Source organism: Sinohyriopsis cumingii, chromosome 10 (genome assembly GCF_028554795.1).
Source record: "Sinohyriopsis cumingii isolate HCF-2022 chromosome 10, ASM2855479v2, whole genome shotgun sequence".
Lineage (NCBI taxonomy): Eukaryota > Metazoa > Mollusca > Bivalvia > Unionida > Unionidae > Sinohyriopsis > Sinohyriopsis cumingii.
Window position 1 is genome coordinate 3,794,214 of NC_142970.1, and position 72,089 is coordinate 3,866,302.

Here is a 72,089-nt window from a genome sequence, read left to right on the forward strand (position 1 = left end):
ATTCTCGACAAATATATCAAATAAAAGATGTTCGAACAAATAATGAATATTTGGGTCGCTTTGATGTGCTATCCATACAAGTTGAAAAAGTCAAAAGAACTAATCAGACGGTGACACATTATAACTCTGGTAGTAGCAAAAGAAAAAGCCATTTATACACCACCTTTAATACAATCTGATTTAAATGCTTAACACTGATTTAGAGTTTACCAGTTTGCAACTACGGGTGGTCTTTGCACGGAATTCATTTTTTCTTTTTGTCAGGACAGCACCGGTATGATATTTTCTTAGAACAGCACAGGTGTGATATTTTCTTAGGATAGCACAGGTGTGGTATTTTGTCACGACAGCACAGGTATGGTATTTTGTTACGCCAGTACAAGTAAGATACTTTGTTACGACAGCACATGTATGGTTAAATAAATACAAGTTTTGACTTTCTTTGCAAGTATCCATTTATCTCGCCTTTGGGGTCAAAATACTTTTTGTCACATAAAATAACCTAGCCTGAAATCAGTGCCTTCATGTAGTATGAAGAACGACACACACAAACACACACACACACACACACACACACACAAAAACACAGTATACAAATTAGAATGTGCATTTTTCTTGATAAAATTAATATAAGAGGTTTATTAATTCTGATAGCAGTTACTCAGGAGTAAAATCCTTCATTTGTTGCACCTGTTGGTAATTTACGATACAACAATACTTATTCTTTGAAAATTGCATTGCATACACTTTTATAAGTTTAAATTATTACAGGAGCTGAACTAAAAATAAACGTATTAATATATATATATATATATATATATATATATATATATATATATATATATATATATATATATATATATATATATATATATTGTGTGTGTGTGTTATGTGGTAACACACGAGCACATTAAAGAGTTCTTAATGGTAAAAAGTTTTGGATTTTGCAAACCAAACTTGAAACATACATATGAAAGTACAGAAGAATAACAAACACTGCAATAGGTGTCGACAACTATTTTACAAAATGCATTCTCTCTGCCCCCCCCCTTCGAATGTGGGATCCTGCTCACATATCGCTTAACGTGTTTTATTGAATGAATACATAACATAATAAAATTTGAATTCTGCTTGTTGCCTTCACTAAAAAAGACTAAACAATCTATGATTTGTAGTACAGACCAAATGCTGTCGAAATTTCCTGTTTTCATTTTCATTTTTCTACTATCTCTTCAGCAGTAATATGTAATATTGTACATGGATGCTAGACTAATATTTCACGAACAAAGTTGATGGAAAATATTGAACCTTTGCAAATTACAAACAAAATTATGAAGAGAATTTATTAGAAAATGTAAAAGCGTTTCTATCACACAACAACATGCACCTGTTGGTTTCAATTCATTTAAAACTGTAAGTGGAACGATCCGAATGTCATTCGGATGACTCGCGCATGATGCTTTGCTATTGCTTTGTGACGTCATGTTTTACTACTACTACTACTAATTACAAAACAAACATATTTTGACAGTAATTAAAGAAGTAAAAATTTTGAAGTCTTCAAGTCTGTTTTTGTAGTTAAAATAGGTGAACTTTAAGAGCACTCTTGAATGGGGATGCAGTGTTCTTGTGTCTAAGATCTATGGGCAAGTTCATCCATGTAGTTGGGGCTAGATAAACAAAAGAACGTCGTCCGTATGTTTTACACATATGTATTATTAGAGTATACATATCAAAGGTGCGTATGATAGATAATGACAATATTGTAACGTGGTTTACAAGTCATTTCTACGTTGGGAAGTGTACCTTCAGATTCCAATAACATGGACAACAATTAGCACAACATCTGTTATACATCTCTTGTTAATCGCCTTTCCCATAATTTAATTTTATTGCATATGTCTTTCAACATATTTATCTCATTATGTTCCTTCTCTATATTAAATGTTGAGGGAAATGGAGCTGACATGTTTCTGTTAATTCTAGGATCCTTTGAAGTCTTTCCATGATGACAGATAAGCTTACTGCCGTTTAATATGGCGTCCAATTCGTCCCGGCAGATGCATGGACAACTATATCGATGTCCGAGAGCTAGATTTCGTCTGACTGTATTGTGTTCCGAAGGTGCCAATATTAATGAAAATGAAGTAGGTAGATGACTTCCTCTTCCACTGTCTCCATCACTCTTAGAAAAGAACAAAGTTTAACATTAAAATATTATGATTTTCCCAATAAAAGAAAGATGCCATGACCAATAAGAAAGAGTTTAGATTGTCAATACGTCCCCTTTTTCTCTTCTTATATCTGTCTACTTAGAGAACCGTGATCATTTTTTTCAAATACACGAATAAAATGCAATGCATATATATTCTCAAGAGTAAATATCATGTTACACAAGTTCTGAAAGTAAAACGTGGCCGAGAAAAAAAAAACAATATACAGAGCCATAATTTCATATATATATATATATATATATATATATATATATATTAGCTTGCTGTGAATGAGTTTGCTATTAAAAACAATTATAAACGCCTTCTAAGGAACAGAGAAAATATAGCAATCATTTAATATAGGACTCCAATATAATGACTTTTAAGATAAGAAAAGATGTTTATGAACCCGCCAGTAGTTTGTTCTGTAACTAGTGATTATTCTTCTTAAATGGATTCTATGTTTTATAATATACCTAATAATAGTTAGACGGTCGTAATAAATAGGAGTTTTTATTAGAGAAGTTTCGTCAGGTAAAAAAAGTGACTGGAAAGTCTAAAATTGAAATAAAAACAAGAATATAAATGGAAATGCATAGGGTATGACGGGACATGACATCCAATGCTTCATTAGAAAGACAAGGAACAGGAAAAGAAACGGGTAACAGTAGATGAAAGCCAAGCATACAATTCATGTTATGAATGGGTCCGAGGGGACCATAACAAAATAATTCATCTTCATTTGAGTTACAATTTTCGACCTACTGTTTAAAATTTATTGCATTCTGCCAGATACATCTCGCCACCACCTTCCAAATAGAGCCGTGGAATCTAATTAAGACAAAAACAGGATATGTGATTTGATTGGAGAAAAAATAATGGTAACTTTGTTTTTATCCACATTAAACTTTTATATGTATATAATGGCGCGCAATCTGATACAGCGATACATTTTACGTCAGATAGGCGGTATTGCTTCTAATCTATTTGACATCGCTTTATTGGAAGTGACATGTTTATAAAAGGGTGCTTATTTTCATGAACACATGTAGAAAGGCATCCATGTGTACAAAATAGTATGCTTTTCAACAAATTATCTAAAACTACTCCTACTGTTAGTATCTAGTTACTAATATAAACAAACCCAAACTATTTATTTATACAGCATGGCATTAAATACGAATATGTTTTTATCTCAATAATTGTTTGGACATTATATCTAATGCATGTTTCTTTTTTTAAATTGCCATAAATTTTGACCACAAAACATGATTTTACTACCTTATCATTTTCCTTTTCTTTCTTTGAAGTTGTTCGGAAGGGCGGCAAAATTCCATCCAACCATTTTAGCCCTCTTTGCGTGAAGACCTTATCAAGTCCTTTTCTTACGAATACTGTTGCCAAAACCTGTCAGAGGATAAACAAATAGAAATAATGCTGATAAAATCTGCTAAAACAAAGGAATGTTCAGCAACATCAAAACAGCAAATGAACGAACAATCAAATAAGCAGTATGTCGACCATACACCGACCTGGCAAATTCGGGAATACGAACAATCTGTATAAAAAGGTATTAAATAAAGCTAAGTATTTTCTATGTTATCTAGGAAAATATATGTCACATGTAATGGTAATGCTCTCAGATATGTTGTTTTAATTATTGTTTTGCGTGGAGTTGTGTTTGCCAATGAAATGCACTTATTTTAACAGAACGTTAAAGAATACCAACAGTGGCAAAAAACAATGAATTGATGACCCATTGTATGAAATATCTTCATATTTTACTTGGAGATAAAAAAAACAGTACACCAGAGTGTGGTGGGAGAAAGAATAATTGCAATTGCAGCAAGTAAATAATTTAAATGCTTGTTGCTCCTCAGTCCCCCCCCCCCAGCCCACAAAATCTTAATATTAGTGTAACGGCTGTGTTCAAGCATAACCCTTTAGGACTCCAAACCAGCATCTCTATAGAGGCGGAGAGTCATCTCAATGAGCTCGTTACAATGGTCTTAATTAATTGTGGGAGGGATTTAAGGAACGAAGGAAGGGAAGGGCAGAGGCCGGTATGGCCGAAGTGTAGAAGATGGGGAAAATACACCCATTCTGATAGCCTCTTAGCCCCTATGAAACATGTACGTAAGCTCCACAATCATCATTGTGCAAGAGAAAAACAAAAGGTTACTACGATGCAGTAAAAGGAAAATTAAATATAGCAATTTTATTCTTGCTGTAACCAATTCTATCATAATGGGAAAAAAATCTTCGTTTTGTCTTAAGATTGGCGAATGTGAGGCAAAATGAATGCTGTGAAGAAAATAACTAGAATACTGACTATATTTTTGTAATATTTATTTATATTTACTTTACATTTATTTATTTATTTATTTATTTATTTATTATTATTATTATTATTATTATTATTATTATTATTTTCTTGTTAGATAGAAAAATAGATAGATTGACGTAACTTACCAGAATTGGGAATGCTATGGATACGACCTTCACACTTTTCACCACCCAAAGGAAGACGATGCATACTACTTGGATTGCTGTGTAAAGGTGAACACGCCACAACGGAACGTGGCGAAGGTAGACGTGATCCGGTTGATATTTTAGTGGCATAAAGACCAACAATATTCTTTGAATTAACTGCACATAAAAAGAAGTAGGGAGATCAGTACAGTGTACCTTTGTACTACACTCACTATCCTCTACAATTACAATATTACTTTCTGAACTTTCTAAATAAGAGTAACCATGGGTACTCGCCATCTTCATAATATTTTCCTTGCTTTCTTTGTCATCTTAATATAGTTAAGGACATATATGCGATGCATATGCGTCTGTGTGTTGGTGTGTTTGTTTGTTTATGTGTGTGTGTGTATGTGTGAGTGTGTGTGTGTAAGAGAGACAGAGAGAGAGAGGGGGAGAGAGATCAACGAGATGCCAACTTGGTTCAGCTAGATCCAAGACAGGCAGCAATCATTCTTATTTTTGGTTATGACATTTAGCCCATGTCTTGTGAGATAATTGATTGGTTGAATTGAATTCGCCAGCGAGGGTGACATGTGCCTATCAATTATCTCATAAGGGATATTCAGACTCACGGCCGACTTAAAATCTGGTCGCCATTTAGGTGAGAAACATTGTGGAGGAAAATCTTCAAAATGTAAAACTTTGTGCTTGTTGTACAACATTTTGCGTAGACTAAAACCCGTTTCTCAGGAAAAATCTGCTCGAACTGAATAATTGAAAGTACCGTTAAAATTAGAGCCGCATTGTCCAAAATAACCGATTAAGGTTTTGCTGCTAAGCATGAAGTGTTAGTACAAGACGGCCAACTCACAGTGTAAACGTCAATTGACAACTGTTTGTTTTTCGTAATCTTATCATTATATATGTTTTTTATGTTATAGGTGTTGTCTAATGTTGTAAAGCGCTTGGAGCTTCTAAAGATTAGGCGCTATACAAAGTCCTCATTATTATTATTAATATTATTCTTATTATTATTATTATTTCAAGTAGAAAATATTTTAAGCACAATGTGTGCCGTTTCCTAAATTTCAAGTATGTTACAAGCGATCAGTCGTCACAGATCCTTCAAAACATTCAAAATATGATTTAGGTTATCGAGAAGATGAGAGAGAGAGAGAGAGAGAGAGAGAGAGAGAGAGAGAGAGAGAGATGGAAGAGTACTTGAAAATAAATCGCGCCCTTCAATCGGATACAAAAATATCGTCTGCAAGCATATATTTCTGTTTAAACGTTGCTTTATTTATATATGCTCGAGAAATACAAGCAGCAAATACGAAGCAGAACATGGAGAAATATTACACGAGGAGATCGGGTTTTACACTTAAAGAGAACGGGCGGGATAAATAGTTTCAAAGATCTGCAGGTTTTCTTCAAGAGTTATTTTTCTATAATTTTTGACACAAAATAGAGATCTACTGTATTATTTTCTTAATTGTGCTTATATCAGTTAGAAAGAACACATGATCGGACTTCTGCGCTTGACTATACATTATTTTCTTAACTCGTTCCAATAATTGCTATTAATTGTTTCCTGTTTTCATCTCTTAATTTATCGACGATCATGCTTACGTTAGGTGTAGATTTATTGGTTTTAATTTCTTAAATTTCAACAGGATCACTGTCCACTTCATAACATATGAACAGAAACACATAAACTGTATCTGCTATTACTAATGCTTTCACTGTAAGCTTTATGTAAGCGAGTTCTTTGTTCTCGGGATACTTCGCTTCATTTTACCCGTCGGGGGCAGGCAATACTTTCGTCAGCTTTTGTGAGGTCCTTACTTTTCAAAGCAAATAGTTGTAAACGATGCAATATAAATTTATAACAACAAAGAATACATATTTTGAGTATTGAAAATTTAAAACAGAAACCTCGTATTTGGACTTTTGGAATGGTAGCGTTTAGACTAATTTACAAGAGCTTCCATAAAAGAGTGGGTCTCTTGGGTTGTTCTCGCTATATATTTTAAACAATGTTAACTATACAATAATACTTATTTATCCAATCCTCCTGCGTCTGTCTTGAAGGATGTTTTTCTACAGAAAAGCATAGATTTTTAAAGAAATATTTATGCAATGAGCAAGCGGCTCATTTTTGTCTATTTTCAAAAAAGCCAGCTAAATCACGCCTAAACTAATAATATATATTTTACACCTTGGTATTACACATCCCTGTATATCATTCAGCTCCGTAATAATACATTTATGTACCTTGATATTACACATACCTGAGTACTGTTCAGTGCAGTAATGATACAAAACATTGTACCTTGTTATTACACTTACCTGCATACCACCCAGAGCAGCAACACCCATGTGGAGGAAGACGCCATAAAGTACTGGCATTGGAATATACTGCAATGCATGAAAAATATGAATTAACGTATATATTATGCAGTATACTTATCATTAGTAACTTGATTCCTATTGAAATTTGTGTTGAAGTCGGTATGTATTTGAAAGTGTTGTATTTTGATCGAATTCTCAGTTAATTTTTTGTCGAGCCTGGTGTATTTAAACGTTTTGCATTTTCATTGCATTATATTTTTAGTGTGCTCAATACAGTGAACCTCTTCCGTGTGTGGGTGGGTGGGGGTGAAATTTGGGATCGGAGGTGTGATTAGGTAGCGCCTCGGTCACTTTGAAAAGAAAATGATGACTGATATTTTAAGCTGAGTTGGAACATCCATCCACAAATAACCTCTATCAGTTTTCAAATGTAGCATTTTATATTAGTACATATAGTATAACGTAGAGGTTTTAGCATAGTGATGCATAAAAGCTGATCTAAAACCACAAAACTAGAAGTAATTTTCTTTAAAGATTATATACATATTTCCCGTCCTCCCCACACTGACAGTTACCGGTAATTAACAGATGAAATGAAAAGGTTAATCTTATTTGAACATGATATATAAAGCCAATGCTTTTCAAGGTTGAATGACAACATATTGTGTGAAGAAGGGAAACAAGTTGTGTTTAGTAGACAAACACATTATATGTCTAGAAAGGAAATGCATTTTGTGTCAGCAAATGAAATACATTATGTGACTAGAAGGAAAATACATCGTGCGTTCAGAAAGGCAATGCATTATTTGTCCATGCTATGTATAGTGACACTGGACCGACTTGACCTGCTATCGATTCTCGTAACTATAAGCAGCTTTTCAAGATAAATAGTTGAAATTTTGGGTAAAGGAGTGGGTGTTCAATTTTGCTCAAGATATAATGGAAAACATTTGTGATGTCAAATGATGACATATTTTGCTGTTGGTTCAAGTGTCAAGGGAAGTGATACTAGTTACAGTGAAACCTGTTGACAGAGAACACATACCTGCATACCTTCATGGACATGATTAGTCCATCATAGAGACCGTCATGGAAATGATTAGTCCATCATAGAGACCTTCATGGACACGATTAGTTCATCATAGAGACCTTCATGGAAATAATAAGTCCATCATAGAGACCTTCATGGACATGAATAGTCCATCATAGAAACCTTCATGGACATGATTAGAACATCATAGAGACCTTCATGGAAATGATTAGTCCATCACAGAAACCTTCGTGGACATGATTAGTCCATCATAGAGACCGCCATGGACATGATTAGTCAATCACAGAAACCTTCATGGACATGATTAGTCCATCATAGAGACCGCCATGGACATGAATAGTCCATCATAGAAACCTTCATGGACATGATTATTGCATCACAGAAACCTTCATGGACATGAATAGTCCATCATAGAAACCTTAATGGACATGATTAGTCCATCATAGAAACCTTCATGGACATGATTAGAACATCATAGAGACCTTCATGGAAATGATTAGTCCATCACAGAAACCTTCATGGACATGATTAGTCCATCATAGAGACCGCCATGGACATGATTAGTCAATCACAGAAACCTTCATGGACATGATTAGTCCATCATAGAGACCGCCATGGACATGAATAGTCCATCATAGAAACCTTCATGGACATGATTATTGCATCACAGAAACCTTCATGGACATGAATAGTCCATCATAGAAACCTTAATGGACATGATTAGTCCATCATAGAAACCAACAAGGATATTATTAGTCCATCATAGAGACCTTCATGGAAATGATTAGTCCATCATACAGACCTTCATGGACCTGAATGGTCCATCACAGAAACCTTCGTGGACATGATTAGTCCATCATAGAGACCTACGTGAATATAATTAGTCCATCATAGTTACCTTCATAGACATGGTAGTTCATCATAGATGGTTAACAAGGTACAAATAAAAATTCGACATAATGAATAACAACAACAGAAACACCAACACTATACACCCTCAGAAAAATCAGCAAGGTTAACATGAACGACATAAATATATATATTTAATATTGACCAGTGCTCTTGAATCTAATAACGTCTTGTAATCATTTAAAGACATTTAAATATCGAGGCATGACCGTGATGATTCCAAAGTCATCATGTTATCATGTTTCCACTATAATAAGGTATTCATCTTTTGACTACAATGGTTACATTCATACTGCGTTCGGAATGTCATCCTGTAGCCTTCATAGTGACTCAGCGTCATTCAAATAATCGGCATTGTAGTGTCCCTTGCCTTAAAAACCCTGTCCCCACCAACGTAACAAGCCATCTACATATCTATGCAGATATATACAAATCAAATTGCTAATTACAGTCCTTTCAAGTACACTGGATCCATCGAGGAATCACGTGAATCAGGGATTGATTAAGATAAATGCAATAAACTACAAAGAATAATGTAAAACTAGTATCTAACTCCTGATCACTTTTGACTCTTTAATGAGCCTCTTTTGTCTTGTCTAAGTTTTGATTTTTGTATTTGTCTTTGAAAAAGACTCATTAAGAGTTGAAAGCGCTCCGGCTGGTTAGATACCGGTTTTGTACTGTTTGCTGTAAGTTTAATATATATATATATATATATATATATATATATATATATATATATATATATATATATATATATATATATATAAAAGGACACTTTTCTTTTGCGTATTTTAAGCATGTTCCTTCCAAAAGAATCTTCCGCAGAAAGCAAATATAAAGTCAATATATCTCTTTCCCTGTGTGTGTGTATGTGTGTGTATGTTGTTATGATGGTCGAGGGACACACACTTTCATAAAAGATTTGCTAGTGTACAACCTCACCTTTTGTATAGACGCAATTAAAACCGTCAGGCCACTGAATATTCGTACCATCAGAGCAGTAATTCTTTGTTCTCTGGAAATAAAAATGTATTTTCGAATGTGACGTTCACTTTCTGAGTAGACACGATTCTTTTACTTGCTTTAGGAAAACAAATACTTGTGATGGCTTTTGGCTTTCTGTGTATCTTTTCCGTATCTATTTTCCTTTATAGTGATTGGCTGGATGTGGCAGAGTATATGAGAGCTTTAGGATTAATTCTTAGCGCATTGTCATTATGTAACCGGGAATTGGAACTCGCAAGGATCATGCTAAATCTTTCTTCAGATCATGTTATATCCGTCAAATACCATAACAAAAGGAGCTATACAAACCTAACATAAAATTGTCTTCGTAGCTTGGAAAATCCGAGATAATGCGGGCTGTTGTGAAATCTGCATTATTTGTTGACTGTATGAACCTGTCTATTGTTTGGCGGAGAAGAGCACCCGGAACGGTAGGAACGCTTCCAATCACCTTTTAGAGATTATTTAGATTGGATCCTTATATAGGTATATTATTGGTGACCATCTTGAAATCCGAAATAATCGGCCACAACCGTGAAAACGTATAATATTGATCCATAAATAATCGGACACAACCGTGAAAACATAGGGCATTGATTCTTAAATAATCGGAAAAAACCGAGAAAACATGTAATTTTGTTTCTTAAATAATCGGACACAACCGTGAAAAAATATAGCATTGATTCTTGAATAATTGGACAAAAACGTGAAAACATAGCATTGATTTTTAAATACTCGGACACAACCGACAAAATCAAATATATCATTGATTCTTAAATAATCGGACAAAACCGTGAAAACATATTAATTCTTAAATAATCGGACACAGGCGACAAAAGCACATATAGCATTGATTTATAAATAATCGGAGAAAACCGACAAAAATACATATATCATTGATTCTTAAATAATCGGACAAAACCTATAAAAAGACAGATAGCATTGATTCTTAAATAATCGGACAGAGACGTGAAAACATATAGCATTTATTCTTAAATAATGGGACACAAACAACAAAAACAAATATAGCATTGATTCTTAAATGTTCGGACAAAACCGACACAAAGACATAGCATTGATTAAGCTACTTTGGCGATACTAATATTCTTCAGAACGTCTTCTTTCCTATGATGCAATGTCTCGATGAACTAGGAAAAGAAATACAAAATACTTGAAGTCTCATAACACTCACGAGAAGGAAAACAAGAATAATAACAAATATCTTCAGCCCGACTTTAGTACTCTGGAGACGCAAGTGTCTAAAGTTAATTGACATTCGGTGTAACAATAACTAGAACCAAAGTAACCATCAAACTGCATTTGGTGTAATTGCAGTAATTTAAAACTGTAAAAAACGTGCGGCGTTTTGTCTGTTGCCCACACTGAACTATGTTTCTTCCGATAAGGAGGATTGTGCCTGAATAAATTTGTTTCGACATGGCATTTTCCAAAACGATTAGTTCTAAGTGTTGTATGGCTTGTTTGCTTGTAATTCTACTAGTTACCTAACTCCGAGGAAAACCGGTTTCTCGCCAGGTGCAGTGGATTCAGATTCCTTTTTTAAACTCATCACGTGAGCAAGAGCGGTAACTGTTGCTGCAACATACCAAGGAAGTCCAAGCAGTGACGTTACAGCCACCAGAATTGCGATAATCAGCATATCTAGGTGATAGCCAGCTCCTTTCTGGAAAGAGAAAGAAACAAAAAATGTTAGAATAGAATAGCACCAGGAAGCGTATTCTCGGAATATTAAACTTTTAGTTGATCGATTTATGATTAAGCAAAAATGGTATCCGGACACATCGCAAATGTAACACCTTGCAACGTTTCTGAACATGCTCGTTGCTACTATTGGCTTTGTCTCGTGCGATATATACGCAAATTCCTATTGTCTAAGCGGCTGAAATTTGAAAAATGAATGTTAAACATGCCTTTGAATTTGCTTCGGCTATGGTATACATTCAAACTCGGTATAGATGGTACTATTTCAGCTAATTAAGTTTTGGACAAAAATCATCTCTGTGGTTTGTTCTTCTCTGCCATCTTCAGCCCAACGCCGTTATTTTCATACATATCCTAATATTGATTGAAAACAAGAGTACAGAAAACGTCACTTGATATCCGGCCAAGGTAACGTTAGTTAATGAAATGTAGTTCATGCAGTTAACTTTGAATACGGATGAAAAGACACATACAGGTATGGTTTCAGGTCAAAATCATTCATTTGGGAAATTTTCTCACCCTAACAAAATTCAATTACTGAACTGATTCTGAGTTCTTTTCTCTGTAAAGGGGAACACTTGCATTAAATGTCTTTGCTAGCGATTAAAGTAATTCCGGTTTTCGTGCAAAAATAAAATACAAGGGTTAAATCTATATTATTTTGATTTTCAACTTCAAGCTACCGACTTCACGTTGATATTCTGTTTCCTTAGGTAAAAGGGTTACAAACAATGCATGTACCAAATTTAGTTGAACTCAGTAGAAGAGAACTTTAGTGTTGGTTCACTATTAAATGTAACTGCCAAAGAAAACAGAAACATTGACCTGGAAAGCACACCTATAGCTGTCTTTATTGGCAGAAGAGAATACCTTTACGAACGAAATTAGTATGTGGTGCGATTTGTACTGTCCAAAAATAAAATGAGACGGATACATCTATTTTTCTCAACAATGATATTGACTTTCGATTTACTGTCCTTGCATATGTTGGATTTTCCTGGGACAAGTAGAGCAAATATGAACCACTGCTTTGAAACCTGCTGATAATAACTCAAGTTTTCATCGGAAATAAATTGCAATGGCAAACTCCATTTTTAGTAACAGTGACATTATCCTTGGAGCTATTGACCTGAAAATCAAAATCAATAGAGGTTTCTCCTGGAGCAAGGGATACACATGCAACGATATACTTTGGAAAACGTTGAAGAAGCTTAAGTTATCGCACACCACACATAAATTGAATGCCCTCTTGCCAGGCCAGACGGACCGTAGTAATTTATAATACCATGCAATATACTTAGACGTGTTATATGAAAGAAAGTCACAGGTTCGCAAAGAAGAAGCAATATAGGTTTATTTGTTCATTTGTTTTAGATCAATATAAAGACTTTTCAATTTTCAAACAAATCTGTTAATTGCTTTGTCCTTTTCTCCGGTCCAGAATTTATTTGTAATATAATGTATACATTGTTAGAATAACGCGATTAAGCAGACCCGAACACTCAGATATTAACAGTATTAGACTTGGTTCCATATAAGGTACTACAACAATAAACATTTGGCATTTCCTGATAAACTTTTATATAGTTGAACCCCTGTCTGATGCAATATTAATGTTTCCTCGATTAATAAAATTGTTTGTTTGTGGTTCTGATGCGTGTTGAGATTTCGTCTACATCTGTTTATATTCTTTTTATCACTGAAGTTTATCTTTTTGCACTTTTCTATTATTTTTTTTTTACAAAGATACGTGCATTTAAGTATGGGGAGGGACAAAAACATTCATGTTAGAATAACCAGCCTTGAATTTATTCTCCATCCTGTTGACGATGACAGCGGTGATCTGTTGGTCCATAAATATGAGAATCGTAGCTAGCAGAGCTGGAAGGGCGCTTAATAGGTACAACCACCACGGATTCTTGTCACTAATAGGATTAATGAACCATCCCCTGCCTGGCCTGGTGGGCTGAAATTAGTAAAAATAATAGGATTGTAGCTTGGAGAACTGGAAGCCCGATGAACTGGATCTCTCATTAGGCATTCATCTCACCAACAGGATTATTTGAGCCAGCTCTGTCGGGCCCCGTGGGTTGAAATTAGTAATAAAAATGTTTACCTAGTGTTCCTTAAAATGGTATGTTTTGCATATAGCAGGAACAAGTGCGTCTTTAGAACATTGTCGCAAATCCTAAATCGTACCGTACCGACATATTTTCTTTTGCATAGATCTGAAAAAGAGGCAAAAGCTGCTACGGTATCTAGAATGATTTCTCCAGAAAGGACACTCCGTGGTTACTACCATGATACACCTTGACACATGTACGCCACACTGTTTTCTAAAAATGTTTACTATTAACTAGAACGAAGCGAATACCCATTGTAATGTTTGACAATCCATATGGAACTCATTTGTATGAAACCCGTGTATGAATTATCACAAACATAGCAAACTAATAATAACATGTAAATTTTACGTTCAGCAGAAATACATACAAATAGCAGAACAAATAATTTATACTGAAAAAACATTCATAATTGAAAACAAATTGCGATGCAAATATTATTTTTGATAAATGATCCTAAATTGGTTAGGGAAAGAACTTATGAAGCTCTATTTAGAGAATACTTAAGCTGAATTGGTAACCTATGAACCTGACGATACAATTTGGCAGATTTGGAGGGGGACGGGTAGGTAAAAATGAGGCACAGTTGACTTAAACTGAGTGCAGTAATCTAACGTTACCAATATGAGATTATAATAAAAAGATTTTTTAAAAAATCCCAACCTCTACCCCTTCACCAAGAAAAAACCAAAAAAAAAAAAAAAAAACCAAAAAAAAAACCAACTAATAAAGCATATCAGTTTATGGTCCAAAAGTCTAATGGTCCAAAAAGTCTTAAGTCGACCTTCCGGACCTGTTTGCAAATTTCTTCCGTGACGAAGTAGAAACCATTAGAGATAAACTTGACAACACAGTTTCAATTAACTCGTCGTCACCATACAGGTGGGATTCAGAATTTCAGCGGCTACTATAAGCGGCATTTGAACCTGTCGCTATGGATTTAGTACGTACAATCGTGATGAAGAGTGCACCAAAGCTATGCAATTTTGATCCAATTCGAACATCACTGCTGCTTGAGTGATTAGATCTAGTATTGCCTTCACTAACTGATGTTATTAATACCTCTCTCTCTCATCAGGGGAATTCCCGTCATTATTCAAAATTGCCAATGTAAAGCCTCTGCTGAAGAAACCAACACTCGACCATAACGATTTAAGAACTACCGCCCATTTTCTAATCTCCCATTCATATAAAATGATCTTAGAAAAGTTATTCTATGCCAGCTTGTATCTCATCTGAATTCCAACATTTTATTTTAGCAATGTACAATCTGCACATCGCCCTTGCCACAGTACTGAAACTACTTTTCTAAAAGTAGTTAATGACATTCTCTCTGCTTTGGATAGCGGAAAGATTATAGTCCTCACCCTCCTTGATTTGTCTGTATCATTTGACACAACAGACCATGATATATTACTTCACCGTCTCCAGCATCTATTTGGCATTCATGATACAGCCTTACTGTGGTTCAGGTCCTACTTGGTCAACAGGACACAAATTGTGACTGCAAATGGAATACACTCTAGCCAAGTTAACCTATGTTGTAATGTCCCGCAGGGGTCTGTTCTTGGACCTGACACCCATATATAAAATCTAGCCGCCCAACTGAAGTTGATGCTAGCATCCAAGGTGTAGAGAGGAGCATTTCGGATGTGAAATTAAAGAGGACATGTAACAAGCTACAGATGAATGATTCACATCCTTTACATCAAACAATAAATATCAGCAACACCAACATTAAATTCACACAGTCAATACGAAAACCTAGGGTTTACTCTGGACAGTACTCTCACAATTCACCAAAATATCATGAACATATGCAAGGCTGCATATCTTGAGCTGAGATGCATCAGCTCCATTCGCATATATCTTTCAGTTGATGCCACTAAAACACTTGTGTGTTCATTAGTACTTTCAAGACTGGACTATTGTAACTGAATTCTCTTTGGTTCCTCTCCATATCTACTCCAGAAATTTCAACAAATTCAAAACACAACTGTTCGGATCATACTTAGAGTACCACGATGAGGACAGACCTCCAGCTGCTCTGAACCCTACACTGGCTATCCATTCGATCCAGAATCAAACACACAACTTGTTCTCTGTGCTACGTTTCTCTGACTGACTCCAGTCAAACATAAGTATCCGACCTCACCCATGTGTACACACCAACAAGATACTTACGCTCATCCTCTGACAATAGTGTACTCATTATTCCCACTGTGAAACCGGTCATATGGACAACGTTATTTTGCATACCAGTGCCCAGCTAAGTGGAATGAATTGCCCACTGAACTTAGACACAAAAGCACACTTATTTCAATTGCAACAACAAACTAATAATGGTTCCTATTCTTATGTCACTGGTTTAGGCTCGAATAAACAGTAACACAAGAAAGAGTGAAAACGACAAGCTTTTAAGAATACAATACTTTATTTCACTTAAAAAACATCATGAAAAAGCAAAGAAATATGAACTTACAGTTTTAAGGAATCTAATCCAAAAATAATCCAAAATATAATCGGAGAATAAAATTTTAGTCTTCCTAATAACACAATGTTTTAGTGATTTCCCGACGAAGAATCCAAGATGGAAGACGATGACGTATGCTGCAATCTGTAGTGTTGAAGTCTACAGTTCCTTGTAGAAACAAAAATTATCACTCCGGTTTCTGATAGCTGAACAAATGTTTATAAAAACAGTCCTTGTTCCACAATTTTACATGAGCACACATGTTTTCCAGAAAAATAACAGAATTAAGTCTTTTGTATCCAGGTAATTTGAAATAGCTCCAAGGTAAGTAATTTGAAATAACTCTAAAAAGCAAAAGATACAACTAACCGTTTAACAGCCCAGCTCCTATTGAGATTAATTCCCCAAAACATGGTTATACGGGCTTTCTAAAACGTAAACCAGGGTCACGTGATCATCTTCTGGAAGTTTAAAGAAGCAAGTATTTGTTACAGGTCAAATTTCATTAGTGTGACCCTGACGAAAACCACTCATTTTTACTCTAAGAAATAAAAATAAACCTTTATATCTTAAGACAAAGTCTCATCATGACCTTGGAAAGAACCAACCATTTTAAAATAAAATATGCCTTATTTACAAAGGTTTTTATAAATTCTGAAACAAGGTGAACAATATTTTTTTTTAAAAGTGACAAACAATTAAATTGAAATAAATATATTTTAAGTAAGAATTAATCAAATCAAATATACATAACACTAACCTAAATATTTTCAGCATGTTTTTATGCTTTTTAGTTTCATCGTGTTGGTTTTTTGTAATCGTATCATTATATGTTTTTATGTTATAGGTTTTGTCTAATGTCCTAAAGTGCTTAGAGCTTCTAAAGTTTAGGCGCTATACAAAGTCATAATTATTGTTATTATTATTATTATTATTATTATTATTATTATTATATGTAAATAAATCTATTGAATTTTCTCTCGATCGTGATGACTTAATTTCCCTCAGCTTTGAAAATACATCTAGTACAAGAAGCCAATTATTTGTTGTAGGTTTCTTAATGCACTACTCTGGTGTTTCAGCAGACTTTGACCTGTATTTCAAAGTTTACAAATACAAGACGATCATAGCGACAAGCGATTGGATATAATAATAATAATTATAATAAGAACAAGACCAACAAGATCTATTGGCATGAAAGAAAAATAACCTGTAAAAAATGTAGCATGCAATATATTGGACAAACACTACAACAAGTTTTTAAGAGAATGAATAATCATCGCTTTCATATAAAAAATTATAGAGATTCTCAGTTTTCCTCTAATGTTCCAACACACTTTAACACCAATAATCACTCTCTACTTGATTTTTCTTTCATGCCAATATATATTGTGCATGGTGACATGAATAGACTCATAAAAGAAACTTATTGGATTCATAAGTTAGATACTCTGTATCCTAATGGACTTAATGCTAATGCACTATATAATATTATATAATTTAAATTGATATATTGAATATCCTTTATAACAATATAATTATATGTATGACTGTTTGTCTCTAGTTTATTTTATTATTTTACTAATTCAAGTTTCATTAGAGACTCGTGTATCTTTTAGATCCTGTCATATATAATTGTTATGATGATGCATATCATTTATGACGTTACGTAATGACGTAATTATTGTTTTAAAATAAAAGAGGTCATCCGTTACTTTCAAAACATTGCGTGCCTGAAGAAGCATACATTAAATGCGAAACTAGTTGCACAGAATTTTCGGCTTTTGTGTTGTTTTTTTATCACAATTCTTAAATTTTTCAACAACATAATGGCATCAAATTATGACCCGCCGAGAGTAATGACGTTTTTGAAATATCAAATATTGAAACTATCTGAAAAACAAATGAAAAGCAGCCTTCACAGCAGTTTCTGAACAATTGTGTTGAGGAGGGGATCGTTCCATCAGGTTTACGACTGAAACTGAAGATATACATATGAAGCGGAAACGAAGATTTCCAAGATTCTATCGACAGACTGTTACATAAAGTCTCGCTAAACATAGTTGAGAGATTAGCAGAAGAACAACCAAAAATATCACAAAACGTCGGAAAACAGATGGAAAATGTTAGGGATGAACTGAGGAAGAAAATAGATGGGCAAAGACTTTTCAGTTTCGACCAAGAAATATATCAAAAAACAGAATCAACGAAAAATGATATACTTCTGAAGCAAAATGAAAAATTGAACAATTTACGAAAGAGTAAAGGAGAGAAAAATAAACAAGTCCAAAAAGATGAAGAACAGCATATAATCCATCAACAACCGAAAAAACAGCAGCAGAAAAGCACCAAATTATCACAATAGAAGAATAAACAGCAGCATAAAAGCAACAAATCAACACAACAACAGAGTAATAAACAGCAAGAAAAGAAGTATTCTAAACCCATAGAAACTACTGTAAGGAAGAGTAATACACCTATAGCACCTCCCAAAACTTCAGTAACCCAAAGAGTCAACATAAGTAGGAATTTTGAAAATTCAAATAAGAACCAACAGGATGAACAACAGCGAAAAAACTTGACTCCCCCAGTGCACAACAAAGAAGACATACGCAGAAGCCGTAAAACGGGGGGAATCAGAAACAGTGACCATGAGAAAGACACTGACAAACCTGGTAAAGATTTTACAAGGTCTAATAGAGACGACATCACAAGACAAAATAATAGGAGGTTCCACAGATTCAAAAGTAGAAGAGAGTGGAAAAAAGAAACAAAGCGAAGAAAACAAATTAAGAGAGGTAAAGAAACAGTCTTAAACCTCTCACGTAGAATATTAACTGATAATGACTATATACTGTTAGGCAAAGGGCTAAAATTTTGTCCCAAACCAAAATGTTACAATAAAATTAAATTAGCTGAAGAAATTTTTAATTTCTCTAGACGCTTAAAATTAAAAGAAATTTTTTTATGATAAAGGATACAAGAATTCAGAGAGTAAATCGATTTCTTTTCATTCTAAAAAAATGGGTTATTTTAACACAATTAAATCATCTTTTACACCAGCTAGTGGACGTGATTCATATTTAGATTTTTATATTGACTCGATCACAAAAGAGATATTAACTGATAATCATAAAAAGCAATATCATAGTAATATTTCTAAGGACGAAATTAAGTCTTTATATAATCTAATGAATGACGACGGTATAGTTATTAAAAAGACTGATAAATCAAACACTGTTAATATTATGGATCAAGATGATTATGTTAAAGAAGTTGAACGTCAATTAAATGATGAAAAATACTACAAACATATTGACAAAAACCCGTCAATAGAAATTAAATCAAATATTTCAACATGCATTAATGAGATTGCTAAAAAATAATAATTCCGTAATTGAGGAATTTGATACTTTCCCTCTTAACATACGTACACCTGAATTCTACATATTACCCAAAACTCATAAAAATCCTGACCATAATTTACCTTTAAATTATCCAGGACGACCAATTATATCAGGTTATAATTCATATACTAAAAACCTATCCAAATTTATTGATAGTGTTTTACAACCTTTAATGAAATTACTTCCTTCATACATTAAAGATACCACTGATTTCATCAAAAAGTTGAAGTCTGTTCCACAGCTATCTGATAACTCAATCCTTGTATCATTAGACGTAACATCACTATATACCAACATTCCGCATGCAGATGGTATTGAAGCATGAAAATATTTTATTGATAACAATCTTAATAATAGCACACTATCTAGTGAAGATATATGTAAAATAATAAAACTTATCTTGCAAAACAATTATTTTCAATTCAATAATATGAATTACATACAAATAATGGGTACAGCAATGGGTAGTCCCATGGCTCCTTCATACGCTTCCCTTTTCATGGGTAAATTAGAAAAAGATTTTCTTCAAAGCGAAAAGTTTAATCCATCGGTTTGGTTTAGATTTTTAGATGACATATTTATGATCTGGAACCATTCAAATGAAGAACTGAAAAAATTATTGATCGCCTGAATCATTTTCATCCGACAATTAAATTTAATTATATTGCATCAAGTACTCATGTTTCATTTTTAGATGTAAATGTAATAAAAAATATTGATAACACTATCTCTATCAATATTCACATCAAGGAAACTAATATCCACCAGTATGTAGAATATTCTTCATGTCATCCCATGTCATGTAAAAACGGTATACCATATAGCCAGGCCAAAAGATACCGACGCATTATTTCAGCTGATTGTCAAATACAAAATTCTTTGAATAAATTACGAACCTATTTCCAAAATTGAAATTATCCTACATACATAATTGATTCTGTACTGAACAAAGCCTTTAATCTTACTCAACATGAGGCTTTAAACACAGCAGAATGTAAAATAGAGAGAGATGTAATTCCTTTCACAATACAATATAATCCTTCATTACCTAATATAGGTCGTATAATTAATAAATATTATAGTCTCCTAAATTTATCCAAAAAAACTAGCGTCAAGTCACTTTTCAAAATAAACCAGTTCTCGCTTATAGAAGACCCAAGAATTTGCAAGATTTTTTAATCAGAACTAAACAGACAGAAAATAAAAAAATACACTTTTCGTCATCTAAATGTAACTGACACCGGTGTTCTGAATGTGCAAACATAAGAGAAAGTACTTCTTTCAGTAGTGCTAATACAAAAGAGGTATTTTCTTTACGCGATAGCACTAACTGCATATCAACTGATGTGATTTATTTAATAACCTGTAAAAAATGTAGCATGCAATATGTTGGACAAACACTACAACAAGTTTCTAAGAGAATGAATAATCATCGCTTTCATATAAAAAATTATAGAGATCCTCAGTTTTCCTCTAATGTTTCAATACACTTTAACACCAATAATCACTCTCTACTTGATTTTTCTTTCATGCCAATAGATATTGTGCATGGTGACATGAATAGACTCATAAAAGAAACTTATTGGATTCATAAGTTAGATACTCTGCATCCTAATAGACTTAATGCTAATGCACTATATAATATTGTATAATTTAAAATGATATATTGAATATCCTTTATAACAATATAATTATATGTATGACTGTTTGTCTCTAGTTTATTTTATTATTTTACTAATTCAAGTTTCATTAGACACTCGTGTATCTTTTAGATCCTGTCATATATAAATGTTATGATGATGCATATCATTTATGACGTTACGTAATGACGTAATTATTGTTTTAAAATAAAAGAGGTCATCCGTTACTTTCAAAACATTTCGTGCCTGAAGAAGCATACATTAAATGCGAAACTAGTTGCACAGAATTTTCGGCGTTTGTGTTGTTTTTTTATCACAATTACAAACGAGATGACATTTTGATCACTTGATACATAGGATTATCCAATTGAATAATTAGTTTACCTGTGGTGGCATCTGATCGGGTGGTTCTATACGTGTATGTGGATCCCATGATCCAGGTGGAAGGACTGTCATGTGGTTCGAAAACTCTTCCATACCGGCCAAGATATCTCGTCGACAATTGGCTTTGTAGACCAATGAGCTGAACACCTGCAGCAGAAGATGAACTATATATGATATTGCTTGTTGCTTCATTTCACAGGCAAAATATAGCCTATGAGGATTGTTCCCTATGTCGTGATTGCCTTTGTTGACAAACTATGGTAAAGACCCATCCCTTTTTATAAATTCTAAATTGTTTTTAAACAGTGTCATTTAAAATTATTATCTATGTTGTGGTTCTAGTCGTATTTGTCATCATCGTCATGATGAGCATCATCATCATCATTAGTCAGTTCTTACACGCGAATGATATAGAGGTCTAGAAAAAAGACAGATCTTACCTCATCCATGAAGAGAACTCCCATACATCGCGTTGCAGCCTCGCAACTTGCTAGTTGATTCTTTGGTCCCAAAAGAATAAAGAGAAACCGAGTGCACAAGTCAACCTCAGTAATATTTCCCACGTTACGGGCTTCCTTCAACCTTACGAATACTCCGATTCGCTTTGAGAGTTCTTCCACCTCTCCAACCATTAGGTTGGCCACTTCCGTTCCACGTGGAATCTTCCGCATGAAACGGCTATTTGCCTATAGGTAATGAAAAAGGAAAAGTTACCAAATGTAGCAAGTTTAAAATAAAGAACCCCCAAGACTCTAGTAGAAACTAGTACCGCTGTATGTTCCCTAGATGGTAACATTTCCCGCTTATCGGATTTCCTCATTTATGTTTCGATTACTTTTGTTATGATAAAACTTGTCCAGCGCTTTGAAAGCATACCTTCTTTCCACCGTCTGAATAAGGCTGACACGGAAGTTTCAGTGCAGTTGTAATTAGGAGATGACGTGTTGGTCGAACGGAGAAGTTTACGGTAATAATTGTCATTTACGTCCAAACTGAGATTTCTGGTCAACGGAAATCCAATGTTTTAGGATATGTCTCATGCAGCCTGTAGCAAGTGCTATTGTTTCTTTTACAAGTTCAATAATTTCTGAGTATTATGGCAAGTCTTATATTTATGTCGTGGTCAGGAAAGAAAAGCTGGATTTATTTCACCAAATCATCAAATGCTATGTGATATATAATGGTGTGTGTGCATGTGTCGAGGTAAGTAAAAGACTCATCTATTCGACCTTTATTTCACTTTTGATAACGTTAGCTAGTTGTTGTTATTTCAACAGATTGCTAGTCACTGAAGTGATGGCCAGGCAGGAAAGTACACATTCATCAATCGTACAATAATAATATAAGTCCTTAAAAACCAGAGACAAATTACTATCATATTTCCCGCATCCAATCCTGCCTGGATATGTTTTATCAAGGCAGAGAAACTGAAAAGGAAAGAATAAAGGTACGAATAATTTACACACTCTGTCAGAGAGTACGGTTAAATTTATTTTATTCACATTATTCGCAAACAGCTTTCTCCTAATCTAAGTCAACGAACAATTCGCAAAATTTAACGTTTTTAATTAATTTCTTCTGCGAGTAAAATAATCATTTCAATAAAACCAATCATGCAAATGAATGTTATTTTAAAGACATCAGAGCATTGCAGAATGCAACAAATGTACTGCGCAGGTGCATAATTATGTCAGTCACCTGTAGGAAAGATCTTTCATTGTGATGATGAAATCCATTTTTGCACGTACAAATGTTGCTTTCATTTCTTGTCACGTTTGCCTACCCGCGATTATGTAAGTTAGGAACAAAGGGATGGGTTAGCGTCATGAGTTTGTCGACCCTGCACTGCCGTGGTGATTCGTGTTTGTACAAGAGTTCTCTTCGTTAGGTGTCAAAAATAACATGTAGACGTTAGAAGCTTTGTTCTAGAACATTGGACCCTCGATGCTGTTGTAAATCTCCCGCTTTGACAGATGGCCTGAGGCTCGTCTGTTAACTGCACCGACTGGGGTAGAATTGATATTCAATCGGAACTGAGGAAGGGTGGGACCATTAATTCGAACCAGAATTTAAGTCATTTGTGCTGGGAACGAATTAGTCATTGTCAAGCATCGTGTTGACAAGTTGTAGCAGTTGTAGCAATAACTCCGGGAGCAACTCGTGATTTGGCGGGAAAAACCTTGGTACATTCAAGGACAGAAAGCTTCGTAAATTTCAGTGAGTTATTTGTTCGATTGTTGCAGAATGTTACGGCATTGTAATTGTGATTATGTACAGTATGTATATTTACTTACTAGAATCGTTAGTACGTAGAATTACCTTTGTATTGTTTAATTTACATGCGTACTTGAGAAATGAGCTATGATTATGTAGATTGCTCGCTCGTCAGAATTAATATTGTAATTCGCTAATTAGTTACTTCGTGGTAAACTAGTGTATTTATTTATGTGACATTCTAGATTTTGCAATTGTTGAATTAAATTGTGACTTTGGAAATGGTTGCAGTGTGTAAATTTAAATAATATGGATATTTGAATATTGGTGTACACTTGTGGCAGTGTAATGTACAGAAATGTGTCGGATTGTTGTGATATTGTTGAGAATAATGCCGTTAAGAATATATATATATATATATATATATATATATATATATATATATATATATATATATATATATATATATATATATATATATATATATATATATATATATATATATATTGAGGTGACGCAATTTAGTGATTTCTGTATGATAAGTAGGATACCGCTTTTATTGCAACGTTGTTTTCTGTAAGAAAGTGTGGGTTTTTCGATGTGCACGAATGCGTGACCAAAGATGTAGATAGCCTTTATCTGATGATTGATTGTTGATGTAGTATGAGGCGAGATGACTAACACAAATGCTAACGTCCTTGTGTTTTTCGTAGGAAGCTTTTGGGGACAGGACTACCGCGTAGTCAAGTCCCGTGTCTCAGAGAGACAGGATAGAAGAAGGCAATAGGCCGAGAACAAGCCTAGTTGCTGGAGAAAGAGAGAGAGAGAGAGAAGGAGAAGGAGAAAAGGAGACAAAAGGGGAAGAGGATAGGAAAAATTGGAGTATGGAGAACGACGGAAGGAAGGAAGGAATTGGCGGAGTAAACACAGATGAGTAGAAACCAAGTACGGGGGAAAGCGATCTCACACTATAATCACGTGATGAAATAGGTTGTTACATGGTCGAGAGGAAGAAGATTGGTTGAGAAATTAATATGGTTTAATTTGTATTAAATTGTTATTCTTTGAATTTCACCTTTGTGTTCTTAATAATTTAATTGTCGGTATTGCTGACTGGGGGCTCGAAGCTTTACCTATCCTATCACTAATTTCACTTCTTACAAAAACGAGCCAGGGTGGGAATTCCACAGTAATTCAAATAAATATTGGGAGCATCCCACCCCAACGCATAACAGTGGGTCACATAGAACTTCACATTTATATATTTATTGCATATCAATGTCAGACATTCGCTATACAGCAGACTTCACAAAAAATGGATATGTATGTATTTTGAAATCAACATCGTGGGCGAATAGCGGGCAACAAGTGCTCCAGGAAGCATTGCCGTGTTCTCTCTGTGTATTATAACATACAACATCATAAAGCACATGTAAAATAGTTTATTTTTCACGTTAAGAATTGAATGTTTGCTTTCGAACTCTATCTTGGTCAATGACGATAATGACAGTCCTTCTGACGAAAAAAATTATTTTGAATTATCTTTTTGTTTGCCTACTCAAATTAAATTAGAAAATAAGACTGAGACAAATTCAGGTCTGCATTTCCTCGTCGCTCCGTCGGAACTTATGGGCATAAGATATAGTATATACCATTTTTCTTAAGTTGTGTTACGTACTATTGATATAATGTGAAATATGTATATTTGTATACTTCAAAACATTTTGAAAGATAATATTAATTATATATAACTTGAGGTGTACACTTGGTCATGTTATCAAATAAACATTTACATGTGATAATTATTCTTTTCATTGCATCATTTTTATCCTTTCTTGTCAAAGCGAGTGTACACCAGGAATTGTACATTTTGTTAATTCAGATTATCTGGAAGTCGTTTACCGTTACCAGGACTGACCTAATATAACGTATCTATTTGCTCACTTGTTTCTACAGTAATACATCCTTCTTGAAATTCGTGCTAATGATGACGAGGAAGAAAATGTCAAGGGTATATAAGTAAATTGTTTTAAAATGTAAGAATGTATTCTGCAACGGCCATCATCAACACGAGTGCTGATAAAGACGTTGTCTAAGAGAATAGACGACATAATTTAAACTGAGAAACGTATTACGCTGATGAAAGACACTCCAGCTGATAAATATATTCATGCATACACACCTTAGGTCCGAGTGACAAAGACTGTGCAGAAGCGCCCGAGTTAAGTTGGGAAGGTACCTCCTGTTGGTTAGACTCACTCTGTTCAAAGCCCACTAGAACATGTGTAATAATAACGTCAGTGACAAAGCTAATGCCTATTGCAAAGAAACCCATATGAGAAATCCCGTGGGTATGTTTATTTATTCATTCATTTTACCTGCATCAGTACATAAATACGTGCTTCTCTGGAACTCGTTCTGGTGCCATGATTGGCAATGTCTTATCATTTAGCATCATTAATTTATTTTTAATAGAGTCTGATGTGCGTAAATTAACTGCAGTTCAATGTAATATCTGCTATATCCAACGTCTAAAGCGATAAATATACATAATTTACTTTTTCACCACTACTTTGTCTCCATTCTGTTGAATCTTTGCCACCTTAAGTATTATGAACTAGATGGCCTGTTTTATTGTCATACTTTGGCAAGGAAAACATGGAAAACATGGACGAAAAATTGGAACGTCATATAAATGATCCATTAATTAGAAATATTAACAAGAAAGCATATTTGTTCCCCAAAAACTAATCAATAATTTGCTATTTAAAACGCGGATTTACCTTTGTAGATTCCGTTTGCTGTGAATGAGTTATTCTTTCTTATCCCTGTGCTGCTTGCGATGCCGTTCATTTTCATGCGGGAGTCCTTGTAACCTGGATTGGAACGCCCATGGGGATGTTTATGATGTTTCAGTAGCACTGCACGGATGTGGTTCCGAATGAGGCCAATAACATCTCCCTCTCGTATCCAAGATTCCAAAGCACGATCGTGATTGGTAAAATAAATGGAACTGTATATTCCAATTGAAATAATGAAAAAAGACAAAAGGACAAAAAAGCGCAAGAATAAACAATAAATAAACAAACAAAAAGAAAGAAAAAAAACCACAGCAAATTATGAATGTGCAGTGTACCTACAATAGTTTAGATGTCTCCAATAACTAATCTTCTTTTGGAAACAGAGTTTTGTTATTTAAGACTTTAAAAGTCCGTTCATTTCCATTTTTAATTCAGTCCCAGTGACACATACTATGGATATGTTACGTCTTCCTTGTGATTCGAATGGATAAAAGCTATAAAAGTATCGATTTTAGACACTTTCAGCAATATTCATTGATAAATGAAATCATGTCAATATGACAGAGATTCCCGAAAATAATAGAACCAAGAAATGAAAACAAGAATGAGTTCAATTAAACAGATTTGTTTTATATGGATTACGTAGAATCATGCAGATGCATCCAATTCTTTCAGCACAGCTGATGTTATAGCATAAAACTGATATAGTCATAGAAAATCCCCAAACCAAAACTACTTATTCCTACATATTCCTTGGATCGCACTTATTTGGAAACGTATTTTGAATCGAAAATTTCCACTGCCCATTAAATAACACAAACCATGCATTTTCGGTTAAAAAAATATAATAACAAGGAATATATATGAAAATTATAGCTTCTCACTTGTCCGGGATCCGAAAATTGTAATCTCGGATTTTTTAAAAATCGATTCCTTTTCCGCCTTGATGTACCTTCTTTTCCGTGCCTTTACGAATAAACCTTTCAATAACTATCTATCAATAATTGCTTGCAAGTTATCCACCTCTGGCAAACATGTAACATAGTTAAGACTTATGTTAGTGAAGCGTAATTAATGGTTGTTAGTAAGAGTCAAGTTAATGAAGACCAGACTTTATAGTTAGCTTTCATCATGTCCTCACACCTTTGGTACGTGTATCAGTAGTGTAATTATATGTGCCCAGCAAAAACCAGAAAAGAACAGAAAGCTTTTGAAGCAAAATGCACATGTATATTTCATCACACGTTTGCATCAAATCGTATTCTCTTTCCTCCTTTCATTACTGCTTGCTTTAAGTTTTTACACCAGTGATAAGGATGGCATGTTTAGTAGGTCTTTACACGAAGTAGTCCTACAGCAGACCAACATGCTACGTCAGCCATGCTGCTACACTCGACATCCAGCAATACAGGGCATGTTGAGAGAAGCTGTTTCAGTTCCATGAAGGCTGCCATAGACAGAGATGGCACGTGTGGTTTGGACCATCTCTTTCCTCCCTCTTCCAGTACCTCTTCGAACTTCACCCATCAAGAAGAATCACATCATCATTATTAGGTCCATTTCTTTTATTATGCTGTATATCTTTACTTTTCTGTTCATTCTTTTTCCTTCAAAGGTTTATTTTCAATTTTCTCAGAATTGTTTCCTAAACTGCACGAATTATTCGTCCAACTATTTCAAATTCTTCTAAAGGATGCTTCCGGTTGGGAAACAAACCTGTTCTGTTCAAATGAGACCAGACTATCGTCAAGTAAGAATTAAAGCATTTGGTTTCCTTAAGAAATATTGCACTCTAGACCACAAAATGTAAGGATTATTTTCATACATCACTCTTACAAAATTGGAGAAACATTGCAAAATTATCTTCAGATATGATTTCAGTTGACAAGAAGAGTTAGTACAAGGAAATTATATAATTTTCAAAGGTACCAATAAGAAGTACACATCAACTTCTGCATTATAGTAGGCTCAAAAATGTTTCCATTTTCTTTGCCATACCTAGCCATCTCTTTCCAAACAAGATCTTCCCTATATGTCCGCAAAACGTCCATCTGGCAGAACAAGAGTTTTACCGCCTCATCTTTCTCTTTGCAAACAACATGTACTGAGATGTTGTCTGTACTGGTGACATCCTGACTGGACGAGGAGGAAACTTGGAAACTCGGTACCACTTCGTCCGGCAGATACAAGTCCATTCTATAAAATAAGTGTTAATAATACTTGTAAATTTGTTTGTGGAAACAGTTTAAAATGTAATCACGCTCGCTTTAAAGGTAGGGACTTTGTCCATCTGAATAACATGCATCGTCATGACGTAAAAATATGTTTGATGATTTGTCTGTTTTATGGAAATAAGTATATCTAATGGTTTGTTACTTTCACCGACCACATTGTCTTATATTAGTTATTGATTTAATCAATAAATATATCGATGGACGAACCCATTCATCTTATTATAGTGTTCGCAGCTTGAGATTTTATAGAGTGTTAATTTTGTTTTAATCGGAGGTCACATCATCTATGATTTATTATGTAAGAAATATATTCTGATCTTAGGTTACAAAACCCACTACAAACTGACACACACGCACGCGCACACACACGCACGCATACACACCCACACACACTACATATGTAAAGTAAATAGAAGTTTGCAGAGCTAATATAGCAAAGCCCGACTCTTTACTAGAAACTCGCATTTCCACTCCCATCGCAGCGGGTGGATAATTGTATGTAAGACATGTATTTATACATGTGTATATCTTCTCTAATTACATGTAAAAAAACAGTACCTGGTCGTGTCTAATGGTGTATTAAGGATTTTCACAACGACGTGAAGCAGCGTTCACACCCAGATTTGGAAATTATTTTGCACTCAGACCCAATGATACCTTCCTTTGAAGTTATTCAACATAGGGACATTACTTTGCACTCAAATATAGCAGTCACTGGTCCAGCAACCTCAGTGGGTAAAATTTCAGTCTGATTTAAAAGTGACGTATCAAACTTCATCAACATAAAGCAGAAAATTAATTTACATGTATGAATATTACGCCAGTGTCAGTTTTGTTGGTAAAATGCAGGCAAAATTGTAATAAGGTGAATCTGAGGTGTTTTCAACTTTAAGTGTTAAAATCAGCTACAGGAAAGTCCAGTGCTTTGTCAAATTGATCGTAAAATGTGTATATTTGTAACACACGAAACAGAATGAAGAAGATGTTTGATTCCAAGCTTGAATTAATCGCACAAGATTTTTTTTTACGACTCAATGGTCTTAAACTATATAACATAAAGAAACAAGAGGAACAATGTTTAGTTGAATTCGAGGAACAATTTATTTCACTAACATGCAAAGTGAAACTGTAAAAAACACTATCATTATTGTAAAGTAGATTAAAAATAATCATACATTTTCTGTCATAAATCCAAATGTATACAATCTTGCGAATAAATTTCAAAAGACTTGATTATTTTGAAATCTTGGAACGAGTCCTCAATAATCCCAATGTAGTTGTTTTGTCAAAAACGTCGATGAACACTTTGTAATTTCCATGATTCTAATTTCCATGACAAATTAAATAAATACATTCTTCTAGAATCATATCTGAACACAATAGCAATCTCTGATCATAGATTCCCAAAGATTAATGTGAAACAGATATAAAGACTTTGTTTATAAAATCCTGTAGATCCCAGCCTTGGTTTTTAATACCTTTGGATTTGATGACAAATTAATCTCATTGTTGGATTCTCCCGTGTAAAACATCTTGCTCAAAAACATCTAGCCTTGCCTCAAATTGCTTGTGAGACAGTTATTTTTACCAAAGACTGATCGCTAAGATGCATAGCAATTTGAAATGTTTGAATATGGTGGAACCATCCGTGAGGAATCTGAAGATTCAAAATGTTTGAGAATAATAATTCTATAGAACCACATTAGAAACAGTGGATACCTTTAATCTCAATATATGTTTAAAAAATGCAAATTTTCCTTATAACAAACATTACCGGAGCACTAATCGATCGAATCCCTAATATGCAATGTAGTAATCCGGGGTGGGTGGGGTCAAAAGTCTTTCATAAATGTGCTAATACGTGATTAGGCGTTCAAACTGGAAAACAGTACATAATATTAATTTTTACCTCATAATATTGTGAATGTCACAAATTCTTTACAAAGAGGATGTACCAATTGTTAGAAGTGTACGAAATTTACCACTTTCGCAAGACAGAAAAATACCACAAGGGCAACGAGACACCGCAAGGCATTTTTGCAGATTTACGTGAATGCCTTTTTGAAGCCGAAACAAGAAGCCAGATGCTATCCTTCCTGGTGCCATACTTGCGATGACCAAAATAATTTCAAAGAGAAATAATGGGAGCAGGAAGGCATTACTTCATACCACGTGGAGAAAAACAAAAGAAGGCGATCGTTTGCGAAAGTGGTGTTAAATTGCTTGTAGGGAAATATAGCACAACGACCGCGTTTACCCAAGACTGAGTATTTGGCAGAACCTTCCCGTTACTTTCAGATGATTAAGGACAAAAGCAAATACACGAAACGTTTGGACGTCGTTCGTGAAGACTTGATCTTAGTCAATTACGAAGAAGAAGTGGACTTAGTAGAAGACGACGAATTTGGAAATGTCATCATTGCGGAATACGTGACAGCCCATCCTCGCTTACAATTGTACAAAACTTTAGAACTGTTAGGAGATCGCGTCCTGTACTTTGACACGTACAGTTGCATTTACATCGATCGCCTTTGTAAACGATATTCTAAGATCAAATGAGACTATTTAAGAGCCAGGACAGACGAACACCCCGACGACAGTATTCTAGTGGTGGTCCTAATAATTACGGCTACGAAGACCGTGACTAACAAAAAGAAGTGCACACGGAGTGTAAAGTGAAATGATTGTCTCTCAATTGTTGCACCATCATATTGGTGAACTTTGGCGTGCTGAAATAAGCCTTGCAGTCTAGAGAGAATGGAAACTTTAAAAGTGACAACCTACCAACCGCACAAGATTGTACGTTTACGCACACACCAAACTGTCAGTCAACAATTGGAAAATGTGTACAAAATAGTAGTGGGACCCATGGGGCATAATTTATGTATTACAAAAATAAGCAGTTTATATATTACATAGTAAGACAATGTTATTTTTCAAAAGGCAGCTTATTTAATATGTAAGAACCTTTATTCAGATATTTCTTTTCAAGTGTAAATATAAAATCACGAGTAAATAAACTTATAAATCTCACGCATTCAAAATTCAACTGTGATATGTAAGATGTTTACTTATGTCTTTTGATTCGTTTTGTAGATACCAGAAAAGGCAATTATGTATATGCTGGGACGCAAGCTACCTAATATGGCAGTGATGTTGTTGCCAATAAAAATATAAAGGAAACAATGATTCCAAAACGGTGGAAACTTCCTTAAAAAGGACAATTGTTGCATCACAAATAGATTTTATTTTGATAGCATTTTATTTATTAATTCCTTACGCGTGCTATATTATCAGCCGCTGTAGCTGTTTGTCCTATATTTGTGTATCACGTGATTTGCATAACACATTTGCATGACGCGTCACCGGTCTCTTCTATACGGAAATTGTATGTTTAAGCGTGGAAAGTAAAATGAAAGTATGAAGGTGTCTCATAGCTGTTGCTCTGTATCATGGCTCTCGCTCATCGACAAATGCCATACATCATAAGAAACAGACGATTGTGTATTTTACAAATGTTGAGGTTGCGTTCTATTCAGAATTGCCCAAAGGTTTGAAATTGAGAAGCGTTTCCCCTAATGCGACTGGCATATAAATTCTTAAGGTCTCACTGGATATTTTCGTATTTTGACACCTCCCTATCTTTTAAGGTGGAGGGCATGAACCTAATTATCCCAAGCCTAGCATTTATAAATTCAACAGAAGCTACCTCTGTAATGTGGTTGAGATTTACTTTGAGTTAGGCTTGGAAATGGGTTGGCTTGTTGGTGACTCCACAGTTAGACGAGCATTGGAGATCAAATGCGTAACGTGGTCCGTAAATGAGAAGCCGACTTGGCCTACGTATTTACATGTGTCTGCTACAGAGGTAAATATCTAAAAATCTAGATGGTTGAGGGGTGATGAAAAGTATGCTAATTTGTTATAGTACTAGTGAACTTGATTCATGCGTAAGGCACATACTGATTCTTTTAGCTGCCCTGTCACATGAAAATATTCAAAATAGCTCTTTGCTGTCAAAAATGAATGGAAAAAGAGGGGTTGGTGGCACTGTTGGTTCAGTACAAAAGCCACCAGTTGCATTAGGAATTAACTTGATTGCCGCAGTCAAATTCCCACATGTATGCTTTCCCAAAAAAATCATTATTTTTGTTTTCATTTGTATCTTCAGTGTAAAATTATTTTCATTGTTTTGCAATAGGCCATTGTCGAATGAAACCTCACCAGATAAACTGTCCAGTTTGACATTAAGTACCGGTGTCATTTTTTCAGTCTTGTCAAATGTGATTCACTGTGCCATAATTATTTCCTTATTCCTCCATGTATTGAATCTCTCATAGTTATGTATTCCCAACATGCACTTCTTATATACTTGATAGCACTTAATAATACTAGAAGAAGGGAGTTAACTCAACACTGTTAGAGTTACCAGGAATTGCATCTGATACATTTTGCTAATGAACAACAAAAGCCTTATAAGTTTCATGCAAGGTGATTTAATTAAAGTATTTCACATACTTAATCAGTTTCTCAATATTTTCAGTACAAACTTAGTATATTTTCCGAATTTAATGATGAATGCTTTAATTTAATGCTTTTACATACATATCTACTCATGATGTAATGTTTCAATACATAGATTTCATCTTATTTCCAGAAATTTAAGTTATAATGACCTATATATAAGATGTTCATGGTTTTATGTTCTTGTAGGCCTCGAGGTGTATTGGAGCACACCTGTAGAAGTGATAAAGATTTGATTGGCAGTCAGCCGCACAAACTGATGTGGAGCTTTCACAAGAACAAATGTATCTGTATCAGCTTCATTGGAGTTTTTGTTGAATTATGTGAAATGGATGTCCCTTTTTACATTGTGTTATTTCTCCTCCCCTCTTTTACTTTTCATGATGTTCTGTTTGCTTTAGATTTGATTCTATTCAGGTTAAACTCACTAGCAAAACAAACTTCTCTAAATAGCGGCAGGTTCAGCTATAACATGTGATTGCCAGTAGGAAAATGTGATGCAAAGGTGACCGTCTTAGTGTTCTTAAAATACATTATCCATACATATTGTTTTATCAACAGAGGGGATGAATCTAGGCATAGAGTTTCATACTTTAAATTTCCCAACTGATGTGGTTCAGTTTACAAAGACTGGTCCATAAATGTTATTTTAACTGATGAGTTGCCTCCTTTATAGTCTACCTAAGATTTGTCTATTCTAGTATATATTTGACCTTCTTCATGAACTCATTGAGAGAGTTCTGGTCAGTTTATATATGCTGTGCATCGTACATATTTTGTTAAGTACTTTGCATGCATATTTTGCAGTTATTTTACAGCATAATCCGCCTGGCTCTTTTTTTTTATACATGTTTTATTCCTTTTGAGATTTCATAAATAGTACTATGTTTGCTGTGAGATATCACTTATATCACCAGGCACTAACACTACACGCTAAATTAGCTATGAGAAATGATGGCATTGCCTTGTTATAGCAGAGATCGACCGACACTGTTAATTGCTAAAAATAGCACGCCTATTTATAGCTCGCAGACTCAGCTGCAAAATGTAGGACATATAAACCGGCTTTTGTATTACAATATAAATGGCAGAACACACTGAAGAGATTGTATATATCCCTTAAAAGCGAAAAATATGTGGTGCTTCAAGACATTGTTGCTTTGGACTTTGTAACAGCGATACTAGAAATTCAGATCGTGAACATACGACGTGTGCATTCAGGATTCCATTTCCAAAACCGAAAAAAAATCCCGACAAGTGCGGGTGTTAGGTGCGTGCTTGTGGAAGGGGAACATTTGCTACTGACAAAATCACAAGATGGACATATATCTGCAGTAAACATTTCGTAGCTGGGAATAGACCGCCGACGGATCATCCCGATCCTATCCCAGCAACACTTACATCAAATCAGGTTCGTCATTTACATCTATTTAGAAACTAGAACATGTTCGATTAACATCAGGTGTGGGGGAAGATTTTAATCAATAGATGTGCTTGTAATGCAAAGACTTTCAGTTCCGTGATACAGGTGCGGATCCAAGAATGAAACAGAGGGGGTCTAGATAAATAAATAAATAAATAAATAAATGAATAAATAAATAAATATATATATGGAGCCATGCCTCCTCTATCATTTGTATACTTCAGAATTATATACAGGCCTGCTCAGTACAAGGTGGAGGGGTACTTACTGTCCCGCCATTAACTCAGATATCACAAGAAGAAAATATTTTAACATTACAATTTCAAATGTTATCCTTGCTGGTGTCTAAATAATGATAGCTTAGTACAGGCTTGATATACAAAACTGTACAAAGATAATTATGTACAAATAAAAACTAGTAGTGGGACCCATTTGGCATAATTTATGTATTACCAAAATATGCAGTTTATATATTACATAGTAAGACAATGTTATTTTTCAAAAGGCAGCTTATTTAATATGTAAGAACCTTTATTCAGATATTTCTTTTCAAGTGTAAATATAAAATCACGAGTAAATAAACTTATAAATCTCACGCATTCAAAATTCAACTGTGATATGTAAGATGTTTACTTATGTCTTTTGATTCGTTTTGTAGATACCAGAAAAGGCAATTATGTATATGCTGGGACGCAAACTACCTAATATGGCAGTGATATGGTTGCCAATAAAATTATAAAGGAAACAATGATTTCAAAACGGTGGAAACTTCCTTAAAAAAGGCAAAAGTTGCATCACCATTAGATTTTATTTTGATATTCTATCTAAAAGTAAAATGATTCATTAATATTTCAGGATGGCATTTTGTTTACTACCTAATTCCTTACACATGCAATATTATCAGCCGCTGTCATTGTTTGTCCTACATTTTCACTTTTCTGTATCAGGTAATGCGTATAACACATTTGCATGACGCGTGGACAATCCCTGCTAAAGAGAAATTGTATGTTTAAGCGTGGAAAGGTATGAATGTGCCTCACAGCTGTTGCTCTATGTCAGGGCTCACGATCATCGACAAATGCCATATATCATAAGAAACAGACGATTGTGATATTTACACATGTTGAGGTTGCGTTTTATTCAGAATTGCCCAGTGTTTTGAAACTGAGAAGCGTTTCCCCTAATCCTACTGGCATATCAGTTCTTAGGGTCTCAATGGATAGTTTCGTATTTTGACACCTCCCTAATTTTTAAGGTAGAGGGCATGAACCTAATTATCACAAGCCTAGCATTTATAAATTCACACAGAAGCTAAACATGTAATGTGGTTAAGATTTACTTTGAGTTAGGCTTGGAAATTTGTTGGATTGTTGGTGACTGCTTGTCACAGTTATACGAGCATTAGAGATCAAATGCGTAACTTAGGCTGCAAATGAGCAGCCGACGTGGCTTATGTATTTACATGTATCTGCTACAGAGGTAAATATCTAAAAATCTAGACGGTTGAGGGGTGATGAAAAGTATGCTAATTTGTTATAGTACTAGTGAACTTGATTCATGCGTAAGGCACATACTAATTCTTTTAGCTGCCCTCTTGCATTAGGAATTAACCTGATTGCCGCAGTCAAAATCTCACATGTATGCTTTCTACAAAAATCATTACTTTGATTTTATTTGTATCTTCAGTGTAAAATTATTCTCATTGTTCTGCAATAGGTCACTCTCGGATGAAAACTCACCAGATAAACTGTTCAGTGAGACCTAATTGAAGGAGAATTCAAAATTGAGGTGTCGCACTAGTTGTACGCTGACGATTCTCAAATATACAAATCAGTCTGCGCACCGGACGTTGTTGAGGCTACCATCCCTGACTTAAAGAGGTGCATTTCCGATGTGATGTCATGGATGACATGTAACAAGCTGCATAGGAATGATGATACAACTGAAACCATCCTGATCACTTAAAACCTCTCATTTACATCCTTTACCTCCAATAGTAACATTACGTTTCACACAGTCAGTAATAAACCTATGTATGGCTCTCGACATCATGCCCACATTACACCAATATGTCATGAACATTTTTAAGGCTGTATAATTGGAACTGTGTCGCATCATCTCAGTTCGCAATTTTGTTTTGGTTGATGCCACTAAAATAATTGTGTTTTCAATAGTATTTTTAAGACTGGACCATTATAATTTACTTCTATGTACTACAGAAATTTCCAAAAAATAAAGATATAGCTTCTCAGATTATCCTTAGGGTACAAAGAACTAAGCACACCTCACCTTGTTTTGTAACATCCACTGGATACCCGTTCGATTCAGAATCATACCCCAAATCTGTTCCCTCTTCTACATTTCTTTGACTAGCTCCAGTCCAATATACCTATCTGACATCACCCACGTGTACATCCCATCTAGAAAATTATGTTCCTCTTCGACACTATTCCGACACTCGTATTCACAGTGTTCCCGTTGTAAAAACGAAGTCATACAGACAATGTTCGTTTGCGTACCAGGGTCTGTTTCAGTGAAACGAATTACCCCATTGCTGTTAGACAGAATTACTCTGAAGTCTCATTCAAGTGTGCTCTTGAACCCCACCTGAAGTCAGGAACAGACTTGAAGACTTAGAAATGTTTACTTCCTTAATTATTGTCAACATGCTATTATTTTGTAATTTCAAGTTGTTTGTTTTTGCAACATTGTTGCATATATTTTATATATTATCCAATATTGAAAAGTGCTGAGAACATCTAAACATTAGTTGCTGCACTAAGTCCATATAATAATAATAATTATTATTATTATTATTATTATTATTATTATTATTATTATTTATTTTCTGGTGTTATGGTCTAAGAACGTTAAGTTTTCTGCGTCACATGGTGCGATTTGCATGTTACAAAGGCATGGAGATTATTTTCAACATTAGACATGGAGACTGATTTGTATATAGACACGATAAAAAGATTTCCAGGTCTTTCCTCTTTTTAGCCTTTCTTCATAAATTTACAATTACTTACCTTAAATTGTTTTCTAAGCTATGGCAGGCAATTGTTGATATGGAAACAGGTAGCTGATTGATGCAACTCTTTTCGCAAACGTTCAGAAAATAGCTTTTTCCGTAGAGTATTATATTCAACTTTATACACTAACAGCCAATGATAAATGCGTTTTTTGTTTATTAACTGATTAGCTAAATGTTGAGATAACACAAATTTAAACTGTTCCACTGGGCTATATATATGGGAAGGTAAACTATATTTATTTCGTCATAATTTACTTGATGTATATCACAAGGGTTGACCGCACGTCGTAGTTTGATTTAAAAAATGCTCTTCTCGACTAAGAACAATGGTGAACAGTGTACCCTCGTTCACATACTTTATTGATATGTGAAAATGGATAACTGGAAAGGTCATTTTTTATTGCCCTTTTCATGCATTATTTGATATATGACAGAAGGGAATTACGTGTGCCATAGCTGCGCTAAACATAGCGTTTCCCGTGTGCGAAGAAGGATTAACAACGCACTGTTATAAATACACCTGACCGACGGGTGACAAGTGGTAGAGATATTTATCCATCCCCAAGTAGCATCTATTAAGATGTGGGCGCGTGTAAAATGCAAATCCTCATATACCAAAAATCCTATTCATATTGCCAGTATGAAGGTCAATTTACGAGCACTATTATATTTGACAATTCCTTACAAAGGCTGCATCCTAAATCATGCTTCTGCTTCAGAAACAGACTAAAAGCTTGGCATGGCCATATAATTAGTGTTTGAATTCAAAAATAAAATAATAAATAAATAAAGTCCTTTAAGGTAAGCTAACATTCAGTAATACCTTTAGTTTCAAGGTTGTGGAATCCAACCGCTTTGTAATAAAACCGCAACCACCTATTATAACTTAATTGTTTCTGCTGAACCATTTGTACCTTTCTTGTACACATTGTTGATGTAAGAATTAGTATACATTATTCAACCTCAGCAGAAGCGGAGGTTTGGAATCGGCGTTTTTCCTTCTACTAGATGAGCTACCATCCAAGGTTTCCGAGTCCCGTCTACCCGAACCGACTGATTTTATGGCGCCAGTAGTCTGCCTTCACTCCTCCTCTTAGTGGAAACATGGTCAGCCGTATTTAGAAGCTAAGTCACTCGCGAAGGCTAAAAGCTGGATATTAGTTGACAGAGGCGATCAGAGACGAAAGCCGTATGGAGTATTTCTGGAGGAATGTGGCGCTTGTCTCCAAACCCCACCCCCGAAATATCAACCGTGGACCACAAATACTTAGACTTAGTCATATATATATATATATATATATATATATATATATATATATATATATATATATATATATATATATATATATATATATATATATATATATATATATATATATATATATATGACCCTGTATTCTTCGCCATATATAATTTCACATCATATTACCACGCATCCGCTCCAGTGGCCTAGTGGTGAGAGCGTCCGCCTCTGATGCGGGAAGTCGTGGATTCGAACCCCGGCCGAGTCTTATCATAGACTTAAAAAAATTGTACTAACAGCTGCCTGGCTTGGCGCTCAGCATTAAGATGTTAGAGCTAGGACTGGTTGGCCTGGTGTCAGGATAATGTGACTTTTTGCTGCATGATGCAACAGTGCTAGACATCACTATACACTACCACACTGCATAAATCGTAACGATATGAATGAAAAATTGTAAAAGCTACATTAAAAATCCTAATTACACACACACACACACACACACACACATCAAGCAACCTCATATTATCACGCATCCTCCTGCAGGATCCAAAAAAGAACTGTAACCTAGTTTCTGGTCTATAGTTGTGACTTATATTAATTTCTATATGCCTCGATTTCTGTCAGTGGAATTATGAGTTGCCATGGGTTACCATGCGAGTGTTTCTCCTCCACAAGAATTCCTACATTTATGAAAGAGGGTGTGGGGATTAATGCGCACCGGCAAGGCGATTGGTGTCCTCACCTTCGGACCTGGGTTCGAGTCTTAGTACGTAACCAATAACAAATTCTCTAATCTGTATGATAATGCTCTCCATACTTAAGCTTATTTCAGTTTATCATACATAATCCTCGTAGGATCCAGGGTCAACATTATTCGAACCTTCGAATGTATATTTATAACTGTCTGTCTGTCTGTCTGTCTGTCTGTCTGTCTGTCTGTCTCTCTCTCTCTCTCTCTCTCTCTCTCTCTCTCTCTATATATATATATATATATATATATATATATATATATATATATATATATATATATATTATATATATGTGTGTGTGTGTGCGTGCGTATAGATCTTAGACTTTTGATTCTTACTATGTGCCTCCATTTCTGTCAGGGTATTATGTACTGATTGAATAGTAGATGAGAGTTAATTAATGTGTCTCTTGCAAGTGTATTTGCTATGCATGACTGCCTGTACATAGGAATATGTTCCATTCTATTTCTGGGTGACTTGTGCTTAATTGAGAGGGTACGCGGTCGTTGCGTGAGTGAAGGCAATTGTTGGTGTATCCCGCGAATCTCGGTTCGAATGTCGGTAGGGGATTAAAATATCTCTAACCTGTTCACTTCATATTATCTCGTATCTCTCTGTAAGATCCAGGTAAATTCCTTTCCGCTCCTTTGAGAATCCAACCATCAATATATGAATACATGCATGCTTACATTCTAGCTTATTGATATACACTTGCTCACTTAGCTATTGGTCTGACACAAGTGAAATTGTGTGGGTATTGCGTAACATGTAAACAAATCCAAATGTTAGACGCCTGATTTGTGATGTAACATATTAGCCACGTCAGTGTAGATTATGTACATATGACATAACAATCAATATGACTGTAAAAGTGACATTGTAAGCAAGTTGCTCGCCGTTTTAAGATAATTGATCATGTTGATGTTACAGATTTAAATGGCGTTCAGACCCGTTTGGTTTGATATGCTAGGCATGAAGTATGACCTGTTTTCAGTCCGTTCCATAGCATAACTTTGTTACCACTACTACTCCTAAACTACATGGATCATATCCATGAAAGATTACACACACATTCATTATGAGGTGAAATTGGTCCAAAACGAGAATGGTCGTGTTTTAAGTTCCAAAATGACAGTCGCAACGGCCATCTTAAAAATTTGTTATTGCTACTTCTCCTGCATGGAACGTCTTATCGGTATGGGATTTTCACCAAAGATTTATTATGCTCTCCAGCTGGTTGTAAATGGAAATGAAGTCGATGGGACATCAAATATCGCAGCTCCCATGTATAAATCCTGTTATCGTTACTAGTCCTGAATTAATGGCTCTGTCAACATGGAGTTTTCAGCAAAAGGACTTATTAGGATGCTGATCGACCCTTAATTAAAATAGTGCCGATCGGACGTGCAATATGGCCGCCATATGACCATAGGTTCCTCCTTTAAGATTTGAATCCAGGATGTACTGTATAGATTTCACTGTATTCGTTTCGATGGGATGTTGGACTGGGAAATGTAAGGTCATAGATTTTAATTGATACAAATCACACCGGTCACTAATTTCTTAATTACTGTAATATCGTGCTACCAGGTGAAGTCTGTCAAATTTGAAGGTATCTGAAGGCTAGAATTTCGCATTACATGTTGCATAACCAGTGGATATGCCCTTTGTACTTACAAGCAGGAAAATATCAAGGATTAATGTCGATTTTTTTTACTAGAGCATCAAATGTCTTTGCACTTGCTTGCTGATAGAACGTGACTAGAACGTTTAACATATTAAACATGGATGATGTAATTAATTTTATCGTATTTCGTTAGTACTTCCTGCATCTGTATATAATACACAGAATTAATTTAGCATGTTGCAACTAAGTTTGGGATGGAGGGTGTGAAGAAGACTGTTGTTTGCTCAAATTATATTATGCGTGACGGTTTACATTAAACACATAGGATTGACATTTTGGTGGGTTATTTAAACATGTCAATAATATGCATACACGATGAAGTTTCCAATATAATGATATCAAATTTCGGAACTGTTGTGACATTTTAAAATATTGCATTCTTTGATGGCTGGAGGAATTTGTTTACATTTAATACCATGGCAGAGTAAATACTAACGTCTGAAAACTTTGAAGTTCTATAAACCTTGATTTAAAACAAAAATAAATCAAATAACCAGTGTTGATTCTGTTGGTAGCTGAGAAATCATGACAAACATCGCCGAGAAGGAGACATTAGGTTTCGATAGGTTAACATTGCTTACACCGTTTTGATAGATCTATATTTTCTTATAGCCGTTGAGATAAAGTATTGTTTGCTAATAAATGTAAACTTACCAGATGTGTACATAACGGTTCTTTAATAAGTTTCTGGTTTTTACCTGAGGCACATGTTTCCATCAACCTGTATATGTGTGGTGATGTAGTTTTTGTGGTGTTAGTAGTTGTGCAAAGATGATAGATTTCTGTTGATTTGCTGATTGCTAAAATAGGGAATTTATTTATTTATTAATTTATTTCTTTATTTCTACAACTACTGCTACTACTATTGCTACTACTACTATTATTATTATTATTATTATTATTATTGTTATTATTATTATTATTATTATTTATCGAATCTTAGATCGTGACGAATAAAAGTGAAATAACATATTTAAATCATAGGGAGGATAAAGGAGTCTTCCTGTTTTACTCGTAAGTGATGACGATATACACAATCAATGTGTTCTGTCAAATAGAAAGTGTGAAAAACATAGGTGCGTCTCATTTTCGAGATACAAGTTATTGTGGTATCAATAATTGTCATCATGATATCAATAACTGCCATGATGATATCAGGTAAACGTTTTGCAATGGATGTCCTTTACATCAAAAGCGCATTAGAAATTAATTAATTTAAAAACAGCTCGACACGTCTTGACGTGACTTTGAAGCTCTGGTCTGTTTCGTCATTCTGACATCAATAAGTCGCATCTTGGCATTGTACAAAAAGCATCTGGCATCAAAAGAGATAATTATGAATTATATGTCAATATTTTCGTTGTTTCGTGTATGTGTATAGTCTTATACAGTAATTCGGTATTTATTGCAATGTTATATATCTAATATATTCATACATTTGAGATGTGGTCAAATGAAATTAATGCTGTAAATCACATAGTTTCAATCTTTAGCAAATGTTTACTCATTCAACTTCTTTCATAGATTTTAATTGAATTAAGTCATCGTGTAACATACTCCACTCTTCTTCATATAAATGTACATGTAATTATAATCTTTTATTAAAATATACTGTGGCTAAAAAGAGGCGACTTCATTTTGCACTGTCTTAAGATTCTTGTACCAAGTTAATACTTATATCATCTATACAACAGTAGTAGGCCTAAAAATATTCAGACAGGCCTGCTAACTTGACTTCTATTTCACCTTTTGGAAACTTTACATGAGAAAAACTGCTCTATCTCGTCAGTGCATGAATATATAAACTTTATTTTAATGCCTTTTAACCATTACTAAATAAACAGTCTTATATAATCATGTGTTCTATTTACGTACAGTTTAAAGCTGGGAATTTTGTACAATGAAAATAGCGAACAAATAAATCTTAAGATGATCAGATTACAAATTAAAACGAATGTTTCACTTTTTACTTCTCTATGAATTATTGAAAATTTGTGAATTACTAACTGAGATTATATTCTTCAGATCAAGATACAAATTTCAGTTTCAAACAATGGTTTCTATGTTTACATTCCAGATTAATATGAAAAGTCTGTCCAGAAAATATGAAAATTAGCAAAGCATAAAGGAAAGGAAAAATTATATTTTATACAAAGTCACGGCAAGAAAATCTACACGATACACGTATTTTAACAGATACATATAATTTTCTAGGCTTTGTTTTTCATGCACAAGTTGGTCAAGAAATAAGGGATTTGTAGTTTCCAAACCAGAGACGTTAAACTACACACGTTACTAATTGTATGAAAAAAAAAAATGAGAACCAGTTTCTAAATGGGTGAACATAAAATAAAGTATATGTGGGTTTGGCTGGCCATGATTGTCTGATAAAGAAAGTAATTTTGTAGGGACTAAAATCTTTCGAGAGCTTATCCTAGTTGTAACTGACAAAAATAGAGATATTGTTTTCTTGATGGAATTTCAGTTCTTTTTACAGTCTTGAGCTTAGAACGGTCATTACTACAATTAGCACCTGACTTTGGTGCGGAATTGAAATCACATGTATCTAGCACGTGTAGGTACAGAAAAATGCTGCGTCTCATATCCTTTTCTCTACACAGAAGCTGTCATCTCGGTTTCATCTATACTGATAAATATAGGTTTGATCATGAGCACTCAGACATTTAATGTTATTGTATTTTTAATATCATGCTGTTTGCATAGGTTTACTATGGGAACTGAATTAGTGCTTGAGTCCTAAAGCAGAAACAAGTATATGTATAGTTAGTTTCAGTTTAAAAAACCTATAACTTTCAAGATTCAAGTTTCAAAAGGCTTAATTAAAACAATCTCTAGCACGCAGGTGTAAACAGCATAATTTTGAAACACGTCATGTTACACAATGATCGATTTTGCAAAGCTATTTCTTATTACATATAAAACTCTCACTCACATGGTATTATGTTTTGGTGAAATAACGTCTAGTTCAAAAAGAAAATAAACCCCCACCCCCCAAAAAAAACTAGCAAAAAGACAGTTCCCACAACCCCCACCCCACCCCAGCCCGGCAAGAGGATCCAAAACACAGTGAAATAGTATGGTTGGGTGTTTTTGAAATTTCTCCTGACCCTACCACCACCTTAATCCGATCTTATAGGACTAGTGGATACGGATGGATTTCTAATATATACTTATACACATTTTAATCTTTTGCATTGCTTGGACGCATATAATGAGGAAGACACACTTTAATGTTACCTTACTACCATTGTAACTTTTTGGGTCACTTCACTTATCCATTTGACAATTCAAAGTACATGGTAAATGCGTTTTGTATCGCTGGTTGCTTTTGTACATAGAGCGCGAACAAACTTTAAAACACGTTTCTGATCACCAGGTTGCAATCTCTATAAAACTTAATTTAAAAGACTATTTGTGCAGGAATGTCTGATAGAAATTTATGTGAGTTTTTGGCTATCACTAACATCTATTTAACTTTGGAAGGCAAAGGACATGTAACAATACTTGACTGACACCGCTATACCTGCAGACAGGATGGTGTTTGGTGTGTTTATATTTTGTGTTCTATTTTAATGAGACTTCCTTCACAATAAAAGCCGGCTTGTACTTGTAAAAGGTCAGTGAGTGCATACATCAGTGTATTATTTGTTTGCAGGTATTTCTATCGCGATGATGAAATACATATATTGCTGTAAGGTAATGATTCTATTTTCTATCACTGATCATCTTGATAATAAATGTTATATATCCAGGACCGGCCACAGGGCAAATGGGAAAATGGCACCCTGTGTGAACATTGTATTTGGCGCCATCCCACCTCCTCCAAATAACAGCGACTTCCCCACCCAAACTTTATTTTGGCGCCACCTCACTCTCCTTGATCACGACGCCCTGTGCGGTGGCCGCCCCTAACATCGACCTGCCATGTATGTATGTATGTATGTATGTATGTATGTATGTATGTAATCTGTCTATTGAAGTTATATGGAAGTAGTTTGTAAATTTGGTTTTGTCGTAATTTTATATCACTATAATAGGATATGTGTTGGTTTGCGCACCTGTTCTCTACTGTTGTGAGCTCTAAGTGCGATATAAAAGTGCTGGCTATAGTTGACTGAATGATATAAATATTGCAATTGTAGGCCTCTTTTCAAACGCTTTACATGTGTGAAAACTTACATCAAACAAGGCATTTTGATCCTAAATTCAGGTAAGATAATTACGTAATTCTGCTACATACGTTTAACATAGATTGGTCCGGCAAACCACTTTACGACTAAGTAGGTATTTTGGAATTAATATGTATTCATTTAAAGACTTTTTGGATTATATCATTGCAGTATATTGTGACTGTTAGCACATCACACTATTTCAGATCACTGCTACATCCGCACAATATATTGAACTACATTCGGAATACTACTGAACCTCATTCGGAGTACTCGATATTCTTGGACTAGTAATAAAACGTGAGGACTATATTGTATTTCATTCATATAAAGTAAGTTACATTTAATTTTTCACTTTGTATGTTAGATAAAAAAAAATTATATATTGAATGTTAGAGGACTTGCTTGATTTCGCTCTTTTCTGTTACTTAGTTTAACACCATAGACTCGTAACAATATAACATATTATCGATCTTTTGTAATGTCACCAATTCAAGAAAGTAAGGAAGAAAATAGATCTGAAGCATCGATGAAGTAACATAAATATCTGGCAATAAGTGCATATGGAACGCCCAAATAAAAAATAGGTGAAAAATTAGGATCTCAGAATATTAGTATAGTTTTGCTCGAAGCTATCTTTCTAGTGTCATGGAAGAAATATTCTTAATCAAAAAAGTAGTTCTAGGAGGTCATGTAGAAAACAAATGACAAGACTTAAATGATAAATACAAAGGGAATATCTTTTGACGAGGAGTTATCACTATCTATCTATCTATGTGTGTGTGTGTGTCTGTGTGTAAAAGCCTGACGAATGCCCGCAGGTGTACATTTCCAACACACGTTAAAAATAACCATGGGGCTTTATTTATAAATCCAACCGCCTTACAGGTCAAAAGAGATAGGAATTCATTTTCGTCAACAGCTACATGCTTTAGTCACTACAGCTTAGAATGAAAAGAAATTACCCGTATTCAGCACACATCTGGCTTAACAGGTCACTTGTAGTTTTTATCGGGGGTGACACATACAAGGGTCCCATTGTATTCTGATTTTGCAATAGTATCAACTAGATTTGAAGAAGCACTTATCATGTACTGCTTGAAACTTAGAGAAAGGGACACAACTCTTATACGAAAATTGTAGGAGGTGAAATTTGCTGCATGATCTTTAATCTAAGCAATATTGTTTCGACTCTATGGTTTTAAGCTGGGTAACAGAAAAGAGCGTAAACCAACAACTTGTTGTAAAATTCAACAAATAATTGATTTCTCAAGAATACAAAATGAAAATTTAGAAAGAACTTTCAGTATGTGAATTAAATTGCCAATTGTCCGAAAAGTTCTGTACATGTCCAAAGAGATAAAGGTTCAAATGATTGTCACTGTTATTCCCAAAGTTTTCAATACTGAATACGTCGGTGTACCTGTAGTCTCGAACATGCTAATGTGCCAGTGATCTGGAATGTGCCAAGAGCTTTTTTATGTATCACAATAATATAATCTAAAATTATTCTTGCCTGAAATCATGATAATTCCGGGAAAAAATTCCAGCCGTATAATATTACCGATGTATTTTCAGTGAATAATATTTTGAATAAATATATCCACCCTAATGAAAAACTGAACACAAGAAAAAGGCTGTTTCTGCTTCAAAATGTTAAGGCAAGAATGAATAAGTTTTTGATAAACAACATTATATAGCCCTTTACCCTGGTCGCAGTTACCACACACTGAAATTGCTGTCAGTTAATTGAAGTTTCTATTCTGGATGATTGTGAGGTCAGAATCAAGACTGTATCTTTCAACTCAATTATGGTAAACCTGTTTACATTAACACTGATCTGAATATTTAATCCACACTCATAGAGAAATATTAACTGTGTATTATGCTGCTTAGAATATACGTCCCTGGTCAGGTACACAGTGAACATGATTCTTGGACAAGATCAAGTACTAAATACAAATTTATATAACATATAATCTTTAAGAAAGGCCAGCAAATAATACAAATTAAATATACATAACATTAGGTGTAGTGGTTTTGTGATTGTGGTGCTGGTTGTGGTAGTAGTGAGAAGCGCTAGTAATTGTTTTAATGGTGAATGTGATATTGGTGGTAATATTAGTGGTAGTGGAAATAGTGGTTGTGATAGTGAAGGTGGCAGTGGTGGTAATATCAGTGGTGGTGGAAATAGTGGTTGTGATAGTGAAGACGATAGTGGTGGTAATATCAGTGGAAATGGAAATAGTGTTTGTGATAGCGAAGGTGGCAGTGGTGGTAATGTCAGTGGTAGTGGTAATAGTGGTTGTGATAGTGAAGGTGGTATTGGTGGTAATATCAGTGTGTGAGTGTGACTTTGATTTTTAACGTAGCTTTAACAATTGTTTCAATCATAACCCTACGGTTTCTGCAGTGTGACAGTTTATAGTGATGTTTAGCACTGGGGAATCATGCCGCAGACACGTAGCATGATGTCCCACCTAGTCACATTATCCAGACACCAGGCCGACCAGTCCTAACACTAAACACTTAATGATGTGCGCCTAGAGAGGCATATGTTAGTATCTTTTTGTAAGTCTTTGATATGACCCACCACCTCCCCCATCCGAGGCGGACGCTCTAAGCACTAGGCTCCCGGAGCGGTTGGTAATATCAGTGGTAGTGGAAATAGTGGTTGTGATAGTAAAGGAGATAGTGGTGGTAATATCAGTGGGAAGTTAATACTGGTTGTGATATTGAAGGTAATAATGGTGGTAATATCAGTGGTAGTGGAAATAGTGGTTGTGATAGTGAAGGTGGCAATATTGGTAATATCAGTGGAAATGGTAATAGTGGTTTTGATAGTGAAGGTGATAGTGGTGGTATTATCATTGGAAATGGTAAAAGTGGTTGTGGTAGTGAAGATGGCATTGTTGGTAATATCAGTGGAAATGGTAATAGTGGCTGTGATAGTGAAAATGGTAGTATTGGTAATATCAGTGGAGATAGTAATAGTGGCTGTGATAGAGAAGGTGGTGATGGTAGTAACATCAGTGGCAATGTTAATGGTGGTTGTGATAGTGAAGGTGGTAGTGTTGATAATATCAGTGTTAGTGGAAATAGTGGTTGTGATGGTGAAGGTATTAGTGGTGGTAATATCAGTGGAAATGGCAATAGTGGTTGCGATAGTGAAGGTAAAAGTTGTGGTAATATCAATGGTAGTGGAAATGGTGTTTGTGATAGTGAATTTGGCAGTCCTGGTAATATCAGTGGTAATAGTGGTTGTAATAGTGAATGTGGTAGTGGTAGTAGTTAAAGTGGCTGTCGTAAAAGTGGCTAGTATGCTGAAGGTGATAGTGTTCGTTACAGTTTGTAGAATATTTGTAATAGTAGTATTAGGGGTTATGTCCAATAAGGATTACATGAGATTACCATAACACACTAGTATTAGGGGTTATGTCCAATACTAGTTCCATAAGATTAGTGTAACACTAGTAGTATTAGGGGTTATGTCCAATAAGAGTTTAAAAAGATTAGCATAACACTAGTAGTATTAGGGGTTATGTCCAATACTAGTTCCATAAGATTAGTGTAACACTAGTAGTATTCGGGGTTATGACCAATAAGAGTTTAATAAGATTAGTATAAAACTAGTAGTATTAGGGGTTACGTTCAATAAGGGTTCCATAAGGTTAGCATAACACTAGTAGTTTTAGGGGTCATGTCCAATAACAGTTTAATAAGATTAGCATAACACTAGTAGTATTAGGGGTTATGTCCAATAAGAGTTCCATAAGGTTATCATAACACTAGTAGTATTAGGGGTTATGTCCAATACTAGTTCCATAAGATTATTGTAACACTAGTAGTATTCGGGGTTATGACCAATAAAAGTTTAATAAGATTAGTATAACACTAGTAGTATTAGGGGTTACGTCCAATAAGGGTTCCATAAGGTTAGCATAACACTAGTAGTTTTAGGGGTCATGTCCAATAAGAGTTTAATAAGATTGGCATAACACTAGTAGTATTAGGGGTTATGTCCAATATGAGTTCCATAAGGTTATCATAACACTAGTAGTATTAGGGGTTATGTCCAATATGAGTTCCATAAGGTTATCATAACACTAGTAGTATTAGGGGTTATGTCCAATACTAGTTCTATAAGATTAGTGTAACGCTAGTAGTATTAGGGGTTATGTCCAATAAGAGTTTAATAAGATTAGCATAACACTAGTAGTATTAGGGGTTATGTCCAATAAGGGTTCCATAAGATTAGGATAACACTAGTAGTATTAGGGGTTATGTCCAATACTAGTTCCATAAGATTAGTGTAACACTAGTAGTATTAGGGGTTATGTCCAATAAGAGTTTAATAAGATTAGGATAACACTAGAAGTATTAGGGGTTATGTCCAATACTAGTTCCATAAGATTAGTGTAACACTAGTAGTATTAGGGGTTATGTCCAATAAGAGTTGAAAAAGATTAGCATAACACTAGTAGTATTAGGGGTTATGTCCAATAAGAGTTCCATAAGATTAGTGTAACACTAGTAGTATTAGGGATTTATGTCCAATGAGAGTTTATTAAGAGTCATTAGAGTGGTATATTACCAATAGTTTAAGAGCTTTCTGCTTAATAGGAGTTAATTAAATAGTATAGCACAGGTAGTATTAGGATGATGTGTCCAATAAGATTTTGTTTAGAGTCAATAAGAGTTGTATAGAACTAGTAATATTAGGAAACCTTGTCCAATATGAGATCCTTCAGAGCCAGTGAGAATAGTATAGTGCTAATAGTATTGGGGTTCCATGTCGTGTTAGATTTTCATGTCCAATAAGAGTTTGTTAGGAGCAAAGCAGAGTAGTATAAATCTAGTCGTATTATGGTTTAATGTCCTCATTTTACCGTTGAATTTAGAATATTTTTGTAAACATTTACCTTGTATAATTGTTTTCTTATTGGTCATGTTAATGTAATATTTTATGTATCTTTTGTATTCAGTTGTGATGTTTGTTTATTTTCATGTTAACATTTTACTAATGAATCCTTGCGATCTATTACTGCAACAAAATAGTCTGAAAACGTTTCAAGAACAGATATTAAATCACATTTACAAAATGTGCGTGAGCTAATTAAAACAAAGTCATATCTTAATTTTGATGTTCCTTCTTACTTATCCAGTGATGACTATTTCCACCTTTTTTGGATTGAAAGTGAATAAATTCCTGTAACCGAATAAAGTTTAATTCCTGATTCAGGAGAAGAACTTGCCAAACAAGTACAAATTGAACTTCATGATGGATGCATGCACTTAGAAACTGAATTAATTCTCCAGGATATCAAATGATTACCTGCGTGACGTCACTATGGGCATCTATCAAGTGAAACAGGCTCCAAATAAACAAATGAGCACCTCACAGAGGAGGGGCACTATGAGGTTATGACATACATGGATTTTCCAGGTGTTACATGTACAAATCTAGTCTCGCCACTCCAAAAATAAAATCCATTCGCTGTGGATCAAATACTAGCTGAAATATTCCACGGATTCAATCAAAGGATGGTATTGGGTTGTTGAGTATTGTGACCAACTATATAGTTTCCTACAGCGTCTTCAGTTCTTGGCTGCAAAAGAAAGGGTAAATGACGAGTTGACAAAGAAAGCATCACTAACTAGCCATCTTAAGGATACATAATCTATTCCAGAATGTGAATATGACAACGGGGAATCAAACGAGGAGTTGTTTTTATACAGTGATCACCACTTTCATCAGTAGTCACCTAGCTCCTTACATGTTTATATGACAAATGATAATTTTCTATAATTTGAATTGTCATCCATTTCATGATGTTTCCATCATTAATACATCTTATTTGTGTATTATTGAGGACGAGAGAATGATAATACATAACAATTGCCAGATAAAGACCTTCCGGGGCCCTTATCACTGAAAATATTATTAGTACCCATTCCCCACTACTAAATGTGAAGTTAAATTTTTAAAAACCCAACAAATATCTGAAGCTGAAAAAGGCTGGAAAATAAAATTGTTGACACCATTCCAAATCAAAATACTCGTACATGCAGATGGAAATGGACACATATAATTCATTCAATTTTATCATCAGCAAATACTTTTAAAACAATTCTTATGCCCTAAGCACGTGCTTGGTATGCTTAATGGGTAATCTGACAATGTACAGCAGCAGAGGGGGGCGAGTCCGACAACTTTTTCGACAAATTTCGATTAAGGCCTCAAAACGACAAATAGAGCCTTCCTTCGAAATCTCACTTTTCGAACAAAAAAAAAATAAAGTCTCCGTTTGGCAAATGGAGCCTTAGCGTTTTTTGCTCGAAAACGCTATATTTCGCCACAACATCTCGTTGGTGTTTTCCCGTGGTAATCATCGGGCGTCCCGCGTCGATGTCATCGCCCCCTCTGCTGCTATGATCTTACAAACAGAGTGATCACTAACTCCTCCTCTTGCAGATCAATTAGGTTATTTGACTGATCGGTAATTCTAAAATTAATTCTCGTTAAAAACCGATCATGGCATCGCATATAGACCGGATTAATCGGACTCTCAACGATTAAAAATCCCGGAGGGGCTGTTGGTGAAAATGAATAAAGGATATACCCCTGTTGAGCTTGATTTGATTGCTTGGTATCCACCTGGTAACTCCCTTCGATAACATCACACACCAGATTGATTGCTATCACCGATGCAATATTTACGTTGTATGGAGCAATATGCCTACCACCATCTCCGTTATCGTATCTGAGGATAGTTGATGGGGGGGCGTCCGCGGGTGGATTCTTAGGCCATCCTAGTATGGTTCTTATTGAACTGTTATAAATATCAACCATATACCCCGGTGTGCTTATTTCAATCGTCGACGATAACGTCGGTTCATGAACCGTAATAGCGATTTTTGATTCTTTTCCTGTGATCGATTTTATTCTGCGTTGAAATTCCTTATTGATTTGCTCTATTTGGTATGACCCAGTTGGTATTGTAACCTCCTCCCAGTTTGGGGTCCCATCGGGCTTATTTGTCCGTGCAAAAACCAGCGAGTTATTAGGTTGTTGTCCGTTAAATGCGTTCGCTCGAATATTAGGCCAACTGTGATATATTCGCAATTTTGCCAGCGCTATTTCCTTCACTGGAACCGGCGACGGGAAGTTCACACTGAATTCTGGCTTCGTTGACGTTATCGATATCATATTTGTTTGTACCGGAGTGGTGTTCTCCGCGATCCGCTGAAGTAATTGAGACCCTTCGGGGTTCAGCGACATTATTATTATTCGTTGTCTTTAGTGTCTAATTTCAGCAACCAGGTGGTTCCGGCTTCCAGTTAAAAATCCTCAATTTTTGACATCGCGGAGCTATACAACTGGACCATCGTGGAGAATTCAACATCGGATACGAACAAATTATCAATCGATAATGAGATCAACCCGGATAATTTCGAGTATGCGTCGGATACTATTTGATGTTTTACTGTATACTCGTTGAGTTTTTTCTGAAAACACGATGATATCTTTCTAGTGATTGCGTTGGCGACTCCAGCAATTGTTGTCATCGCGGAGACGGCGATTGGAACAGCGATCGGGGCTATCGTGGTCACCGTGGATAAAACGACGCCGGTACCGGCCACTATACCCGACACCGAGTACACGACCGCGTCGATGGCGGTTATTTTACGACGGTATTTTTTTATTTTTGCACGGTATTGTTCGGAAAGCGTTTTCAAATTCGCGGAGAATTCTTTTGCGGTATCGAATCGATATTGATGTGACGTTGGTGATACCTCTGATTCAATTACCCTGGTGGTCATTTTTATTTTAAAAGAGCTAGTGTTTTTAATTACTTAGATTCGCTACAAATTCCACATACCATGTAATGTTTGCCCCGGCTAAATTTCCATCAACGGCATAAATTGTAAACTGTTCAGTTGCGTTCTTGTCTATAATTGTTGATATTGTATTGTTAAACCCGGATGAACTCGACGATAATATATTAAACTGCATCATTGAAACCAGTGTCAATCGATAAATGCCCTTAACAGTTGCGGTAGTATTTACTGTATTCTGTGTAGGAGTCCAATCGATTGATCCATGCCGAATTGTGTATACTGTGTTGATGATGTTCTCATGAGGGATTTTTATTTTTTCGAATTGCTCTGCTACTCTCGGTAGTCCGTCTTTAATCGCTGCAACCTTAGTAATGAGTATATCTATTTCCTGTATATGCGTGTCCACATCTTTTTTGTTCGCTGCAACCTTAGTAATGAGTGTATCTATTTCCCGTGTATGCGCGTCCACATCTTTTTTGTTCGCTGCAACCTTAGTAATGAGTGTATCTATTTCCCGTGTATGCGCGTCCACATCTTTTTTGTTCGCTGCAACCTTAGTAATGAGTGTATCTATTTCCCGTGTATGCGCGTCCACATCTTTTTTGTTCGCTGCAACATCAGTTTTGACTGTTTCTATTCTCCATTCATGCGCGTCTATATTATTCTTGTTCGCCACAATATCAGTTTTGATCGTTCCTATTCTCTGTTCATGCACGTCTGTACTTTTTTTATTCGCTACAATATCAGTTTTGATCGTTTCTATTTCCCCTGTATGCGCGTCTATATTTCTTTTGTTCGCTGCAACATCAAGTTCGATTGTTTCTATTTCCCCTGTATGCGCGTCTATATTCCTTTTGTTCGATGCAACATCAGTTTTGATTGTTTTTATTTCCTGTCCATACACGTCTATATTTCTTTTGCTCGTTGCAACATCAGTTTTGATCGTTCCTATTTCCCGTGTATGCGCGTCCACACCCTTTTTGTTCGCTACAATATCAGTTTTGATTGTTTCTATTTTCCGTCCATGCGAGTCTACATTATTTATGATCGTTGCAACATTAGCGCCGATTATTTCTATTTCCCGTTCATGCACGTCTACACTCCCTTTGTTCGCTGCAACATCAGTTTTGATTGTTTTTATTTCCTGTCCATACGCAGTGATATCATTTATAGTTGTTGTAATCTCATCCAGCTTGGTATTTTTTTTACCAAAGAATTTATCAAAGTTGTCATCGATCCTGTTAACATTTTTTCGTAACGTGTAAAATTGGCCCGACAGCGTTGTAAACTCCGAAATAGTATTTTTTATTGTTGCAAGATTCGGTTCGGTTACCGTCGGGGTCCCGAAAAAACTAGTGGTAGTGAGTTGTATATCGGTGACAGATTTTTTCACCTCGGTGACAGATTTTTTCACCTGCGCGTCGAGTTCGGTCACCGATCTATCCAACCTTATAAAACCGTCTTTGACTAATGTTACCGCCGATATATGTTCACCCGGTTTGAGTCGTCCGTCGCCGGTATACAACGCGATAGTGTCCTCGGCGGCATCACGCTGTCGTGTTAAAACATCATCCAGGGACACATTACTGGATTTCAATTTACCCTGGCGGTCTTGAAATACGACTATTTCACCTGGGTCAACACTGGTTAAATTCAACGTATCGGCGATTTCATCCTCGATTAGTTTTTTTATGTCATCGGTGGCGAGCGTTTCCGTGGATTCCTTCAGCGCCGAAACCGGTCGTCCCCAAATATCAATCATCGTTATTGTAAAAAAAAACGGCGTTTCTAATTAACCCGCCGGGCCTCTACGACCCCACTAGTGTATTCGTTTACAACTACATGAGGTGGTTTTCGCGATGATGAAATCGCCGCAAGTACGTTTAATACCTCACGGCCACATATCGGCGGGTCGCTTAATCGCTGTGTTGACAACGTGGAATAAAACGCCCGGGCTGAACACGCCCGGATATACCGCATAAACTCTTTTGGCGGAGCTAACCCGTATGAATCAAAATAGACGATCGCACGCGGATCAATCGCGTACGCAACCCAATGAGTTCCCGCTCCGGAGGACCCATCGAGGTTAATTATGCCGGTTTCAATATTCCTTGGTTTTGTCGGTAATTGATCCCTCATAAAAACACCTCTGAAGTTTTTTATCGCTAGCGCGTTTGCGGCGTCTATTAAATCAAAATTAGACATAGGAGTCATAGACTCCCGAGTCAATAAACGGTTCCCGGTAGTCTTAGACCCTTTCCCGAGTACCATGAATACGGGGTTCCCGGTAGTCTTAGACCCTTTCCGGCTACGGGTCGTTTTTTTTTATAGCCTTTCCCGGTTGCCTTCTTCAATGCCATCCCCGCCGCGGTACCAACGGCTCCTAACGCCGCCGCCTTAGCCACTGCTGGTGCGGCCGCGGCAATCAACGCTGGAATCGCGGCTAACAACGGAAATATCCCACCGGTCTTTTCCATGTTTTTGATCGCTGCGGCCGAAAAATCTACCTGAACACCCTTTTTATTCTCCATCGCATTATTGAAATGTTTTATTTGACGCGCCGTCAACGATATCTTATGATTACCACCTGCCATCTGTGACGGCTTCAGCGTTATTGTGGTCCCGCATTGTTTAGCCGACTTTGATCGTAATTTCTTGACTTGACCATCAGTCAACTCTACACTGACGACACTATACGACATTTTATTGTAAACGCGTTTGTGCTTTCAATTACATGTTTTCCACTGGTGCATCAATGATTCTCATTCGTCCACCAACACCTTCCAACAGCATTGATTTATCGCTGAGAATGACAGCAACCGCTCTATATTCGGCAATACCACCAGGACGTTGCACACGAGCTCGGAAGTGTATATCAACGACGGATTGTCTCGTTAAATCGAGATGTTCCAACGAAAAATAATAAATCGGATACAGGTTTTTAAAATCAAGTTGTGATATTTGCAAACCAGTGTCGACGTTTTGATCACGACCCATATATGACAGCAATCGATGATACACACGTGCGATATGGTTGTCACCGTAATTGAGTTGTATATCCTCGGATGGTTCCTGCTGTCCGTTTATTCTCAACGAGACCTCATTGACACCGATTTGATCAAATATCATATGGCTGCGTTCTTGGGAGCCTAATCGCGCCTTATTCTGTAGCGCTACAAATATATGACGCGGGGCTGAAACACCCTGTTTGGATGCCAGGTGCCATGTAAATATACCATCCATATTATCCTCTTTAGCATCAGTGGTTACTGTGAGCCAACTCAACAGTGATTTACCACCTGTCTCCATGAATGAGAGTAATCGCTGTTCTGCGGTGATTGATGGGGTCATTACTGGCATCCACAATACTATATTCTTTATATTGACCTTACCGTCGGCAACACCAGCATCATGCCAGATTGCATCATTATCATTGCCCTTTCGCACGAGTACTACTGTATGCTTAGCCCCATAGATGACTTTTCTGACGTTTCTGCAGAATCCGAATATATGATGCAGTGGAATCGCGCATGAAAACTGTCGGCGTTGTCCTTGCAACATCCCTACTCGTGTTGCAAACCCTAGATTGTAATTAGTAATAACATTTATGACATCGAAGCTCCCAGCTGGTCTTACATACCCGGCCGGTGCTGGATCAACCGCGGTGGCATGTGTTGCCTTTACCCTAGAAAACTGATTGTGTTCAGCGTTATCGGTAGTATCCTTCGCAAACATCATAGACGGACCAGCCGACCTTGTATAATCATCTGAGTATCTCGCTAGCCCGATTATCGTCGTTGCAACATCAACATCGCGTTCTATTGATTCAATTTCTCGCCCGTCAATGAGATATTTTGCGCTCTCAAATAACGCCATTACGCCGTTGTTGACAAAACCAACTCGGATAGCCGGGTTGTTGTCGTATGGTGCATTATCGGCAGCATTTGTCACGAGTTCCCCCTCAATTTCGATAAACGCTTCACACGGTAGAAAGTATTTACTGGTATCTTGGACTTGAAGTTCAATTCGCGATCGTAGATTCGGTTGCGTTGCATAATAAGAATAATATTGATAATCACGGACAGAATCATCCCTGCGCACTGGGGCATCCATATCAAACGCGGGATCAGCGGTTCGCGCAAACATTTCTATTATTTATCATGTTGATATTTTCAATTGCGATTTTTTCGTCGTAGACCACTCCCCGCTATCGCGTTCATGAGCGCGTTAGTGGATGACTCAGCCGCCAACGACTCTAGTTTTTCTTCCACGGCGTTATTTATTACTTTACTGACATTTGCAGGCATCACCGTCGTTGATGGCATCACCGGTGGTTTCTGTTTTTTTCTCCTGGATTTCACCAACGACATTAGTTTGTCCTTTGCTGCAGAAAGCGCCTTTCCGGCAACATCTCCAATGGCACTAATACCCTTATCACGAATAACATCAATAGCCTTCATTCCTAATTGTTTGGCTAACGGCGCTACTTTTGGAGCCATTCTTGTAAATAACCCCGCAATGGTGCTACCGAGACCATCTCCATAGTACGCGCGGTAAACAGGCAATCGCGAGTTTACCACGTAGACGAGTACTGGTTTATCATGGTTGTAGTGTATGATCATCCTTATTAAAAACACCAGTTTTCCAATTAATCATCCACGAGTTCGTCTATGAGCGTTCGATATGAATTAATGTCTATGATACCACCTGCAAATAACCGCTTGCAAATATCAGCGGCCTCATTGATTATTTCCGTAGAGTTATTTCCGGCTCGTTTTCCTCCGATTAGTACCTCTAGCCGTGATATATCACTGAGAACACTACCAGGACAGGTAACACTAGCGTTTTCAACTAGACCACTACCACTTGGATACCCCTCTCCGCTTGTTTTTTTAGAACCAGCTTTTTTTTGACGTTTTTCTCGGACTTCTCCTTTTTGTTGTTGTTGTTGTATATCATAATCATCAATTCCCCTTCTAAATTCTTTATATCCCAATTCTTTTGTATCCAAGCGATCAAACCTTTTATTCGTTTTATACAACCAATTAACCCAGTCATCTCGTTTTATATTACTGTTTTTATACTCGTCTTTTAAAAAGTCTTTTCTTGAATGATAGCTTTGAGCGGCAAAATTACCAAAATCCCTATAATCGTCGATTTTCAGTAATTGAGGTCGTTTTATTTGTGCTATAGCCTCTTCAGTGAGTTTATCTATAAAAGGGACTCCTTTTTGAGTGGAAATTTTTTGAAGTTCACCAACATCACCCTGTTCAGAATCATCAATATCAGCTAATCGTTCATACTCTCGTTGGGTTTTTATATCACTGGAAAGTTGTTTTATCCGTTGCTGTGTTTGTTCTGTCTCTGCTGCTATCTTTTCAAGTACAGGAAGAAGAGGTGCCTCTTTCCGTTCGCCTTCCTTAGGAATATCCCCATATATTGCTCGTTCTGTTGCAGCTGTAACATCCTTAGTCGCTTTAGTTACCGGGGCAAACAGTTGTTCGCTTCCAACAGTAAAATCGGTTTGTAGTTGCTGCCGCGTTTGAAGTTGTTCTCGGACCCTGTCTCGTAACGGTATGAACTTTTTAAGCGCCGCTAGCCGCTCTCTGGCTAGCCGAGTAGTGAGTGATTCGCCTACCATTATTGCAATTGCGAAGCAATTTCTAATTTCTCGCCGGAGGCTCCGTCTATAATCCTTCTAATGTTTTTGATCTTACTAGAAATCTCCCGGCGTCGTTCATAAACACGTCCGAGTTTTTTTCGTATTATTTCAACGGCAGTAAATAGTCCAATGAATGCATTTGCGTCATTGTGGTACAAGTTTTCATTAATCGTATGTTGTAATCGTTTTACAAAAAAATACTCGCGGGCCAGGGTAAAACGCCCCCGTTTCGACTGTTCGTTAATAATTTCATAATCGGATAATATTTTTTCACTGTCGAGACCATCAGATAATTCAATTCCTTGATTTTTTAATTTTGAAATCTCGGCTAATATATTATTGATGTCTTCGATATTCATTATTCTTATAGAACATCTTGTTTTTAAATAAAAAAAAAATGAAAACCCGTGTATCAATCCCGAGGTGTTTAATAATTCGTTTTCTTCCGGAATGGACAATTTATTGTCAGCGCATAGGCGCCGGTGACTTCGTCAGCGCCATAGGCGCCGCTACATATGAAAATCGAATTATATGCCCGGTCTTTTTTGAGATTGCTGTTTGATATACTCGTTCTGCTACTTTTCGTATTGAGGCGATACAAATGTCAAAGTATCTACTGGCTTCATTCATCGACTGAAATATTTTTTCCTCGTGAGTTGTTGTATCAAATGACTTTACGGATTTTGCTTTCTTTGGGTATTTACCGGTTTGGCCTTTTTTGGTATTTTGACTCTGCGAGACAGCTTGCAAGTTTATAAGAGAATTATCAGTCTTATTATTATTAATATGATCAATCACAAGTCCATTTTCGATTAATCCGTTAAATGCTTCAAATACCGCCCTATGAACATGGTACTTCTTCTTTCCGGCACCAAACATCAGATACCCCTGATTACTTACGGTACCAACCGGCTTCTTCAGTTTGCGGTTTCTAACAATGCCGTCGCGAGATGCCTCGTAATTGACGAGCACAGGATGCGGCTGAAATTCTTGGTCCATTTGTATAATAATACTACTTGTCTAATTTATTATTTGGTTTAATTATGAATCTTTCAACGTAGTCTTGGGGGGTTTTGATGACGAAGTCTGCGGTGGGGTCAATGATGGCGTTTTTAATTCGCTTGTCATAATAGCGTTTTAGTTCCCTGAATCGCTTTCCGCCACAATTGATACACAACTGCGATTTTCCTCTTACACCGACGTGGCAAACCAAGCACGGGAGGGGGCCAAGAGAACCATTACGAACGCTTTGTAAATGATACCCGCAGAATTCACCTCTACATGATTTATTGCACGGGGTTGTCGACCCAATCATCAACCATTTGCAGTGATTCATTATACTATATTCTTTCATTTAAATACTTGTTTTAATTATATGGATGAGTTCGAGAGATTAGCAGCAATTAAACCCTGGAAAAATATTAAGTTCAATCTTGATAGAGTCCTCAAGGACACACCAAAAGCGTTAATAAACGATAAAACCCTGTTGAGTAAAATACGCGATTGTATCGATGAATTCAAGCGTGATGGCGCATCTCATAGTTGGTCAACATTTCGAATTGATGGCGTTGTTGATGCTACCATGAACGACAACCGCGCAGCAACGATAATATCACAACTTGACGGTAAAAGGTATTTCTTCAGAGTAAAATTCATTGTCCGGGTGGAATCAGGTAATTGGATCATACGTGATAAATTTAAACCAGTTCTCAGCGACATGAAAACAGTCATTGTTAGCCGCGACTCCAAGCCGGGGCTGTTAACCGGAATTGACAGACCATACTATGAACGAGCGTATCCTGAAACAGCAGTTGTTTATGGAATATACCCGTTAAATAAGAAACCTGATATCGGAAAACTGAAACCAATGAAACAGTCAACGGGGATAAATTGTGTAGCAGAACGAGTAATAGAGCATTTTACAAATGCGTGTCAAGGAAACAAATTGACTGATTTACGACGTAGCAAAATCAACCAGTGGGAACTAACCGTAAAAGAGCGTGGAGCAACCATCAGCGACATAGCGAGATTAGAAACATCGCTGAGATTTCCAATAACCGTTACAACGATAACCGGTGAAGTATTATACGAATCAAAGTACAAATCAAATGGGGCCCCAATCAAAATTATTGATCATAACGAACACGCATGGACGCCCGCGATCACAATATTTCCACGGGATAGAACAGTAAAGTATATACCCGAAGAATTCCTGGGAGAACAATTCCTGGGAGAAGAATTCTCCCGGGATGGTTTTCTCGCGGAGAGGAAACTATTTGATGCTATTGCCTACTTGTGTAAAAACGATCCTGTATCAGTGTGGTTACTTCGCAGCGCTGAAAACGACATGGATACCTTTGATCAGTTTGTAAGACCAAACGGCGAATTATATCGCACTGAAGCATTTCACAACAGGATGAAAAAAACCGCCATGGAATTTGAAGAGCATGATGAACAACTGCTAACAAATTGTTTTACGATTCCATCGGTTGTAGCTCATGTTGCAGCAAGGAAAAATGCGTGGAGACCAACGCGCAAGGAATTTCTGCCGGATGTACAATCCAGTTGTTTGGAATACTATCACGGTGGACTATGGAACACTGAATACAACCGCGACGCTATGATTTCCGTTGATATGGTTGCCTGTTATCCAGCGAGTTTTCTCGGGTATGGATCCGCAGCTGAGTATTTCAAACGATTTGGACACCCCAGACATGAAATGACTCGTGTTGCTATTAATGGACCACTGCCTGATTTTGATTTAACCGGATTCGCTCGCATAGTATCATTTGAATTCGCGGCAGGACTCCATCGCTGTTGCTATATTTGGATCGGTAGACACATGGCTGAAAAGAAGTGGCTGCCAATAGCGCTGCTACGGTATATGATTGATTGTAGCATGCTAGTTTCGTTGATTGTCAGTGACGCGATTATATCATACCGGGCGCAGACTGAAGTCTGGTTACCAGAACCAGAGCGTCTAGATAGCATAATTGACGAGTCCAGAGCACACATTGATGCCGACGAGGAATATATCATCGAATGGTCCAGGAGGATATTTAACCAACGAAACCGCGAGGCGAAAGATCTCGGTAGAAGAATAATTGGTAAGTTCACACAAGGTGGAAAAAACCACGACTACAAACGATATTGCTCACGGCTGATTATAGATGACGCAGAATATGATTTCGTAATCAAGGACGCAGTGGCCAAAAATAGATACGTGAACTGCAAAACAGCTTTCTTGTCCAATGGAACAAAGTTGGGCACAGTTGTTACTTACAGCGATGGAGACAGCCCGGCATATCCACATTTGAGGGCGTCTATGCTGGGTTACGCCGCTATCAATTTATTCTCGATGATAAATAGATTTCCCGACACCGCGGTTAGAGTAGCCGTTGATTCGTTTTATATAGACGTAGCGTATAAGGGAAACGTAGCCGAGTTTACTAGTCCGGACGAGAGTTGGGGTATATGGAGAATTAAAAATGAAATACGACGCGATTATTCCCCGTCAGCAAATGTCACCGTTGAAAATAATTACTTACGCGGTGATAATTTATCAGAATGGTCTAATGCACCACCGTGTTCTGATCCAATTTGTAGATATAAAACAGTTTATTTAAGCGGCTGTGGCGGGTCAGGAAAGACGACTCGGGCAATTGAATTATTTCGAACGCGGGCAAGTATAATCGTGCTTACACCGACCCATAGACTAGCGCGAGAAATAAAACAACGAAATGTTGACGCCGTTACTTATCACAGCTTTTTTCGATACAGCGGCGGTGAGTGGACTCCTGATCGAATGGGTGAAAAATTTATTCCTGGGGTTATCATTTGGGATGAGATATGTACTGTTTCGTTAGATGTTTTACAAATGTTTCTTGATTGGTTGGTGCTCGCGAATACAGCGGTGATCATGTGTGGCGACCATGGTCAACCACCACCATTTGTCGGCGAGGGTCCACATGATTGGTTAAAGGGTTTTGTGGACTATTATGAAGAAACCGATACTGATTACCGAGCACTTGATGAACAACTGCGCGGGGTTAAAAAATTAATCAGATTACAGCCGGATAGAATTCAGTGTGAAATAATCCGCGAGGTGATTCCGGAAACACCGTTAAATGAATTCTGGAAAACATGGAGACCAAACGATTTGATTGTAGCGAGTAGAAAGATAGTCAGGGACACACTTCAGCGGAAGTTGTTTACGTTGCATAAGGAAAAGTTTCCAACGCGTCCAGTGCCGTTATGTTATAGACCCGCGGACACACGGCGGCAGAACATTGAAGTTGAAATTCCAGGCCTGACAGCGTCAGGGACAGAAAAACAAATTCTCGTGCTGAATGATATTGTGCTCGTTGATATCAGCGTCGTCGAGGACACGCTACGTGCTAATAAATCCCCGTGGACGCTAGGATACGCAACAACAATACATTCCTCGCAGGGACTAACCATCACGGACACAATTGTTTGGATGGTTGATAATCGCATCGAATGGTCAAATCTAGTCTATCTTGCAGTGTCCAGAGTACGAAGGATAAATCAGCTTCGAAGAATTGTTATTGACGGAGTCAGTGACGAAGTCACCGACGGAGTCGCTGACAAGGTCAGTGACGACAAAGTCACCATCGATGCAAGCGTCATTGATAGAAAACTCTCGGGTTACCGCCAACAGGATAAAAGAAAACAGCGGCGTTTTGATATTGATGCCGAATTATTAATCTCGCTACGACAACAACAGAATAATCACTGCGCGAGTTGCAATTGTATAATGAGTTGGCGTTATTCGGATAAAGACACTCGCCAATTTACCGTGGACAGAATCGATAACAGTCTCGGTCATGTCAAAAACAATGTGAGGTTGACCTGTCTTGAGTGCAATAGACGCAACGGCGCTAGTTAAGACCACGCGGGGGTAATTGAGTATCGTCAGGTATCACTTGTAGTTGCTCGCGTGTAAATCCACGCTGAGGAGCAGTTGAATCCAGTCTATAGATCGGTGGTCTACCAGTTGATCGTGTTATCGTTGATATGTTATGTGTGGTAACACTCCAGATAGGATCAGTAGCTCTTTTTTTACCGCCTTCAAGCTCTCCTGGTTCATACAGATATCTAACAGTGACATCGCCGAGAATCGGCTTGGAAACGCTATCTATTTTTGATCTTCCGGGTATATACTTTTCTTTAATCGCGTCGCTGGGCTTCATGTTGATTGCTCGGGTAATCTCATTATTTAACGCGGCAATTACACCTGGCAACCTTTTAACCCATTCACGAGATCGTTTTTCTTGGATGAATTCCTTCGCGTATTGATATCCAAATAACCGTTCAGCGACAGTCCGATTGAATCGTTCAACAATTGCCTGATCACGATGTAGCGCAGTATGACCTCGTCGTATCGCGACGCTATGATGTTTCAGCGTTGATAAAACAGCACCGCGAAATTCACTACCGGGATCAACTTGTAATAGATTTGGCCAGCGCAGAGGGCCTCTTCGATAAATTCTTTCAAACGCAGCGGCTACTTCAGTTGCTGACTTTGTTTTTAACGGCTCCGCTTGTTTGTATCGACTCGCAACATCAACTACGGTTAGCGCGTATTTGTAACCGTTGTCATGCGGCAGAAATAGTATATCAGCCTGATGAACTTCATTAGGTACGCTGACATCAAAGCGCGAGAAGTTGATTTGTTTAGGCGGTGGTAGATAGATTTGCCATATAGCCTGTTTGGATAACCAATTAGCCGCAGTGGTCTTTGTTACCTTTGCAGCGCTTGCAAGCTTACCAATTGCGGCCTTCCCCTTCCAGTATCCTCTCGGAGAATAATAGATGGAATCCATGTTGTTATTATAAACGCTATCGTATTCAATTACCAGCGCGAGAAGCTCCGCTTCCAATCATTAATTTACCTTTCATAGCCGATTTTACCAACCATGAGGCCAATTTTTCTTTGACGGATTTATCAGGAATAGCATTTAGCGCGTGAATTAATTTTACATCCGCGATATGACGCTGTTGCAGATCGCTACTTTTGTAGTAAGCAACATCATGAGCATGACACGCCTTATCGATAGCGTTTATTGGATACTCACCGGGTTTGGGCTGATTTTGATCATCGAGTCTAATATCTAATCGTGTTCCGGGGCCACAGTAGTTATATCCTGGGAGGTGTTTTTCTCCTGGATACTTTGCCCACGGTGTTCCGGGGAGTTTTGCCAATTTGGCTGCGATGTCACCTCCTCGCTTTTTTTTAAAACATCTCCGGGTCTAATAGAAATAAATCTAAATTTCTTTGTACCGCATTGTACACACTTGCCAGTAAGGGCCGATCTGTTATTTCTTGTTGTAGCGGTTGTCATATCATTTGTGCCAGTACGTACTCTACACTTCACACAATATAGATCCATAATTTATGTATAGAGATATGAATATAATTGATTTTTCGGCGACTAAAACAAGAGAACCAGTTAAGCATGTTGCAGCGTTACCAAACTCGATCCGGATGATTATCATCGGACCATCTGGATCCGGCAAGACGCAATTGTTACTCAGTTTAATAATGAGATGGATGAAGTGGGATAAGTTGTATTTGGTTGCTCCTAGCGTGGATGATCAACGATGCTACGAGGTGTTGAAAGATTTCAACGAGAATGCATCAGCGATCGCTAAAAAAAATGTTATTGAGTTTATTACAGATATCAATGATGCACCAGGTATCGATGATATTGATGGCGACGTTAACAATCTAGTCGTGTACGATGATGTTATGTTAGACAATCAAAAAAACCCAGCTAGGATATTTTCCAGAGGCAGGCATAAAAACACTGACGTGATATATGTCACTCAACGATACACTCAGATTCCAAAAGTAATTAGAGACAACTGTAATATTCTTGCTGTGTTCAACGGCGTTGATACACACACGCTACGAAATATTTGGCAGACATGGTGTGGCGGTGACATGGACTTTAATGGTTTTCGAAACTTTTTTAGTCATGCTCAGTCGACCCCACATGGATTTGTAACGATAAATTTACATGATCCTCGCACACGATATCGTATCGGACTTGACAAAATATTCGGTTAAATTGTAAATAACTCCTTAGCAGCAGAGGGGGCGATGACATCGACGCGGGACGCCCGATGATTACCACGGGAAAACACCAACGAGATGTTGTGGCGAAATATAGCGTTTTCGAGCAAAAAACGCTAAGGCTCCATTTGCCAAACGGAGACTTTATTTTTTTTTTGTTCGAAAAGTGAGATTTCGAAGGAAGGCTCTATTTGTCGTTTTGAGGCCTTAATCGAAATTTGTCGAAAAAGTTGTCGGACTCGCCCCCTCTGCTGCTTGTACATACCACATTCAAATGAATTAAAGAAAAAGGTATATTTTTAAGACATACTCATTAATAATGTTTGAATTTTTTTGTCCACGTTGGCCTGAATAGTTTATTTTTAATGCTTTTTATTCTCTCTGATGAGTGTGCGGTCACTGCAAGTTCTGTCTGGTCAATTCCCAGTGTCTCTAAGAGGGGTCCTATTTTAAATACACAAAAATGGCAATTCAGTAACAGTTGTTCATCTCAACTATACATGGGCAGGAATGTATCACCCCTGGGTCATATTGTGGGTGGATGAGTGGGGACGTTACAGTCATCATGATTTGCTATTAATTTTGGTTAACTGCTACCGTTAGGTAATATGTGTTTAGTGAGTGCATGTCTTTTATCAGATACTTCGTCGTCTCTTGCAGAGATTTTCATCTTAACACTTTCCTGAACCTCCAGTTATATAGAAAGCCTTACGGCGAGATATTCACATGATTTTTGCGTAGGAATACGGACAAGCATGTCGGCCTACATGTATAGTATACAGTACTTAAAATATGCATGCACAAAATTTGCCTTCGAAACCACTGTCAAATTATAATAGTCAATGTAATAATGTGACTAGCTTTAATTTAATGGTATATATGAACACATATTCATATAACGTTATTTAATTTGTTAAAAGTTTTCTATACGTTTTTGAATTTCTTCATTGAGTCACTACAAATAATTGACTATAGGCCTACATGTGCAAGAGAGAGAGAGAGAGAGAGAGAGAGAGAAGAGTCATATACAGTTACTTTAGTCAATGAAAAGGTAGAAAAATACTTACTTTGTCCCGTTTTTCACCCAAGTCCATGTGCAAACATGTTCCCAAAAATTCCTTGAAAGTTGCATTCATTTTATAAATCCCCGAATCTTGCACGATGTAAATCACCATCTTTGCAGACTGTAAGTGCTGGTAAATAGCATTTGCAAAGCAAATAATAAAATGATTTTATTTCCATTTGTTCATTATAGGTATATGTTCTTTATAAACGTGTACATCCTCTCATTTCACAGACAACTGTATGCAGTCAGTGTAATGCGGTATTCCTGCGCTGGTTTACAAATAGACGCAAAAGGTCTAGAGAGTACAATACCTATAGTCTGTTTCTTTCCTGTATTCTCCAATGCCATCACTTCTAAAACATATTTCTCATTTTTCAGAAGTTCTTTATAAGTGCTGAACCGATAGTGTTTTCTTTCTTATTAATGTCCATATTATATATTTACGGATGAATATATAGTTTATAAATATATTATAGTTTGACTAAAGGCTACCTTGAGTAGTGTGGAAGACATTTGTTTCTTCTTCTAAAGATAGAAACACTGCATTGTGTGTGTTATATAGCATTGAAATTATAAGGATAAAAGTACATAAATACATAAAGAACATTTGTCATTTCCAGTGAAGGTAACAAACAGATGTATTCGGCGAAGAAGCGAGCGTACAGGCCCCTGTTAACGCCTTCTTTACAGTCATGTTCATTAATATCAAACAATAATTCAATAATATTAAACATCATTCAATAATATTAAACAATATTTTATCGAGAAACAGTTTTTGTATTTTATGATTAAGTACCTTTTTGTCAACGTATTTTAGAAACAGTTTTCAGTTGACGTTTAAGTTCGATATTCTATTTTTGTCTACGATGGACATTTTGGAATAGTTTTAGAGACTAAATTTTATTTATAGAGCTTTATGACCCCGAAAATAATAAAAATGAATATTGCAAATGTGAAACTGAGTGAATACGTCATGTTAAAGCAGTATCTATGAGAAGTAAATATAAAAGATGACTACTTTTCATGCCTTTTTTGATAGTGTTTTGACACCCTGTAACCATGGCAACGGACATGTGAACACAAAACTGAAATAAATGTATACCACCGCATGTGTACAATATATATCATATAAAGACATTTTGGAGAGGGGGGTAGAAAATTGCCTTTATTCAATGTAGTCCTTTGGCAAAGTCAAATAAAGTGAAAATTTAAGAGACACTAATAGCATTGTGAATTAAATCTCAAATAATCTTATGCTCTATCACAATTCCAAAAGTATAAAATATTCAAAATGAAATCCAGTAGTGTTGCATATATATTGATTTACGAAGAGTCTTAAATGTCCGGATGTAACCACTTCAAAAATATCGATGAATGAAATTCGAAAATCTACAAGTAGTGTTTTCCTCAACGATATTGATGAAAACTTCGTAAATTCAGTGATTATTTTAAATAAATGATACCTGTCCAATTATCTCGTAATAAAGTGAATCTACAGAATGATCATGAACATTAATGAATAATTGTTTACCAAATCTCTTTATATATAAATGTCACTTGAAATGCGACGTAATCGATTTTGACATATCTCATTCTCGGTTATTGTTTTACTTCAGATATGGTCAATAATATTCAAGATTGGTTACCCTTCTTAAAATTGTGAATTCCATGATTTAATTACATAAAAGTTGGAAATGGTCACTTTTTTCCCCTTCTCCTGCAGTTTTAGGTGCAAAATTAGACTGATAATCTATTCCTTAAGGGCTTATTCGAATAAGTCAAATCGACCAAAACGGCCAGAATAAAGGGTCCCAAAGGTTAGCGGCGTGCCCACGTGTGTCTTTATTTTTAAAAACATGACACAGTATCTAAATGTCATTTACCTAAGCTGAAATATTAGTCATCAAATGAAATGAAACAAAACTAGGCTATTGATCTTCAAACGTTTATGGAAATAATGCTGGATCCGTGACCATCAAGATGTAGGAAGATTGAACAATCATCTGAGCTAGTGACGAATGGATGTTCCATAACGCTTGGATGTCATATCATCTATCTCATTTTTAAACGAATCAAAATATCAAATGGACAGATTAATTATAGTTAAAAAGTTTTAAAATCCGCTTAATCGGCCTAAAGGGGTGAAAACTTGTTAACCGATTTAAAATGAATAATGCTAGTCAATTAGACTATGTCTCTATTTTCAAGATACTTTATAATAGCTAAGATATCTTATTTACTCATAAATGTACAATGTTCTCAGTATAAATTTCCTAAGAACATATGATGGGTTTTGTTTAGCCATTGTTTCTTTGAACAGCTGACTTTCTTTCCATTTTTTCAGTCTGTCTGTCAGTTACTGTTTTCTATCTTACAATTAAGGGCAGGATTATATTTATATTTCTATCATCATTTCGCACAAGCCGGGTCTAGACGTTATTATGCCTTGGTAATGTCACACTATATGACTTGGTCTATGCTGTTTACTATAGGCATATACTGTAAATGGAAAAAATGTGGTAATCTTGACTGCAAAAGGGCGAAACTACCATTTGCCTGGATGAATACATAATTAGTATACGGTCTACATTAAAAAAAAGTCATTTACCAAGAAATAAAATGCGTAGTTTCTGTTAAGTAGCATATTTCCATACAAGTCAAATCCAAAGTGATGACACTGGCATTATTAACGACAGTATGTAATGGAATGTGCGTGTTCATTAATGGGAAATTAATGTCTGAAGTTGAATACACCATCGAATATCGACTTTACCATCAGCATGGTTTGTTTTCCCATCAGCTTCTTCCTCGAATATAAACATTTAGTTATAGTTTTAGGTTATATGTCGTAACAAGAGATGACTGTATAGTGTCTCCTAATGAACTGCAAATTGTTGAGATATCTATGATGGGAATTTATTTATATGGCATGTTACTATTCCAGACTGGCTTTTAACGTGTTGGTATAAAGCAATATGATATATCGCTACTATTGGTATATCAAATTGTAATCCGCTCATGGCGCATTAATAAGCATACATAAATATTGTTAATCATAACGATGTAATAAAGTCACGATAAAAATATTAATAATACCTGTCTTCTAAGTGAATTAAACATGGGACACAATTACATCGAAATCCACAGTGCTTTCCCTTTGATCTCTCTCTCTCTTTCTCTCTCTCATCATAAGGAAGATAATACTGGGAATTCTATGAAGTGAGAGACAAAAAGAAATTTAACTTGCACCAAGTAACCTTCAAGAGCCTATGACTTCTTAACGGTTCTTAATACACGTTCTATGTCTGTGGGATTTTAATACAGTATTCGCAATAGCAATGATGCAATAGCCTGTCAAGACACGTTTTTCGGTTAGGAGAAAGATACATGCTGTAATCTATTTAATGTTTTGTTTGTCTTTATTGCTTTCTTCCTATTAAAAACCTTATTGATAAGGGTTTGAAAAGAGATTATTTAATATTAAAATATCACAAGGCTGCTCTACTCCAAGATTTTCTCTCTCATTGAGTTAGTTGGTAATGCAGCAGACTAATCAACAATAAACATAGAGATAGGCCATGCATACATACCTTCACGGTAAACCCTCTCTCTCTCTCTTTCTCTCTCTCTCTCTCTTTGCCAACGTAGAAGGATACTAGCAAAAGCCCGTGTAAAAACGAGCGTGGTGGCTTATCACATGTGTCATAGGATGATGCGTCTTGACCTATGATTGATGGCAAAATATCGTCACACTTGAGTAGTGAATAGGGTTGGTTTATGGACTAGGGCAAGTACTATGAAAAAAATGAATATTGAATATAGGGACTACGTAAATTAACATTAGGCAAATAACATTAGTTTTCCGTAGTACCTGAAATTTTTTCCTATAAGGCATAGGCATGATAGGGACAAGGGGAATTTAACATGGGAAAAGAACATTAGTTTTTCCCATTGTCCCTATAACTGGACAAACAGGACAAACATCATAGGCATTATAGGGACAAGGGGAAATGGAACAGGGTCGGGACCCTATTTTAATACGGTCCCGACCTTATGGGTCTATGGAAATTGAACATGGGAAATTTAAACAGGGAGGGGTCTGTATTTTTTTTTTTGAAAAAAGGGGTAGGCAATGAAAGTCAAGGTCTTTTCGAGGCATATGAAGGGGTCCTGAAAAGGGCCTTTGGTTTCATCATCATCTTCTTTTATTTCCTCCACTTCTTCCAAAAAGTTCTCACTTTTTCCATCATTCCTTTCTTCTTCTTCTTCTTCTTCTTCTTCTTCTTCTTCTCTGGCATCCAGTCTGGATGACCTATCGCTCTGAATTTCTCCTGTATTATGATCCAATTGTTGTTGAGTTTTTCAAAGGCCTCTTTTTTCTTTAAGTTTTTCTTATCCTTTCGTTCTTTATTCCACTTGTTTTTGATCTTCATGACTTCTTCCTCCATCACTTTTCTCATAAGTTCTTCCGATTTCTTAAGCTAGTCCAGGCCTTGTTTGACAAAGGACCACTCTGTCCATTCCATTACGTCTTCCAAAAAGCACCTTACTTCTATCACATTAT

At 36.2% G+C, this 72,089-nt stretch overlaps 1 protein-coding gene across 1 annotated transcript; it reads right to left on the reverse strand.

Moving 5' to 3' along the window:
- Positions 1-1,849: 1,849 nt before the first annotated feature.
- On the reverse strand, positions 1,850-28,967 carry LOC149789505 (sodium bicarbonate cotransporter 3-like). Its single transcript, XM_089972459.1, has 11 exons — positions 28,771-28,967; positions 23,130-23,184; positions 22,198-22,443; positions 21,758-21,904; positions 13,532-13,696; positions 11,514-11,692; positions 9,946-10,018; positions 7,038-7,106; positions 4,686-4,862; positions 3,495-3,620; positions 1,850-2,185 (listed from the first exon to the last, which is right to left on the reverse strand). The coding sequence occupies exons 1-11, from the start codon at positions 28,965-28,967 to the stop codon at positions 1,850-1,852; spliced, it is 1,770 nt and encodes a 589-aa protein (XP_089828585.1).
- Between the last annotated feature and the right edge of the window lie 43,122 nt (positions 28,968-72,089).

Excerpts from the sequence above, each read along its gene's own strand:
- LOC149789505 (XM_089972459.1), bottom strand. The coding sequence starts at position 28,967 with ATGGACTTGTATCTGCCGGACGAAGTGGTACCGAGTTTCCAAGTTTCC. Across the intron at positions 7,107-9,945 it reads TAATTGCGTCTATACAAAAG|TATATTCCAATGCCAGTACT; the intron begins GTGAGGTTGTAC and ends CATGCATTGCAG. Across the intron at positions 3,621-4,685 it reads CCATAGCATTCCCAATTCTG|GTTTTGGCAACAGTATTCGT; the intron begins GTAAGTTACGTC and ends ATCCTCTGACAG.